Here is a 65,760-nt window from a genome sequence, read left to right as displayed (position 1 = left end):
GTGAGGTTATAGGAGGCAATGCTAGGAGAAAACAAAAAGCACTGAAGAAGAAGAAGAAGAAGAAGGAGAAGGAGAAGAAGAAGGAGAGCCTTCTTTGCGTTTCTGAATCTGATATACTTCAATGTGCATTGAGAATGCTTAGCAGAAGATGTTACACTTCTTTTGTAAATAATGGTTTGTCCAAATCCAAGAACAATAGAAATATTGACTTGACGGCGGCAATAGCCTTTGCATTAAACAATCATTACTATTAGGCGATTCCTTTCACCATTCATCAGGGCCAACCTTCATTTGTAATCATTTATAAGATATCATCCCATTAATTATGTCTTAAATTCCAACCTCCCAATCAAAATGATCCCATATCTAGCATTTGACTCCAGTTTTAAAGGTTGGCAATACTATCTACAGAGCATTTGAAATATTTCACCCTGATTACAAAAGCTATCTGGCTTTTGTCTAAATGACAGAATCTGCAAATATAATTAGCACAGGATGAAATACAGCAAGATAGCGGAAGGGCTGTCATCTCCTTCTGCTATTGTTTTCCAGTGCGCATCCTCCAACTGAACTTCACCGCTAACTCTTTAATTGGTTTCAGGAAATCGGTTGCGATGAAAAGTCATGACCTTGATCTTTCCTTCCGATATATTTTTGGGTTGTTGCCTGGTACATGCAAATAGGAGGTGGGTTGGGATGGAAAGTAAACAGACGCATATTGTTTCATTTTATTTTGTGTTTAGTGGCTGATTAGAAGCCTAATTAAATACAGTGTAAAAAAAAGAGTTCACAGGCACACAGAGGAGACTCTGACCCTGCAACTTCTAATAGACTCCAGAGATCCACTAAACAAAGAGATTATTAAATGCACCCCGGAAATAAAGAGCATGTACTCAGAGTCTTTAACAAACAACCCATCATTAGACCTTTGTTATTATCAGATCCTGTTCTTCATTTACTTTTCACCTAACAGCTGAACATTAATGGGGGTATAAAGGAAAAGGAAGCAGACCAAACATTAGCTCATTAGGTTGGTGATATACTGTATATCAACTTGGCACTGTTCCAGCTGATGGCAGGTTCAACACACACACAGTCAAATGTCATGCCTAGAACAGGAAGGTGAGTCAAATGTGCTTGTAATGTAAATTCATAAGAATTCATTAGATTTCTATTATGACCCAATGGTGATAACAAAAGAGATTTGAAAAATAGCCCACAGTTGGATTTGGTCAGCGCTGATGAGCACCTGAGTGGGGGGAGGGGGGGTTTGAGTTTAGGGCTATGCAGGACCCTAACCTGCAATATCGTTAAAAGTCTCAACCCAATAAACCGTCCTCAGAGTGTGATCCATATTGACAATTATAATACTGTATTGTTATATTGTTCCTTTAAACTCCCAACATTGTCTCTCCACCCCTCCCACTTTCCTTATGGTTCAGAACTTCAGTGTACCAGGGCATCTCCCAACCTCCCAATTCATCCATGGCGTAGACAGAATGGCATTCTTGTCTAGTCATTATATTTCTATGAGCCGGGACTACAGTAAACACCAGTCCTGGTGCATGAGAACTCTCTCACCTCTCAAGGTCTCAAGGATGCTCTTATACAGTAAAGCAGAGCAGTCTTGACGCAGGGCGTCGTCGACTCGTCGCTATGACAGCCTCAGACACAGAGGGCACACGTTACACCACAAACCTCACAGCAGGCGCTTAGCTACTCACAGTGAACTAACACACCACCCACTGCTGGAGGTTCTCTCATCCAAAAGGTTAACATGGCTGCGCAGAAGGGATTATTTTTGTCATCCTATCTGTCTCTTTGGACTCACTCTAGCTGGTAGTGGAGGGCAGTGGGCAGTGGAAGGGTATGGACAAATGGTCAGGGGTAGGGAATTAGTTTTTGTAAAGCCCAAAAATACATTGCTGCTATGTAACGGTACATTGGTGAAAGGATGGATAAACAGCCACAGAGGTTTAATACTGAAGATTCACAGCCATATCCAAATACGTTAGTGATTATCTTAGTCAGATAGCATGGTCGTCAAAACAGGCCATAATACAGCTATGGTGGCCAGTTCTGATTTAGTCCATATTCCTCCTCCTCCAGCTGAGTAAGGGCTATTTCACATGCCACCCCTCCTCTCCTCACCACCTCTCTCCACGCCACCGCTGACAACAATACACCCCTCTTCCCTCCTCCGCCCTCCTCCTCCCTTTCAACAGGCTTCTGCTGAATTTATTCAAATACTTTGACATTTCGCCTCCCCTCACTTCCCGAGCAGAAATGATTTGTGACAGACGGAGATGGGGCTCTGTCTGAAGAGCTTCCTCTAACACCCACCCAAGGGCTATTTTTCCCCCTCTTTTTCCCCAATTTTTTCCCTCTTTTACAAAGGCCAATTTTTCGCTCTGTCTTTCTCTCCTCCTTTCTTCTCCACTACTCCTCCTGTCAACTGTTGCAGCTGTTGAAAGCAAAGCTCTACTCCTGGTTTTCTCCATGTGCCGCTCCACTGCCATCGACAAACTGTGTGAAATTGCAAGAGCTGACATGTCGTTTTATGTGCTTTTAGCTCAGTGGCCACCTGCGATCCTGACACTATGTATGACAACAATGTAAGGGTGATAAACCTCCTACAGTAACCTGCCTCTTAGGTGGCAGGCCAAATACTTTAGCACACCCTCAAGGTGTCACGTCTTCACTACACAGCAAATTATCCAGTGTTAAATCTGTTTAACACTGAAAGTGTGGACCCGTGTAGGCAGTGGAAGAGTATTAAATTACCACACTGCTTAGTGTAAAGCCTTATTTGCATATTTCCCAGTGTTTTGCCTTTCGAGTGAATTGTAGAGTTACCACCCATGACTGTATTTGTTAGTGACAGAGACATGGTTGTTGTGTTCATAAATGTTCAGTCCTGTGGACTTCACCAAGTGAAATCCTTAGCGAATATGTTAACGTTCAAATTAAATGATTTAACGCAGTATGTCGTTCATAAGGTAAACTCATGGTTTACTGGCCACAGTAGGCCTGCAAGTCACATTATGCTGGCTTGCAAAGTGATGTATAATTCCTTTTTGAATCCGTCCAGAGTAGGGATATCCAGCCATTGGAATATTTTATCACTGCCAGGGTTGGGAAAACTATGATATGAGACTACCTAAATCACCTAAACTGGAACAAACATTTCAGTAACGGGTGCAATAAATCCAAGTAACATATTGGATTAGTTTAGAAAATGTACGTCATTTATATTTGAGTAGCATAAGATTAATTAATCAATCAATGTACAAGCAAAAACTTCGATATTGAAACAAACAATTCTAAAAACCAACCTGCAATAGAGCATGATGAGAAATATGATAATGAGGGGCGTGGCTTTGGTTCAACTCTGGTATTACAGTTTTTCTCAATTGCTAAAACACTAAACCCTATTGTCTGAACCAAATGCTCAGTTGCCTGAACCCACTGATTGAATCAATCACTCTTTTGGCAAAACCATAAGCACTTTTCACCTGTTTAGACATAACTTGCCAACACATTTTCATTGTGATGCACCCGTGCTGCATAATGGTGAGCACAGGTGACAAAAGTCAGACACAATTAGAGCACAGGTGTCACCACTTGAACACAACAACTCAAAATTGATCACACTTGTGGCTAATAATGTGAGGGAACATATACAGTAAGCCAGTTCAGAGAGCACTGGTTTGTGAGGCCCTACAATGGATAGAAATCTGAGAGGAAGAGTTCGTGTGAGAGGAGGTCGAGGTGGTCGAGGTGGTCAGCGAAGACAAAGAACAGTAATATCTGATGAAATCAGAGCTACTGTGATTGACCATGTTCTTGTCCATGGTATGAGCATGAGGGAGGCTGGACAAAGGGTACAACCAAACATCAGTAGATTCACTGTGTCCACCATAATCCGAAGATTTAGAGAAGAGAACAGGTAATTACCTTTTTTTGACATTATAGTACAGTATGTAAATGTTGACAGCAATTACTGTATGACATACTATATACTGTACCACAGTATACTGTAAGTAAATATATGTTTCAGTACATCACTGTACCAATGTACTGTAGTATTGTAATGGAGGGTTGGTCTAACTGTTTGTAGGCCTAGTATTCCATGTATATTTTTTGTAACTCCATGTTCTCTTTTTGTAGAATTGAAAGACTGCCACATGGGGGTGGGAGGACAGGTATGTTCTCCCCACACCAAGATACCCTAATTGTTGATATGGTCCGTGAGAACAATGCCATTAAACTGAGCGAAATTCAGCAGAAGATCATTGAGGACCATTTACATTTTGAGGGTATCAACAGTGTCAGCCTCTCTACTGTTGATCGTGTCCTCAAGCGCAACAGACTGCGCATGAAACAGCTATACAGAGTGCCCTTTGATCGCAACTCAGACAGAGTCAAAGAGCAAAGATTCCAGTATGTACAGGTTGGCATATATCCAGACACATTCAATGTTGATTACTCTAAGTAGTGATTTACTGTAGTGGCCTAAATCACTTTTTCCGTATCACTTACAAAACTATATCTATTTCTACAGAGGGTTTTTCAACTGGATGCAATGGAAAGACCCCATCAATACATCTACATGGATGAAGCTGGGTTTAATCTCACCAAAAGGAGAAGGAGAGGCCGTAATGTGATTGGCCATCGGGCCATTGTTGGTGTTCCTGGGCAGCGTGGTGGCAATGTCACATTATGTGCTGCCATCAGCAATCATGGGGTTGTCCACCATCATGCCAACCTGGGGCCCTACAACACTCACCAGCTCCTCATTTTCCTCAATCACATGCGAGATGCTTTGTTAGGGCAGCAGGATGAGCATCCCATCTATGTTGTTGTTTGGGACAATGTGAGTTTTCACAGAGCCCTCCAGGTTAGAGAGTGGTACAATATGAACCAAGGTTTTATCAATCTTTGCCTTCCACCGTACTCCCCTTTCCTAAACCCCATTGAGGAATTCTTCTCCTCATGGCGGTGGAAGGTATATGAACGCCAACCTTACACCAGGGTAAATCTCCTGCAAGCCATGGGACTTGCCTGTGGTGACATAGGTGTGGAGGCATGCCAAGCCTGGATACGGCATGCCAGGGGTTTTTTTCCCCCGTTGCCTGGTCAGACAAAATGTGGCCTGTGATGTGGATGAAGTCCTGTGGCCTGACCCAGTACGGAGACATGATGCTGTGGCTGAGTAATGCACTTATTTGTATATTTTTGTACTTTATTTATACATGGGCTTACTGTACACAAGTGGCAAACGCATAAGATTTCTGTTTGTTTTTACAAGTGCTACATGTAAATGCACAAGATTTCTGTTTTGTCTTTTTGTACAAGTGCTAAATGCACCGTTTTTTTTTTTTTTGCAACATGCATTTAGCCTACAGTGAACAATAAACATTCATTTCTCCAGCTTCATGTCCTGAGCATTGTGTTTTCTATTTTTCTACGTAGTGTTTAGTGACTGTTCAGTAGTGTTTTTAATTTTGATTGACTCGGGGCACGATTTGACAACATAGTTCAGTTTTGAGCACAGATTGAACTGTTTTGAGGTGAAAGTTTGGTTTTGCAAGAAGAGTCTGAGGTTTTGTGAATGTAGCTTGAAAATTGGGTTTTGTGTTCACAGTTAAGAGAAAAGGAGAGCAGCTTTCAAGAAATGTGTCTTAGCAATCGAGAAACTGTAACACCTTTCACTGGGGTTATTTTACCCCAATGAGTGTTCATTTAAGACTTACAGTGTTAATTGTTATGTTACACTGAAAACTCAACACTAGGTAAAACTGGCCAATTTGCTCTGTAGTTATCCATTATAATCCATTTCATTAAAAGCTGTTTATTCTACAAACGAAATCTAAATGTTGAACCAGTCAGTATACATTGGTATTGTACTTTTCTATGAGTAGTGGTAGATGGAGTACTTTTCTGCAAAATCAAAAGGAGGATGTTGTGTCCACTGAAGGAAGCAGCTCAGATAACAAGCGATGCAGAGTAGACTGCTGTAGACAGTTCTGCTCTGACAACACAGCCTCTATTTGAATAATGCTGCTTATTAGCTTGGGGAGAGGCTCCTGTCTGTCCCTGGTCACTTTGCACCGCCACAATAGACAAACAAGGCAACTGAGCACGAAGGTTGTCATACATCGAGAGAGAGAGAGAGAGAGAGAGAGAGAGAGTATGAAGCAGTGCAGACAATGCATTTCTGTCTTGTTATTTCCACACCAATAATCCGACTTCTCTACTTTTCACATTTGTTCTGCCCTATCTGAAACCCTTGTCTCCACACGGCTTGAAACATAAACTCCAGTACATTTTAAAGTATCACTTATTATCGCAATTTACGATAATAAATGCTTTGGTAAATGTAAACCAGACTTACTTCCAAAACTGAACAGCTAGAGAGTGAGTGTTGCTCAGTGTCACATATGGCAGCTCACACACACTCACAATCAACGTGGAAAACTTATTGGATTTGGAAAAAGTCAGCAACGTAAGGGAATTTCCTATTTTTCTCACCCAATCACCCGAATTTCCTATTTTTCTTGTACATAAATCCAATGACAGGGTGGAAGTTTTTGTTGATTTCACGTTGAATTTACGTTAGTTGACAACTCAATCAAATGTAAATCAAAACTAGACGTTGAACTGACATCTGTGCTCAGTGGACACACACACATACACACACACAGACACACACACACACATTACAGTTTTTTTATCGCTTTGGTGATATTTTCATAACTCTTAGTACAAAACTCCAAACTGTTAACTCTTTTAACTCAGAAAGTCTTATATTCAAAACCTTTTATTGTGCATTCATTTTGTTTGGATACATCTTTCACCACACAACCCTTGATCCAGTTTACTGTGAAATACCATGAGAACACTAATTTAATCACCCAAATACAACATAATGATATCTTCTCAACTGGTTGTCCTAACAACCAGTTAATCCAATAGCAAAAATGCAAGATACATGTTTCAAAATTTCCCTTTAAATTAATATGTACATTACACTGTTTTTACATTAGGCAATACACTTGCACTACCCATCAAACTGACCGATCAAAAATGTAAAATCAAATTTCCATCATTTACTGTATATCCCATGTGTGATCAAAGGTGTGATCATTGATGACATATTTCACAATCATTGATGCAAAAAATAAATGTATTTTTCAGATATTCACTACCAGTCAAAGGTTTGGACACACCTACTCATTCAAGGGTTATTCTTTATTTTTTACAATTTTTTACATTGTAGAATAATAGTGAAGACATCAAAACTATGAAATAACACATATGGAGTCATGCAGTAACCAAAACAGTGTTAAACAAATCAAAATATATTTTATATTTGAGATTCTTCAAATAGTCACCCTTTGCCTTGATGACAGCTTTGCACACTCTTGGCATTCTCTCAACCAGCTTCATGAGGTGCCATCTTAAAAGTTAATTTGTGGAATGTCTTTCCTTCTTAATGCGTTTGAGCCAATCAGTTGTGTTGTGACAAGGTAGGGGGGTATACAGAAGATAGCCCTATTTGGTAAAAGACCAGGTCCATATTATGGCAATAACAGCTCAAAATAGCAAACCGAAACGACAGTCCATCATTACTTTAAGATATGAAGGTCAGTCAATACGGAACATTTCAAGAACTTTGAACATTTCTTCAAGTGCAGTCACAAAAACCATCAAGTGCTATGATGAAACTGGCTCTCATGAGGACCACCACATGAATGGAAGACACAGAGTTACCTCTGCTGCAGAGGAGAAGTTCATTAGAGTTACCAGCCTCTGAAATTGCAGCCCAAATAAATGCTTCACAGAGTTCAAGTAACAGACACATGTCAACATCAACTGTTCAGAGGAGACTGTGTGAATCAGGCCTTCATGGTCAAATTGCTGCAAAGAAATCACTACTAAAGGACACCAATAAGAAGAAGAGACTTGCTTGGGCCAAGAAACACGAGCAATGGACATTAGACCGGTGGAAATGTGTCCTTTGGTCTGGAGTCCAAATTGGAGATTTTTGGTTTCAACCGCCGTGTCTTTGTGAGATGCGGTGTGGGTGAACGGATGATCTCCGCATGTGTATTTCCCACCGTAAAGCATGGAGGAGGAGGTGTTATGGTGTGGGGGTGCTTTACTGGTGACACTGTCTGTGATTTATTTAGAATTCAAGGCACACTTAACCAGCACGGCTAACACAGCATTCTGCAGTGATAAGCCATCCCATCTGGTTTGGGCTTAGTGGGACTAGCATTTGTTTTTAAACAGGACAATGACCCAACACACCTCCAGGCTGTGTAAGGGCTATTTTACCAAGAAGGAGAGTGATGGAGTGCTGCATCAGATGACTCCACAATCCCCCGACCTCAACCCAATTTAGATTATTTGGGATGAGTCGGACCGCAGAGTGAAGGAAAAGCAGCCAACAAGTGCCCAGACTATTTATTGGAAAAGCATTTCAGGTGAAGCTGGTTGACAGAATGCCAAGAGTGTGCAAAGCTGTCATCAAGGCAAAGGGTGGCTATTTGAAGAATCTCAAATATAAAATATATTTAGATTTGTTTAACACTTTTTTGTTTGCTACATGATTCCATATGTGTTATTTCATAGTTTTGATGTCTTCACTATTATTCTACAATGTAAAAAATAGTACAAATTAAGAAAAACCCTTGAATGAGTAGGTGTGTCCAAACTTTTGACTGGTAGTGTAGGTCTGGATTGAAGTCATTGCACACTTCATCTATGGCCTGGAGGAGGGTGGCATGCTCATGGGGATGGTGATCATACCTTCCACCTGTATTGTAATCATTTATTGTATTTTACCATCATTATATTTTACTTATGTATTGTAGTGGTCCTGTGTGGCTCAGTTAGTAAGAGCAGTAGCAAAACACCAGCGTGGTGGGCTAGATTCCCACTGGGGTCACATACAGAAATGTGTGGACTCACTGTTGTCACTTTGGATAAAAACGCCTGCTACGTAAATGGCATTTATTACGGTTTTACAGTACTGTATTAGCCAATGCAATTTTAGTAAAGCAGTGTGAAACACCCCCATAAAAAAGACCCCAGCAACTTTGGATACATGTTTACTGTCTAAGGGATGCATTAAATACAGTACATATTTGATCTTGTCAATATCAGATTTTTTCAAATTTACTGGGAAATAAAATCATAATAGTCATAATAGTACATTACAATATATAATACTTTATATGTTTATATGTATTACATACATTTTCATTATGTAGTTCTCAAAATCTATTGTTGTCACACCCTGATCTGTTTCACCTGTCTTTGTGATTGTCTCCACCCCCCTCCAGGTGTTGCCCATCTTCCCCATTATCCCCAGTGTATTTATACCTGTGTCCTCTGTTTGTCTGTTTCCAGTTTGTTTTGTTTCGTCAAGCCTACCAGCAGTTTCCCCCTTGCTCCTGGCTTTCTCAAGTTCCTGTTTTGACCATTCTTCCTGCCCTGACCATTCTTCCTGCCCTGACCCTGAGACTGCCTGCTGTTCTGTACCTTGTCACACCACCCTGGATTATTGACCTCTGCTTGCCCTGACCCTGGGACTGCCTGCCGTTCTGTACCTTTTGGACTCTGATCTGGATTACTGACCTCTGCCTGCCCTTGACCTGTCGTTTGCCTGCCCCCTGTTTTTGTAATAAACTTTTGTTACTTCGACACTGTCTGCATCTGGGTCTTCTCCTGAAACGTGATAGTTGTAGACAACCCAGTTTAAAATCTATAGGTTTACCAAATGGTTAAGTGATTATCAATTGAGAACAGTCGGATTAAGTAAAATTGTATTTTAACAAATGAGAAGACAATCATATCAAAAGTAATGTGAGCATTGATTTGTGAAAAGCAATTACTTTATATGAGCATGTATTGCAATGTGAAACATGTATTTCTAGATGAAACACTGATTAAAGTTGTTGAAAAAGTAAGTGTATAGTTTTGTATGTTTTACTTAGTCAATTGCAAATGTTCTTACAGTTTTGAAACAATTGCCTTTTTGATTATCTGTTTAGAGTTTTGAACTAAGCGTTGTGAAAATGTACCACATACTTGTGAAAATTGCACCAACGCGATTGGAAAAAACTAATCAACTTTCAAAACCGCACGTCCCAGAGAGGAACAGCCTGTTCTAATATGATAACAGGCTATTTCTAGTGAACCAGGGCCTGCTACTGGACACTTCATCATCACTCAATCTCAGTGATCTTCCTCTACCTCCTCCTCGTCCTTTGCTGCCTAGAATGAACTGTGGCAAGCAACCCCTCCACTCAATGTCAGGCAAATACATCTTGTAAAGCCTACAGAATTCACAGGGTCACAGTGCCTCACAGGTTTTTAGGTAAAATCAGATCAATTCCAACAATAGAGAGGTTTGAAAACAGGTGTAAGTCAGTTGTTGATGAGAATATATTTCAACCATGCCCAATTGAAGAGACTAAAACTAAGCAATAGGCCAATACCCCACTGTAGGTGATGTGCTATTTTGCTATTATGTCAGACCTGAAAACAGACTCCATTTTCATAACATAGAGAGAAACAGACAGCCCGTGCTAATAAGTGTGTAACATGATAGAAATCAAATTAGTGCAACTGCTTCCATCTCATTGATGAAGAGCCAATCAAAATCAATTCCATGCGGATTGTGTTTTGTAATATTCAAATAGGCAATGCTTCAAAATGACAAATGAGTGCATCAGAGTTGTGCATGTTGATTGATTCCATCCATGAAACCCCTAATAGATTTAGTCCTCTGTGAGTTTGGCACTCGTTAACCTCGCAGCATTTTCATATGAGAATGTATTGGAGCCAGTTTGTCCACCACGTGAAGGCAATTCACTGGGTGATAAATCCTTTGGCTTATCTGGATCCAGGTGACAGCACAGGGAAGTGAATAGGACACAAACACACACACTTGCGCACAAGTACTGTAAGTGTGCACATACACACACAAGCGCGCACGCACAGACGTGCCCACACACACACACACAGATGCACGCACACACACACAAACACACACACAAACATGCATGCATATACACACACATGGAGGTGTGCGCACACACACACATACACACACACTGGTTGCCTTCATCTGTAGGCTCCTATTGCATCTTCAGATAACTTTCTTCTGAATAGGTTGTCATGGTGACCCGTGCGTGAGTAGAGGATGTGGAGCAGGAAGAGTGTGATCCGACCGGAACCGAAGAGAGACTCTCCACAACTTGAGTGACTGAGCGCAACAGAAAACGCTTCCCATTTCCCTCCCCAAAAAATTGAGAAAAAAGCGGAATTCAATTACACAGCTGAAACCTCACTCCTACCCCTCGGGAGCGTTATCAGTGCCATTTAAAAGTCTGATTACTCACAAAACCAATAACATTTTGACTCCTTGGTAATGAACCAGTAGATTAGAAAATTTAGATTACATTTAACCGCCTGTAGATTCTCATTAAAACACCACAAACTAGTTAGAAACAATAGGTAATTAAGAGTTTAATGAAGCATGTTAGAGTTAGCGCTAGTCGGCTGTGTGCTTCTCTTGTGGGACCAAGCCTTACTTTGCACTTATCCTGCAGCAAAGTCAGTGCAGCGTCTCATTTGGGCAATACGACATATTTAATTAGATTAATTAATTTCTGTGCCTTCTCCCAGGGCTCGGCGAGCTCCTCGCGGTGACAGTGTAACAACAGATTATATATTAGGGGAGGCCCGCGACGCTCCAGGCAGACTGGTACGGGTCGGTCCCTCGCGACTGAACTGCGATATGTGACAGGTACGATGGCTGTGTAGCCTGTCTCCCGTTTTACCTCCTACGAAATTGCAGAATGCAAATCATTTTCCCCACAAATTTGTTTATGTGAATAAACAAAAACTTGATTGTTAAATAATTCAAGATTGAATTCTGAAGGTGGTGTTAATGATAAATAAAATGTTTTTTTGGGGGGGTGACAACAGAACGGTAAACTCAGTCCTACCAGTTCCTTTTTTCAGACAATTGTGTCGAACTGAACTGTACTCTCGCAGTACGGTTCAGGTCGATATGATAGTGTGAAAAGGGTACTGGTAGCCTCTTTTGCTCTGACCTGAACTAAAGCTCCATAGATAACTGCTGGAGTTGTAGTTACCACCCATTGGAAGCTAATAACATGTTTGATATAAAGGGTCTCTATGATCTGATAGGACAGATTGGATATCTTTTCTTGCCATTCTTTTTTATCACTCTATCCAGACAGATAAGATCAGAGATCAAGAAGGACAGGAGACAAGGAGAGAAACCTGAGTCGTATTCATTAGTGCACACTGTAGCAAAACGTAGAAAAACATTTGCAACGGAAAACGGAAACCAACGTTTCTTATTGGGCAAATCCAGGTCGTCCCTCCCTGTTTTTGTCTGTTTAGTGCCTAGTGAATGCAACCCAGGTGGGTGAGGCACGTAAGGGTAAATGCACTGTGCCTCACCCATAGACTGGAAATTCAAAAGTGTTGTGGTATTTACATGTGAGTGCAGTACAGTCCTCTATAGATGTCTTCTCTGACATTAGTGGGGTCAGCGGTTTTCTACTAATAGCGAACATGTCACTGTTCTGTAGTAAAACACTGCCCTCTATAGGTCTTCATACCAACCTGTACTGTATATTCATACATACACAGACACCATTACCCATCTGTGGAGTTTTAATACCATTTAAACTGTAGTGGGTCTGACTACTGTACCATCTTGACGATAGAAGCAAACTGTCATCCAGTCATCTGGGGCTACTATAATCCAAACACAACTGTGAAACATCTCTGTATAAACCATGGAGACTGAACTATACTATTGTGCATTTAAACCCTCAGACACCTCCTAAGTCTTTGCAAAACTGCACAGAGGACAAGAATGAAGGTGTTTTCTCTAGACCTGAGCTCTGAATGGCACAGACACAGTCCTGCACCACCAGGGGAATTCCGCAATATCAGCAGCACACACACACACACATACACTCACACTCACACATACACACACACACACACCTCCAGCCTGACTGTGTTTGTAAACAGCTGAATAATTGAGCCACATTCAACACATTCAAATCCACTGCCATTCCAGCCCGAGAAAAGAGGAGGAGAGGAGGAGGAGAGAAAGAGAGAGCGAGACAGATGGCCTAGCGTAGATAGTGCTAGAGACTGGGAACTGGGAGCGTACTCTGAAGGACGGGCCCCGGCATTGTTCTGGCCGTGAGGGCCACTCTGTCACGACACATACCATTGGTCCCCAAAGAGCCCAGGTCTTATGATGTCAGTGTCCCCATCCCCGATCCATTGTCATTCCCTCTTTTTTTAATTTCTAAAATGCAATCAAGTGTGACACAAACTGTTTACCTAGCGTGTCTGCCACCACAACCAGGAAGGAAAAAACACCCGCCAGGATCTCGGCACAAAAATAATCCCCCACAAAGCCAGAGAGTTTAAAGAGGCTTTGCCAATATCCCTCTACTCTTCAGAAGAAAGAAAAAACATGAGAAAAAAGCTGTTAAATTTGCCCCTCAGTCTCGTTTGGGATTGCTAATTATTGTTTTTAGAGCCCAACAATTGGGGTATTAGGGCATAAGCGGCTGAAGATAACATCCAGGGGAAGGGAAGGATGGATGGAGGAAAGAAGAGAAGGGGAGTGCAGCATGGGGAGAGAGATAATGGGCCAACAGAAGGGAAGCTATGATAGGGCCTGGTCCATAGTGGTGTCTCTGTCTGTGCTCTGCGCTGAGGAATAAAGGCCTGAACTCTTAGTCTCTCTCTCTCTTTCTTTCTCTCTCTCCTTTCCTCTTTCTCTCGCTCTCTCACTTTCTCTCTGCCCTCTTTTTCTTTCTCCCAGAGGAGAAGTCAACATTAGAGTCACTAACCTCAAAGTGTATTAGTGCTTGAAACATCCCCACAGACCAGGTGACATAGAAAAACAACTACTTCTGCTGATAGAGCCACGTATGAAAGGCTCATAGAGCGACAAAATGCTCTTAAGGTTGACTATGACAGTCTGTAAATCAAACCTAAGTGCTTACTCAAAACATTAGATAAAACTCTGTTGTATGAGGACCGTCTATGGTACTCCATATACCTCATACAATATGTACAAGCGCCACATTTAGTCATGAGGACAAATGGCAAAAACTAAACCAGACACTAAGTAATCTGAAACACAACCAAAACAAACAGCAAATGCATCCAACACATTTGTAGTCACAGGCTTGATGTAGTCATTGCGTGCTATGAATATGGGACCAAATACTAACTTTATACTACTTTAATACACATAAGGGAAGTTGTCCCAATACTTTTGGTCACCTAAAATTGGGGGACTATGTACAAAAAGTGCTGTCATTTCTAAACGGTTACCCTCAAATTAAAGCTGACAGTCTGCACTTTAGTTATTGTTTGATTTCAAATCCACATTTTTGGAGTATAGAGCCAAAATAAGAAAAAACGTGTCACTGTCCCAATAATTACGGAGGGCACTGTATATAAACACACACACACATACATGCACGCATACACGCACACGCACACGCACACGCACACACACACACACACACACACACACACACACACACACACACACACACACACACACACACACACACACACACACACACACAGAGAGAGACACTGGCACCTATCCCGTGAACGAGTGGTGTGGCCAAAGTCATCTGGAAGCCTCCACATGCCAATGAATAAATAAAGCTGTAATTAGTAAAGAAAACAGCGCCACCTGTTGGTTTCAAGTCCCCCTGAACCCAGGCATTGTGGGGAGCACCTGAGCCTGTGGGGGATGCGGCGGGCGGCTGGGTGTGGGGGTACTGTGCTGGTTGTGGAGGTAGTGTGGCATGTCCCGGGGTCCATCGGAGCCCACTGGGACCCACCTGGCAGAGAAGGGCTGATTCTGGGGGATGACCAGCTGGCCCGGGGGCCACAGTGGCCCCTGTCCCCCAGGGCCCCAGACAGACAGTGGGAGGCAGATGGACGGGTCACTGCCACTGCCAGAGGGCCAAGGGAAGGGCCAGCCAAAACCATCAAAACACACACATTCACACTCACAGAGGAACAGATCAATATGCTGGAATATGTTGATATACAGTGAATTTAGCCATGGTTAGTGAAATGTACAGACAGAACTTTAACTTCAAAATTATTTAAAAAACTCAGAACATATGTATCATGTATTAGGACTTGAATTCACGCACATTACGATTCAAGCACAAATTGAACAAGTCACTCCTACAAACACTTTTTGAAACATACACATTTTTACCCTGAAATACTAACATACCACTAACTTCTCATACCTCTTGTATGTCACGTGTATGGGCCTACTCTTAAATATACTGAGCTAACAATCTCGGATTCATTCTGTAGTCGTGAATGCACATTCATGGCATACCCAACTAGATTATTTTTTTTGTAAACATGATAGTTGGAGTTAATCTGTTAAAGTTTGTTAGTGTAACTCTATGAGTGTAGAGTGTGTGGGTTGGTTTGAGAGAGTGTACAATACTGTAATGGTGGTATCTGAGGTTGAGGATGCCACCAGCTCCACTCAGTCAGTCCAGAGCCACAGATGCTCCAGTATTTGTGTGTTGACTCTGTGTAATTTGTTTGCTCTAATTTGTTTTGGTGTGCCAGGGGAGTTCCCTTTTTAATTTTCCTCTCTGTGTTTATCCCTCTTTGTGGAGCGCTGATCTGTTAAGCGTGAGAGAGAGAGGGAGAGGGCTAAGGAGAGAGAGTGAGAAAAATAAAGAGAGGGGGCACAGAGAGAGGCAGTGAGAGAGGTGGGGTGTTTCAGAAAAGGAAAATTAAAAAAGGAGCTGTGCAGATTGTTTTAAGCTCTGTGTGCCCCTTCGGGCCCAAAGGCCTCGCTCGCAGCCTGCACCTGCTCCATCCCTAGGGATCCTGGTTCCTGATCCGTGGCCCTCTCTCCGCTCTCCCCATCCCCCAGCCCAGCACCACCACACAGCCCCCTCTCCCTGAGCCCTGAGCCCCAGCCTTCTCTCCTCCTCCTCTCCCCTCCACTCCCCCCTCCTTGCCTCCAGCGCCTGGCAGAGCCTTAATCAGCCCGCCTCTGCGCCTGGATGCCTGCCACTCGTTAGCCTGATTGAAAACACTGTGGCTCACATGTTAAACACACACAGACCCAAACACAAACACACACACACACACACAATACATGCAGAGTAATAATATAGGGTAGTAATATGTAGAATACTAATATATGCACACAAGAAAATAATGTTAGAGGTGAAAATAATTGTGAAATTAATCATTATAAATACGAAATGTGCAAATGTAGTATATTTACAGTAAATAATACCAACGTTCAGACACACAGTAACAAAACTCAGACACAGATCAGTTTTTAAATCGTCACAGCTATTGTTTAATGAAATCATTGAGAGTAATCATTGTCATACAGCCACCTCACCTTTGGGTTATCATAATTGGACATCCATAGGTAGTTTGTCAGTATGTTACAGTGGATTCATGAGTTTATCACACTTATGTACATTTCCCCGTAATGTAATATTTCCACTAACAGGACATACATTGTTCTAATTTAGCTTGATAAAACAGTCGCACTGATATAATGAGTTGTCCATATGTAGCATGGTAAAAACACATCCCATAATATACCGCAGGTTGACATATTTTGGGATGAATCATGTTCTGGAGGCTGCTCTGCCCCATGTGATAGCGCCTCCTCTGCTGCTCTCTCATTGCGGGTCTGGTCTGCCCATGCTTCTAAAATGTTTTAATTTCAACAGTATGGCAATGCAATTAAATCAAACTCCCTCAAAAATATTTTCTCAATTACAAACACAAATAGCCAAATTAAAAGACACTTAAAGGGACAGTTGAGAAAAGGTTTAGACAGATCCATGTCTTGGTCCACATTGTTTTGCAATTTTATGTTTCATCATTGGGAGGTAGGGTGTGTATAATCCTAGCAGATTGACAATTTACTGTTTTATTTGGACTTTTGTCTATGTGCCTTTGCAAACAACTGTTTACTTTGACATTGCAACTTTGTGAATAAATATGATATTCTCTCAGGGTCATCCTGATACACACACACACACCTATCAATATTTCAACTTAAAAGCCTAGCTACTACACAGACATCCAGTGGCCTGTGTCATTGATGTTCATGTCTCATTCCATTCATTTGGCCTTACCATTTTATCACAACAATCCCCAGCATCATAGGTGCGTTAGTTTGAGTTTGCCCATTTGAAACCATTATGTTGGTAATAAAGTGAAAACTCCACCCATCCAGGGTACTAGGTGAGTTAAAACACACCCATAGATATACACATCCCATTCTATTCATTTGGCATTAGCTACCATCTTATCATAACAATCCCATTCCATTAAAAAATAAATATTACAAAATGATTGCTCTCCTTGAGAGCAATAAAGATACAAATGATAAAACATTGCAAACTTAAGTTTAATATAAATACAAAGTGCTGGCACTGTTTTCAAATAAGAGTGAGTTACTGAGTAAAGAAAGCTAAATCAATCTGCATTCACGATTCACATTCAACCTCTTTTCATAATTTCTGTGCACTAAGGCTTATATCATACAGTGCATAGTAATGTAGTCATATTACAGCCCACTATCATCTTTCCAGTCTCTTTCTCTCAGACACACACACACGTAAAGGGATAACACTACTTCCTACAAATGGGCCTTTCCATTCTGTTTTCAGTAACTTTCTGTATTAGTTTGGTGTTAATACTGAAGTGATAAAGAATGCTTTGTATTATTGTTATTATTTCATTAGAGATCCAATGCAGCTGTTTTTATCTGAAATTCAAATAATTTCTGGGTAACATTTACATACCTTACTGTGATTGTTTTCAATTAAAATGGTCAAAAAGAAACAAAAACAGCTTCTTAGCAAAGAGCAAATTGTCAAGCTAAAATTTTGCTAGGACTGTCTGGGAGTGGTCTGGGTGGGGAGGGGAAAACTGAAAACGAGCTGTTATTGGCAGACAGGTTTGGAACTCTATTTCTTAATGGTCTATTCTTATTGGTCTGATGTCAACAGGCAGGCCAAAACTCCATCCCACCAAAACAGACTGTAATTTCAGGCAGTCTTTTCAAACAGCTCTTACACTAAAAGGGCACTATCATAATTTTCACAATATCATTCCAACCTCATAGTGTGGAAATATATATAAAACACAGGAAAATCACGTCTTTGACAGCACTGGGCCTTTAACATTCCAAGTGGCAGAAACTGACAGGACTCGAGACCATAGAGTTAAATAGACCGCAGGATGGATGTATAGATACAGCACCCTCTAGTGGTGAGATACAAGAGTCGGCTCTACAACCAGCCTGTCCTAGTAAGTGTACTCCGACAAGAGTGTTACATCTCCAGTTCCTTATGTGTATCTCCTTTACTAGAGTGAAGTTAGACACAGTTGATGGAAAGGCCAGTGATTATGGCTGATGCTCAGCAGCAAGCCACAAACAATAGGACTACCAGTAGAACAGCCCACCGTTAGTAAGACACAGACTAGAGCAGCCACCCAAGTCAAACATTCTTTATATATCACTCTTTACAATATGTGTCCAAGTTACAGCAAATGACTGTCCTCCGTTTCCTCTCAAATCCAGTGTTTTCATGTTTCTGCTACCATCATCATCGTCTCTCTTTCACTAGCTACATTTCTAAGAAACAACCATGTTGTCTGTAATTCCATGGACAGATGCACCACTAACTGGTTCCACCAACAATCTCTCTAATAATGTTTTACACGAGTCTGTACCCTGGGACAACTGACACAAATAAGGCAATGTCTGTGATAGTGCCATATTGGCAATGTTACAATCACTAGGGGTGAGGATATCATATTACTGTAACACATGTAACAGGGGGTTTGATTTATACACTCTGCATACAAACACCCAGTTTGTCTGGCCTCACTGATATTACATTGTTAGGATACAGTTTTCAGTCATCATGGGATATAACTGCGCCTCCATGTGTGAGCACAGATCTCTGGAAGAGAGGGAGGGGCAGCAGCAGAAGCGAGAACTGTGCCTCTGTGTTCCGCAGCTCTATGATGCCCATCCAGATAGCAGCGCCCTGATTAGTTCGAAGTTCCGGCCGTCTGACCACCTCAGCCAAACCCACCCCACCTCCCAGGATGAGGGTGGGTCAAAGGTTGGGAGGTTTGGGACTGGGTTTGGAAGGGGCAGGATTAGGAGGGTCAGGACTTGGAGGTTCACACTTGAGCTGCGGCTCGTTGTCTGAGCCCGTGCCCACGTCCGAGTCAAACAGCGAGTGGTCCGTATCGGGGGAGTGAGTGTGCGAGTGTGTGTGTTTGTCGGAGGCTTCACTCTCCTCCATGGTGTCTGTCCGGGAGAACAGGCCAAAGTCCATCAGGCCTGTAGGAGAGCCCTCGCTGCTGTCAGTGTCTGCTCCGTCATAGTACAGGTCTTCTATGTCCACAAACCACTCAGGCCAGAACTTTCTCCGGATGCGCTCACAGAACATGGCCAGGTTGATGAGCTCGCCTAAAACACAGGGGACAGGGGATACAGGAAGTACAGGTTCCAACATCAGTACTCAAGAAACATGTACATCAGTGTCAGAGCATCCTCTGATTTCATATTTAGACCTTGATTGTCAGATTCTGTACAGTTCAAAAATGAAAAGAGACTGGTCTTTCATCTCTGATTGTCTCTGTTCTCTAAAGACTGAAACCATGACTAGTAAATGTGCAACAACACTGCACATTACAGTCTTTCACTGTCATCTAGTGTAAGAAGTAGGCAAGTACACCTGTATAAAACAGGAGGACCTTATTGCATCCTATTCTCCACATGCCTTTAAATCTATAGAATAATACATTAGGTACAGAATGTTTTTGATACAATCTTGATAACAACATAATAACAATAACACAATCACAATGCACACTTTTAAAACCAATCAATTATGATGCTTTGGTATTGTGGGTATGAGTAAAACATTTCACAGAGAGGCTGAGAGATTGAACTGACCTTTGATGAGCTGTTCAGGTCGTGTGCCAGGTAGTGTCCACATGGCCTGGGCCAGGTGACCAAACACAGCAGTGTCTACTGTCGACATCTTATGCCCCATGAAGTACTTCTTATCTCCTGCAGGACAGATTAACAGCCGGGGTCAGTAACAGATGTCAACCAACCATCAGCAAACTATCAGCAAACTATCAGTCAAACTGTCAGTCAACCATCAGTCAACTATCAGTCAAATATCAGTCAACTATCAACCAAGCATCAACCAAGCATCAACCAAGCATCAACCATGCATCGACCATGCATCGACCATGCATCGACCATGCATCAACCAACCATCAACCAACCATCAACCAACCATCAACATACCCACAGGGAAACACCCAGCCAACCAGGAGAACAGTTTGACGTTATAGTAGTTATATTCAAAGCGTTATAAAGTAAATTCAGATTGCACATATTACACTATAGTTTACGAACTTGCAAAGATTACACTATAGTTTACGACCTTGCAAAGATTTTACGCTAAAATCAATAGACATTCTCTGCTCTTTTCCCTACTAAAAGACATTTGAAACACATATTGCAGTTGGAAGCACAGTGCATATACAGTATCTCACCACTAGAGAGTGGAAGAGAGTAAAAGGGAGCTGTTCATAAAGGACATACCCCACTACAAAGTCATTCTTACAGTGAACTTCAACTGACCCCATGTTATAAGTGATACCGGATGATTAGGTAGCCTTCCTTTCCCATTGTTCCTCATATCTCCATCATCAGTAGCCAATTTCTCAATACTGTGAGAGCGTTGAGAACTTGGCTACAACATCAGTTGTCCTTCAGTTGCCCCTAGTCTCTCCCTGAATCCCAAATCAACCCCTAGTCCCAACCACCTAGGCACTTCTGTAGATCTAAAAGGATTGGATCGCTGTAAGCAATATGGTTGTTGCTCCATTTTGCCCTCTGATAGGCCAGGTAGAATTGTCGCTATATTGCTTACACTAGTCCGATCCTCTCATATCTACACAAGTGCCTAGGCCTAAGGGTAGTGCCTAAGGGTTGATTTGGGATTCACCCTCTGTCTACCCCTACCCTCCCATCCCCCTGTACCTCTCCATACATACCCAGCAGTTCGGCCAGTGTGCGCATGTCCTTCTCCATCAGCTTGTAGACCTCCTCCTTGGAGAAGCGTCCGATGCCGTGGCCGTACATCTGCCTTTGCACCATGCTGCTGTTCAGGTGGCTGAGGATCCACTTTAGCATGTCACTGAGAGGTCCAGTGACTGACAGCATCTTCTGGGTCTCCTCCAGGTTGTCTACCCACTGGCAATAGGCTATTGTCCTGTATAGAAACACATATATACAGGTTATAGTACAGTCTTACATAGAAACACACAGATAGGTTGTCTACTGGCAGTAAGCTATCGTCTTGTATAGTTACACAAGCATAATACAGGTTATTAACCCAGCGGTAGTATAGTATAATCATATGGAAACACATACACTGTGTGTACAAAACATTAGAATCACCTGCTCTTTCCATGACATAGACTGACCAGGTGAATCCAGGCTGGCTGATATACACTGTGTTGTAGGCCTCTAGCAGCCCAGTAGGCAGTAAAACAGGGTGGCAGTGAGAAAACCCTCCATCGGTCTCAATAACTGTCACTGTCTGTCCCTGAGGAAGGACAATAGCACTGGGAGGGAGCTGCCCAGCCAGGCCTACTGTCCTCTTTCTCTCTCGCTCTCTCGACAAGAGACAAACACAGAGAGGTACATTACAGTACGTTAAATCAGAGTTTCTGAAACTGGGGGGGCCCAGGACCGAGTTTTGGAAACCCTGCGGTAAATGACAGCTCTCCTCTTAATACAGTATGTCTATCTGACTGTATGATCTGCTTTTAGCAGTAGTGTGAAGTACTTAAGAAAAAATACTTTAAAGTACTGCTTAAGGAGTTTTTGGGGGTATCTGTACTTTTTTTACTATTTATATTTTGACAACTTTCACTTTTACTCCAATATATTCCTAAAGACAATAATGTAATTTTTACTACATACATTATAAAAATAAAAAAAATCTTAGGGGGTAGATCAGCTTTAATATTGCAGATAGATTGTAGTTTCAATCAACGTAATTGTCTCCATCATTTCCAATCGTATATTTTTGTAAATATGTATATTTTTGTATATATATACAGTGGGGGAAAAAAGTATTTAGTCAGCCACCAATTGTGCAAGTTCTCCCACTTAAAAAGATGAGAGAGGCCTGTCATCATAGGTACACGTCAACTATGATAGACAAATTGAGAATTTTTTTCACCAGAAAATCACATTGTAGGATTTTAATGAATTTATTTGCAAATTATGGTGGAAAATAAGTATTTGGTCACCTACAAACAAGCAAGATTTCTGGCTCTCACAGACCTGTAACTTCTTCTTTAAGAGGCTCCTCTGTCCTCCACTCGTTACCTGTATTAATGGCACCTGTTTGAACTTGTTATCAGTATAAAAGACACCTGTCCACAACCTCAAACAGTCACACTCCAAACTCCACTATGGCCAAGACCAAAGAGCTGTCAAAGGACACCAGAAACAAAATTGTAGACCTGCACCAGGCTGGGAAGACTGAATCTGCAATAGGTAAGCAGCTTGGTTTGAAGAAATCAACTGTGGGAGCAATTATTAGGAAATGGAAGACATACAAGACCACTGATAATCTCCCTCGATCTGGGGCTCCACGCAAGATCTCACCCCGTGGGGTCAAAAGAACGGTGAGCAAAAATCCCAGAACCACACGGGGGGGCCTAGTGAATGACCTGCAGAGAGCTGGGACCAAAGTAACAAAGCCTATCATCAGTAACACACTACGCCGCCAGGGATCTCAAATCCTGCAGTGCAAGACGTGTCCCCCTGCTTAAGCCAGTACATGTCCAGGCCCGTCTGAAGTTTGCTAGAGTGCGTTTGGATGATCCAGAAGAGGATTGGGAGAATGTCATATGGTCAGATGAAACCAAAATAGAACTTTTTGGTAAAAACTCAACTCGTCGTGTTTGGAGGACAACGAATGCTGAGTTGCATCCAAAGAACACCATACCTACTGTGAAGCATGGGGGTGGAAATATCATGCTTTGGGGCTGTTTTTCTGCAAAGGGACCAGGACGACTGATCCATGTAAAGGAAAGAATGAATGGGGCCATGTATCGTGAGATTTTGAGTGAAAACCTCCTTCCATCAGCAAGGGCATTGAAGATGAAACGAGGCTGGGTCTTCCAGCATGACAATGATCCCAAACACACCGCCCGGGCAACGAAGGAGTGGCTTCGTAAGAAGCATTTCAAGGTCCTGGAGTGGCCTAGCCAGTCTCCAGATCTCAACCCCATAGAAAATCTTTGGAGGGAGTTGAAAGTCCGTGTTGCCCAGCGACAGCCCCAAAACATCACTGCTCTAGAGGAGATCTGCATGGAGGAATGGGCCAAAATACCAGCAACAGTGTGTGAAAACCTTGTGAAGACTTACAGAAAACGTTTGACCTGTGTCATTGCCAACAAAGGGTATATAACAAAGTATTGAGAAACTTTTGTTATTGACCAAATACTTATTTTCCACCATAATTTGCAAATAAATTCATTAAAAATCCTACAATGTGATTTTCTGGATTTTTTTTTCTCAATTTGTCTGTCATGGTTGACGTGTACCTATGATGAAAATTACAGGCCTCTCTCATCTTTTTACGTGGGAGAACTTGCACAATTGGTGGCTGACTAAATACTTTTTTCCCCCACTGTATTTTACATTAGTTATGTTGTTGTTATTAGTCCCACCCTTCAGCTCCACTCAACCCCTCCCATCTATCTCTTAACACCATCCATATTGGATTTCTATTTGCCATATATTTTCCAACTGTGCTGTGATGTTTCACAAAAGTTCTGAACCTTTCTATTCTCATAGTTTCTACAGATTGTAAATTTAAAATAAACATTTTTGCTAAAAGTATTATTATATTATTGATCGAATGACTATGACTTTTCAAATCACCCAGTAGCACTATCTGCAGAGTTAGCTCCAGGTAAATGTTGCAATTCTTCAGCCATTCCTGGACCTGCGACCAAAAACAAGCTACATATGGACAGTACCAAAACAAATGATCTAATGATTCTGTCTCTTCGCAGCAAAATCTGCAGAGCTGGGATGGTTGTATCCCCCATATACAGCTGTGGAAAAAATTAAGAGACCACTGCAAATTTTTCTTAAACAGCATCTCTACATGTATGACAGCCATTCCATTCCAGTGTCTGTTGAATTCCAACACAGGCACACCTCATTCTACTGAATTAGGTACTGATTAGGTGATCACCTGAACCAAATCTTATTTAATGAAGAAAAGTATAAAAACCACTGCTGTGGTCATCACTTTCCTCTTGCAATTGGACCGGCTGGATGGCAAAAACAGTGCTAATAGTACCTCAAAAGTAATATTAACCAAAAAATAACTATTGACCATGCCAAAAGAGTTGAAAAGGAAAGTTTTGAGTGAAGAAAAGAAGGGTTCAATTCTGGCTTTACTGGCAGAGGGATACAGTGAGGATTGGACCGTAGAGGACTGGAGTAAGGTCATCTTCTCTGATGAGTCCAATTTTCAGCTTTGCCCAACACCTGGTCATCTAATGGTTAGACGGAGACCTGGAGAGGCCTACAAGCCACAGTGTCTCGCACCCACTGTGAAATTTGGTGGAGGATCGGTGATGATCTGGGGGTGCTTCAGCAAGGCTGGAATCGGGCAGATTTGTCTTTGTGAAGGACGCATTAATCAAGCCACGTACTTAAAAAAAAAAAATATTTCACCTTTATTTAACCAGGTAAGCCAGTTGAGAACAAGTTCTCATTTACAACTGCGAACTGGCCAAGATAAAGCATAGTAGTGCGATAAAAACAACAACACAGAGTTACATATGGGGTAAAAAAACATAAAGTCAAAAAATACAACAGAAAATATATATACAGTGTGTGCAAATGTAGCAAGTTATGGAGGTAAGGCAATAAATAGGCTATAGTGCAAAATAATTACAATTAGTATTAACACTGGAATGCTAGATGTGCAAGAGATTATGTGCAAATAGAGATACTGGGGTGCAAAAGAGCAAAATAAATAACAATATAGGGATGAGGTAGTTGGGTGGGCTAATTTCAGATGGGCTGTGTACAGGTGCAGTGATCGGTAAGGTGCTCTGACAACTGATGCTTAAAGTTAGTGAGGGGGATAAGAGTCTCCAGCTTCAGAGATTTTTGCAATTCATTCCAGTCATTGGCAGCAGAGAACTGGAAGGAATGGCGGCCAAAGGAGGTGTTGGCTTTGGGAATGACCAATGAGATATACCTGCTGGAGCGCAGACTACGGGTGGGTGCTGCTATGGTGACCAATGAGCTAAGATAAGGCGGGGATTTGCCTAGCAGTGATTTATAGATGGCCTGGAGCCAGTGGGTTTGACGACGAACATGTAGTGAGGACCAGCCAACAAGAGCGTACAGGTCACAGTGGTGGGTAGTGTATGGGGCTTTGGAGACAAAACGGATGGCACTGTGATAGACTACATCCAATTTGCTGAGTAGAGTGTTGGAGGCTATTTTGTAAATGACATCGCCGAAGTCAAGGATCGGTAGGATAGTCAGTTTTACGAGGGCATGTTTGGCAGCATGAGTGAAGGAGGCTTTGTTGCGAAATAGGAAGCCAATTCTAGATTTAACTTTGGATTGGAGATTCTTAATGTGAGTCTGGAAGGAGAGTTTACAGTCTAACCAGACACCTAGGTATTTGTAGTTGTCCACATACTCTAGGTCAGACCCGTCGAGAGTGGTGATTCTAGTCGTGTGGGCGGGTGCCAGCAGCGTTCGATTGAAGAGCATGCATTTAGTTTTACTAGTGTTTAAGAGCAGTTGGAGGCTACTGAAGGAGTGTTGTATGGCATTGAAGCTCGTTTGGAGGTTTGTTAACACCGTGTCCAATGAAGGGCCAGATGTATACAAAATGGTGTCGTCTGCGTAGAGGTGGATCTGAGAGTCACCAGCAGCAAGAGCGACATCATTGATATACACGGAGAAAAGAGTCGGCCCAAGAATTGAACCCTGTGGCACCCCCATAGAGACTGCCATAGGTCCAGACAACAGGCCCTCCGATTTGACACACTGAACTCTATCTGAGAAGTAGTTGGTGAACCAGGCGAGGCAGTCATTTGAGAAACCAAGGCTATTTAGTCTGCCAATAAGAATGCGGTGGTTGACAGAGTCGAAAGCCTTGGCCAGGTCGATGAAGACGGCTGCACAGTACTGTCTATTATCGATCGCGGTTATAATATCGTTTAGGACCTTGAGCGTGGCTGAAGTGCACCCACGACCAGCTCGGAAACCGGATTGCATAGCGGAGAAGGTACGGTGGGATTCGAAATGGTCGGTGATCTGTTTGTTAACTTGGCTTTCAAATACTTTCGAAAGGCAGGGCAGGATGGACATAGGTCTGTAACAGTTTGGATCTAGTGTCACCCCCTTTGAAGAGGGGGATGACCGCGGCAGCTTTCCAATCTCTGGGGATCTCAGACGTTACGAAAGAGAGGTTGACCAGACTAGTAATAGGGGTTGCGACAATTTCGGCGGCTAGTTTTAGAAAGAAAGGGTCCAGATTGTCTAGCCCAGCTGATTTGTAGGGGTCCAGATTTTGCAGCTCTTTCAGAACATCAGCTGTCTGAATTTGTGTGAAGGAGAAGCGGGGGGGGGGGGGGGCATGGGCAAGTTGCAGCGGAAGGTGCAGAGTTGGTGGCCGGGGTAGTGGTAGCCAGGTGGAAAGCATGGCCAGCCGTAGCAAAATGCTTGTTGAAATTCTCGATTATTGTAGATTTATCGGTGGTGATAGTGTTTCCTAGCCTCAGTGCAGTGGGCAGCTGGGAGGAAGTGCTCTTATTCTCCATGGACTTTACAGTGTCCCAAAACTTTTTGGAGTTAGTGCTACAGGATGCAAATTTCTGTTTGAAAAAGTTAGCCTTTGCTTTCCTGACTGCTTGTGTATATTGGTTCCTAACTTCCCTGAAAAGTTGCATATCACGGGGGCTATTTGATGCTAATGCAGTACGCCACAGGATGTTTTTGTGCTGGTCAAGGGCAGTCAAGTCTGAGGAGAACCAGGGGCTATATCTGTTCTTAGTTCTGTATTTTTTGAATGGGGCATGTTTATTTAAGATTGAGAGGAAATTACTTTTAAAGAACAACCAGGCATCCTCTACTGACGGAATGAGATCTATATCCATCCAGGATACCTGGGCCAGGTCAATTAGGAAGGCCTGCTCGCTAAAGTGTTTTAGGGAGCGTTTGACAGTGATGAGGGGTGGTCGTTTGACCGCGGACCCGTTACGGACGCAGGCAATAAGGCAGTGATCGCTGAGATCCTGGTTGAAGACAGCGGAGGTGTATTTAGAGGGTAAGTTAGTCAGGATAATATCTATGAGGGTACCCATGGTTACGGATTTAGGGTTGTACCTGGTAGGTTCGTTGATAATTTGCGTGAGATTGAGGGCATCTAGTTTGGATTGTAGGATGGCCGGGGTATTAAGCATATCCCAATTTAGGTCACCAAGCAGTACGAACTCTGAGGATAAATGGGGGGAAATCAATTCACATATGGTGTCCAGGGCACAGCTGGGGGCTGAGGGGGGTCTGTAGCAAGCAGCAACAGTGAGAGACTTATTTCTGGAAAGGTGGATTTTTAGAAGTAGAAGCTCAAACTGTTTGGGCACAGACCTGGATAGTATGATAGAGCTCTGCAGTCTATCTCTACAGTAGATTGCAACTCCACCCCCTTTGGCAGTTCTATCTAGACGGAAGATGTTATAGTTGGGGATGGAAATTTCAGAATTTTTGGTGGCCTTCCTAAGCCAGGATTCAGACACTGCTAGAACATCAGGGTTGGCGGAGTGTGCTAACGCAGTGAATAACTCAAACTTAGGAAGTAGACTTCTGATATTTACATGCAGGAAACCAAGGCTTATGCTATTACAGAAGTCAGCAAATGATAGCGCCTGGGGAGTAGGAGTGATACTGAGGGCTGCAGGGCCTGGGTTAGCCTCTACATCACCGGAGGAACAGAGGAGGACTAGAATAAGGATACGGCTAAAGGCTTTAAGAACTGGTCTTCTAGTGCGTTGGGTACATAGAATAAAGGGGGCAGATTTCCGGGCGTTGTAGAAAAGATTCAGGGCATTATGTACAGACAACGATATGGAAGGATATGAGTAAAGTGGAGGTAAACCTAAGCGTTGGGTAACAATGAAAGAGATAGCATCACTGGAGGCACCAATTGAGTCGGTCTCCGCGTGTATGGGGGGTGGGACAAAGGAGCTATCTAAGGCAGGTTTAGCTGGGCTGGGGGATCTACAGTGAAATAGTACAATTAGAAATAACCGAAACAACAATAAGCTAACCATATTGAGATGGGAGAGAGGCATAAAGCAATCACGGTGTAATTTGAGAGAGCTAAGACAACAGCTGGTAATGATGACACAGTTTGGGCTGAGGCTAAACATAAACAGGATGCAGTACCGTAAAAAGGAACAGTCCAGCAGGCATCAGCTGTATAGCTGAGTTATCATAAGGTCCGGTGAACAGCAATAGGATAGTTCGGGGGCTGCTAAAGCACTAGCGGGCAAGAGGCCACGGCTAGCGTGTGCTAGCGGGCCGGGGCTAGCAGATGGAATCTTCGTGGTCGACGTGGTAACGGGAAGCCTGTTGTAATCACATCAGACGATTTCGTCGGCAGACCAGTCGTGTAGGATCGGCGGGGCTCCGTGTCAACACTAGGTGGTCCCGTCCGGTTGACGTAGAGGTAGATAGCTGGGAGATGGGCCTAGCTCAGGATGATTAGCCAGACCACAAGGTTGTCCTGGAAGAAAACTTGCTTCCTTTTGCTCTGACGTAGTTCCCCAACTCTGAGGATTGTTTTTTCCAGCAGGACAACACATGCCACACAGCCAGGTCAATCAAGGTGTGGATGGAGGACCACCAGATCAAGACCCTGTCATGGCCAGCCCAATCTCCAGACCTGAACCCCATTGAAAACTTCTGAAATGTGATCAAGAGGAAGATGGATGGTCACAAGCCATCAAACAAAGCCAAGCTGCTTGAATTTTTGCGCCAGGAGTGGCATAAAGTCACCCAACATCAATGTGAAAGACTGGTGGAGAGCATGCCGAGGAAAATCAGGGTTATTCCACCAAATATTGATTTCTGAACTCTTCCTAAGTTAAAACATTAGTATTTTGTTGTTTAAAAATGAACATTAACATATTTTCTTTGCATTATTCGAGGTCTGACAACACTGCATCTTTTTTGTTATTTTGACCAGTTGTCATTTTCTGCAAATAAATGCTCTAAATGACAATATTTTTATTTGGAATTTGGGAGAAATGTTGTCAGTAGTTTATAGAATAAAAAACAAATGTAATTTTTACCCAAACACATACCTATAAATAGTAAAACCAGAGAAACTGATCATTTTGCAGTGGTCTCTTACTTTTTTTCCAGAGCTGTATATAACATTCTATTGGTTGCAAGGATTTTGTATAATAATTTAAAATTGAAAAATTATACGTTTTGAATCCGGCGTCGTTTTGCGTATCAGTTCATAAACAATATGCCATGGAATCGGTACATCGAAAATCTCTTCCCAACTATTTTGCGATCTACAGTATATGGCACAGCTGTCCATTTTTTGGTCCTTAAATGAAACAGGTATACTTTTTTATCTATCACAATTTTCTTTAAACAATTTTGGTCTTTAATGCAGGGCCGACAGACAGGTTCCTTACTTTTTCCCCCTTCCACTTGACTCTTCAATTCTTTCGGTAATGCTGCAATTAGTTGGTTGTAATTTTGGGTAGAGCAGACATTTCCATATATTTTTGTTAGCTGCATGTGTGACATAACTCCACCAGTCCTATTTGTCATATCATTTACAGTGGGGAAAAAAAGTATTTAGTCAGCCACCAATTGTGCAAGTTCTCCCACTTAAAAAGATGAGAGAGGCCTGTAATTTTCATCATAGGTACACGTCAACTATGACAGACAAATTTAGGAAAAAAAATCCAGAAAATCACATTGTAGGATTTTTAATGAATTTATTTGCAAATTATGGTGGAAAATAAGTATTTGGTCACCTACAAACAAGCAAGATTTCTGGCTCTCACAGACCTGTAACTTCTTCTTTAAGAGGCTCCTCTGTCCTCCACTCGTTACCTGTATTAATGGCACCTGTTTGAACTTGTTATCAGTATAAAAGACACCTGTCCACAACCTCAAACAGTCACACTCCAAACTCCACTATGGCCAAGATCAAAGAGCTGTCAAAGGACACCAGAAACAAAATTGTAGACCTGCACCAGGCTGGGAAGACTGAATCTGCAATAGGTATGCAGCTTGGTTTGTAGAAATCAACTGTGGGAGCAATTATTAGGAAATGGAAGACATACAAGACCACTGATAATCTCCCTCGATCTGGGGCTCCACGCAAGATCTCACCCCATGGGGTCAAAATGATCACAAGAACGGTGAGCAAAAATCCCAGAACCACACGGGGGGACCTAGTGAATGACCTGCAGAGAGCTGGGACCAAAGTAACAAAGCCTACCATCAGTAACACACTACGCCGCCAGGGAGAGAGGCCTGTAATTTTCATCATAGGTACACGTCAACTATGACAGACAAAATGAGGAAAAAAAATCCAGAAAATCACATTGTAGGATTTTTAATGAATTTATTTCCAAATTATGGTGGAAAATAAGTATTTGGTCAATAACAAAAGTTTCTCAATACTTTGTTTTATACCCTTTGTTGGCAATGACACAGGTCAAACGTTTTCTGTAAGTCTTCACAAGGTTTTCACACACTGTTGCTGGTATTTTGGCCCATTCCTCCATGCAGATCTCCTCTAGAGCAGTGATGTTTTGGGGCTGTCGCTGGGCAACACGGACTTTCAACTCCCTCCAAAGATTTTCTATGGGGTTGAGATCTGGAGACTGGCTAGGCCACTCCAGGACCTTGAAATGCTTCTTACGAAGCCACTCCTTCGTTGCCCGGGCGGTGTGTTTGGGATCATTGTCATGCTGAAAGAGCCAGCCACGTTTCATCTTCAATGCCCTTGCTGATGGAAGGAGGTTTTCACTCAAAATCTCACAATACATGGCCCCATTCATTCTTTCCTTTACACGGATCAGTCGTCCTGGTCCCTTTGCAGAAAAACAGCCCCAAAGCATGATGTTTCCACCCCCATGCTTCACAGTAGGTATGGTGTTCTTTGGATGCAACTCAGCATTATTTGTCCTCCAAACACGACGAGTTGAGTTTTTACCAAAAAGTTCTATTTTGGTTTCATCTGACCATATGACATTCTCCCAATCCTCTTCTGGATCATCCAAATGCACTCTAGCAAACTTCAGACGGGCCTGGACATGTACTGGCTTAAGCAGGGGGACACGTCTGGCACTGCAGGACTTGAGTCCCTGGCGGCGTAGTGTGTTACTGATGGTAGGCTTTGTTACTTTGGTCCCAGCTCTCTGCAGGTCATTCACTAGGTCCCCCCGTGTGGTTCTGGGATTTTTGCTCACCGTTCTTGTGATCATTTTGACCCCACGGGGTGAGATCTTGCGTGGAGCCCCAGATCGAGGGAGATTATCAGTGGTCTTGTATGTCTTCCATTTCCTAATAATTGCTCCCACAGTTGATTTCTACAAACCAAGCTGCATACCTATTGCAGATTCAGTCTTCCCAGCCTGGTGCAGGTCTACAATTTTGTTTCTGGTGTCCTTTGACAGCTCTTTGATCTTGGCCATAGTGGAGTTTGGAGTGTGACTGTTTGAGGTTGTGGACAGGTGTCTTTTATACTGATAACAAGTTCAAACAGGTGCCATTAATACAGGTAACGAGTGGAGGACAGAGGAGCCTCTTAAAGAAGAAGTTACAGGTCTGTGAGAGCCAGGAATCTTGCTTGTTTGTAGGTGACCAAATACTTATTTTCCACCATAATTTGCAAATAAATTCATTAAAAATCCTACAATGTGATTTTCTGGATTTTTTTTCCTAAATTTGTCTGTCATAGTTGACGTGTACCTATGATGAAAATTACAGGCCTCTCTCATCTTTTTAAGTGGGAGAACTTGCACAATTGGTGGCTGACTAAATACTTTTTTCCCCCACTGTACAAAGATTATACAATTTTTTTTATAAACGAAAAATTATGTTTTTCTATCAATTAGTATATTTGAGTTTAACCACAATATTTGTTGTATTATTTGTTCTGTCTTTTCTGGTGGATTAAATTGAAATTGCAACCAACTTTCTATGGCTTGTATAAAAAAAAAGCCATATTTTGGAGATGATTTCATTTTCAAATAACCGAAAGTGAGAGGTTGTAATCTGAATAAAAAGGGAAAAAAGGCCATTCTTGAACATGGGGTGAGACATTCTTACTAATCTGCTAGAGAACCAGTTCGGATTTAAGTATAACTTGTGTATGACTGAGTCCTTTAGTGAGAGGTCTTATGCTTTATTATTAAATCATTTCTGCCCTCATATTCATTATATAAATAGGCCCGTTTGATTTTGTCTGGCTTGCCGTTCCAAATAAAAAGTAATATTTTTTGCTCATTTTTTGCTCATATATTTAAAAAAAATAACAGGTCACTAGGTGTAGGCAAGACTAAAAGCAATTAGGTAAACTGCAGTATGACTGAAGAGTTAATCAGGGTGATTTTTTTTTTGATCTTCCTTTCCATGGTAGCAATATCTTATCTATTTTTGCTAACTTTCTATAAAAATGTATTGTAGTGAGATAATTTCTTTATTTCGGGGATATGTATTCCGAGTACATCCACATCACTGTCAGACCATTTTATTGGTAAACTACACTGTAATGTAAAAGTTGTATGTTTTAGTGATCCAATACGTAATATCATAATTTGGTTGTAATCCAGAGAGCTTAGAAAAAGTATCTAGAACCTCTATGAGGCTGTGGAGGGATGCAAATTGTGGATTTAAAAGAAAACATGAATCATCAGCTTACAATGACACCATTGTTTTTAAGCCCTGGATTTCTAACCCCTTGATATTATTGTTGGATCTGATTTTAATAGCTAACATTTCGATGGCCATAATAAATAGATATGCCCATACTGGACAACCTTGTTTTACTCCTCTTGACAGTTTAATAATTTCTGAGAAGTAGCCATTATTTACTATTTTACACCTAGGGTTACTATACATAACTTTAACCCATTTTACAAGAGATTCTCCAAAATTGAAATATTCCAGGCATTTATATATAAATTCTAGTTCTACTTAATCAAAAGCCTTTTCAAAGTCAGCTATGAATACCAGGCTTGGTTTCCCAGAGTTCTATTATTTCCAGTACTTGTCTTATATTATCTCCAATGTATCGTCCATGTAAAAAAAAAAAAATTCTGATTAGGATTAATAATATTAGATAATACCTTTTTTATTCTATCTGCTATGCATTTTGCTAGAATTTTTGCATCACAACACTGAAGTGTAAGGGGCCTACCATTTTGTTAATGGACTGGATCTTTATATTTACCACTTGGATCCTGTTTCAGTAATAATGAAATCCGACCTTCTTGTTGAGTATCTGATATTCTACCATTTTTATAGGAGGGGTTAAAACATGCTAATAACGGTCCTCTGAGTATATCAAAAAAGGTTTGGTATACCTCCACTGGTATGCCATCCAGCCCTGGAGTTTTCCCGGACGTAAAGGCTTTAATTGCATCAAGAAGTTCCTCCTCTGTAACTTGGCCTTCACATGAGTCTTTCTGTACAGCTGTTAATTTTACATTATTAATAGAAAAAAAATCCATACAATTAGCTTTGGTTAGTGGAGATGGAGGAGACTGAAACAAAAACATATGCTTAAAGTACTTTGCTTCCTCTTTCAAATAATGGGTTATAAATTATTCTGTCCTAGTTAAAAACAAGTTATCATCCAATAGGCTTTGATTACATTTCCAAAATCCTCGCCCACATGGAAATTCTGTAAGAGTAATGTACCATTCAAAAGTTTGGGGTCACTTAATCTTTTATTTTTACTGGCCAGTCTGAGATATGGCTTTTTCTTTGCAACTCTGCCTAGAAGGTCAGCATCCCGGAGTCGCCTCTTCACTGTTGACGTTGAGACTGGTGTTTTGCGGGTACTATTTAATGAAGCTGCCAATTGAGGACCTGTGAGGCGCCAGTTTCTCAAACTAGACACTCTAATGTTTTTAGTTTTTTCCCTATTCTGGTTAGAGACAGTTTGCGCTGTACTGTGAAGGGAGTAGTACACAGCGTTGTACGAGATCTTCAGTTTCTTGGCAATTTCTCGCATGGAATAGCCTTCATTTCTCAAAACAAGAATAGACTGACGAGTTTCAGAAGAAAGTTATTTGTTTCTGGCCATTTTGAGCCTGTAATCGAACTCACAATTGCTGATGCTCCAGATACTCAACTAGTCTCAAGAAGGCCAGTTTTATTGCTTCTTTAATCAGCACAACAGTTTCCAGCTGTGCTAACATAATTGCAAAAGGGTTTTCTAATGATCAATTAGCCTTTTAAAATGATAAACTTGGATTAGCAAACACAACGTGCCATTGGAACACAGGACTGATGGTTGCTGATAATGGGCCTCTGTACGCCTATGTAGACATTCCATTACAAATCAGCTGTTTCCAGCTACAATAGCCATTTACAACATTAACAATGTCTACACTGTATTTCTGATCAATTTTATGTTATTTTAATGGACAAAAAAATTGATTTTCTTTTGAAAACAAGGACATTTCTAAGTGACCCCAAACTTTTGAACGGTAGTGTATATGCCAATTATTTGATGGTCCGACCGCATTCTGTCCCATATCAACTCTTTTTAAACTTTGGTGCCAGCGAGAATTACATAAGAAAGTAGTCAAGATGACTAGCTTGATTGAGCCTCTGCCATGTATATCTCACTAGGTCAGGATATTAAAGCCTCCATATATCTACTAGTTCCAATATATATCCATGACATTCATGATTTCCTTAAGTGCATGAGGGTGATAGTTTGTATTGTGCTTTCCTTTACGGTCCATTGAGGTATTTAAAACCGTATTATAATCTTCCACCATAATAATAGAGTCTTGTAGGTTTGATAATTGATTATATATATTTTCAAAGAAGTGTGGATCATCATTATTTGGACAGTATAGATTAATGAGCCATATCTGTATATGGTCCAATAACATATTTAAAATCATCCATATACCTTGCGGATCTGTTTGGACAATTTGCACATTCGGATCAAAATTATTGTTCATTAATATCATCACCCCTTTTGAGTTTCTTTGCCCATCAGCCACAAGAGCATTTGTGAGGTCGGGCACTGATTTTGGGCGATTAGGCCTGGCTCGCAGTCAGCGTTCCAATTCATCCCAAAGGTGTTCGATGGGGTTGTGCAGGCCAGTCAAGTTCTTCCACACCGATCTCGACAAACCATTTCTGTATGGACCTCGCTTTGTGCACGGGGGCATTGTCATGCTGAAATAGAAAAGGTCCTTCCCCAAACTGTTGCCACAAAATTGGAAGCACAGAATCGTCTAGACATTATATGCTGTAACGTTCAGATTTCCTTTCACTGGAAGGGGCCTAGCCCGAACCATGAAAAACAGCCCCAGACCATTATTCCTCCTCAAACTTTACAGTTAGCGCTATGCATTTGGGCAGGTAGCGGTCTCCTGGCATCAGCCAAAGCCAGATTTGTCTGTCGGGCTGCCAGGTGGTGAAGCGTGATTCATCACTCCAGAGAATGCGTTTCCACTGCTCCAGAGTCCAATGGCGGCGAGCTTTACACCACTCCAGCTGAAGCTTGGCATTACGCATGGTGATCTTAGGCTTCCCGCTTCGCAGCTGAGCCGTTGTTGCTCCTAGAAGTTTCCACTTCACAATAACAGCACTTACAGTTGACCAGGGAAGCTCTAGCAGGGCAGAAATTTGACAAACTGACTTGTTGGAAAGGTGTCTTATGACCAGTGGCGGCTCCTGAAAAAATTCTCAGGGGGGGCAATTTTTCTGATGATTTAGGTGACCTACACACATTTTAAAAAAGATATGTCCAGCAACAACATGAAGACAGGGGCAGCATATAAGTCAATACCAGAAGCATTTATTGACTGATCTCAAAAGTGTTGGCTTACCAGGGTTGGTGGAGCCCTCAGTTTCATCTTTGCCTCGCAAAGCTAACTCAAACACTCCGCAAAACTTCACACACTGGATTAGCCGGCTGAGGATGTGGCGGTTCTTGCTAATGTCGTAGTAAATATATTTGTTATAGTGAATATGGAATATGATATGTTGAGTAAAATGTTGTGCTAAGATCTATTTAGGTCAGGAGCTGGTTATAAGTTCTGTTCCTATCCAATAACAATGGACAAAAGGGTCCTATCTTGTCAGCCTTGTCAGTTTCAGTTCTCCAGTAAACTTGTGATTATCAACACTAACCTCATCGTTGTGGCGGCGGACAGCTAGCCTGTATCCCTCATCCAGTTGAGTGGGAATGTTCACTCTCCCCAAAGTAGACAATCTCAAACAGCTATCCATGTGGGTCTTTGACAGCTCATGTTTCTTAATCTTTCCTGAAAGATGGTGCATGTCCGTTACACACCAGTCGCTGTCCAAGCGGTGCTGTCTGCCGTGCCGCCTTCAGGGTGAAAGAGTAAGCAGGGGGTAGCAGAAGACTGCATTAGCTACATCGCAGCCTGCTAGCCAGGTTTTTCGTTCGTACCAATTTTTGGAAAATCCTCGGGTGTAGGACTTCCCCCCTTTAGTAGAAACCTGTTGAATTATTAAATTTGGTCTGGGAGGTCCTAATTGTTTCGTTGCCAATTTATCTTCATTTGTTCGCCGACAAAAAGGAACTTCTTTCAAAGACACAATCGAGTTGCACTGAAGCCTAGCCATTTTGATAGTAGTAGTGAATTGATTGACGAGGCTACCCGCTCTTTTCTTAGTTACGTTCATGGTTATGTTACGTATGACGAAAGCGCGTAAGTGCAAGCCCTCAGAAACCCATAGAGATTGTATTGAAAGCTCTGATATTTGAAAAAAATAGATTTTACATGGGAGTCTATGACAGACTTCTGGGCGATTTTCAACCTGACTGAAATCGCCCCAAAAGGGGGGGGGGGCCATTTGAAGCACGACTTTAGCCTGATTGGACATTTAGTGGCACTGTGGCAGATCAGACGTCTAGATTACAACACTGATAACTACTGTTGCCGTGATATAATTGATTAGAAAAAAAATCCCTTCCTTTTCCCGTTTGGCAGTGCGTCGCCCATATCGCCCTATTGAACACACCGCCCCTGCTTATGACTGTGCCATGTTGAAAGTCACTCAGCTCTTCAGTAAGGCTGTTCTACTGCCAATGTTTGTCTATGGAGATTGCATGGCGGTGTGCTCGATTTTATACACCTGTCAGCAACGGGTGTGGCTGAAATAGCCAAATCCACTAATTTCAAGGGGTGTCCACATACTTTTGTATATGTTCCACACAATAACACCAATCATCAAAATGTATCACCCCCACCTTATTTTACAACAGGCTACGTTACAGCTTTGTGTTTAATCGTTGATATATTACTGAACTCATAGTATTGGCTTAATTGAGCTTTTATACACTATTATAATAATTTGGGACTGGAGTAGATTGTGCCCGGAACCAGTAGCTAGTAGGAACTGTCTGTGCTCAGCAGTGTTTCCACTCGAACAGTAGATAATGAGTACACCACGGTCACATTGACCTGTCGATACAGAACATAAATATACATGTAAAAAATTGACAGTTTATCCAATAACATACATTCAAAGATGTTTGGACGGCTCATCTTAGGGTTTTGTACCCGCTGTTCAACAAGTGGGGTGAATGGCACTTCTACTTCGACTTCAGCTAGGACTGCAGTCAGCTGGACTTCAGTATGTAAACATGGCACGCATTTTCTGGAGCGTCGCTCTCAAATAGTCTAATTGCTGCAAAGAAACCACTACTAAAGGACACCAATAAGAAGAAGAGACTTGCTTGGGCCAAGAAACACGAGCAATGGACATTAGGCCGGTGGAAATCTGTCCTTTGATCTGATGAGTCCAAATTGGAGATTTTTGGTTCCAACCGCTGTGTCTTTGTGAGACGCAGAGTAGGTGAACGGATGATCTCCACATGTGTGGTTCCCACCGTGAAGCATGGAGGAGGAGCTGTGATGGTGTGGGGGTGCTTTGCTGGTGACACTGTCTGTGATTTATTTAGAATTCAAGGCACACTTAACCAACATGGCTACCACAGCATGGCTGCAGCGATATGCCATGCCATCATTTAATAGTTTTGACGTCTTCACTATTATTCTACAATGTAAAAAATTGTAAAAAAAATTAAGAAAAACCATTGAATGAGTAGGTGTGTCCAAACTTTTGACTGGTAGTGTCTATAAAAAAAATATAGTGTATGTTAATTTCCACAACTAACGAGTAATATGCGTAATAATGTAGCCAGTTAATGCTAAGGATTGTTACCTATAACCAGGATTGCCATTACAAAAAGTACATTTTTGGCAAGCAATTAATATTTTAGCAAACAAATATTGTGATTCATCCTATATTGTTCCTAATATCATTACCCCATAGCAACAGATGTGGGATACATACACACATACTCATACACACTCAACCCTTTCCCCCACAAAAAACCACAAGCTCAGATGTTCAGCAGTTGTTCCATCCCCAAGCCCAATTTAAGAAAGGACTTGATGTGCGAATGTATATACGGTTGCAGCTGTTTGAGAAGGCATGCAAAATTTAGCAAAAAATTGCAAAAATTGGGAGATACACCCCCTTCCCCTGAAACATACACACGCTGGTCCCCTGTTGTGAACATTTTCCCAAGCATCTCTGTGCAGTCAGACCTTTTATTATTTTGTGCTACCAGGGCCACAATAATTTGCCCCATCTCTGATTGTCCGAGTGTGACCCCCTCCCCATGGGTTACTGCAGCTAGTGTTGCCAGCACTGCCACTACCTGGGTGGGGGCACCTGTTAAGATAATTTATTAACTAACTATTTTAGTGTCTCTGTGCGTCTCTCAAAAGGTTGTAAGGCTTTTGGATCAAGAAATGGACAGAGTCCCGGTCTGCATAGTCAGGCCTTTATTCATTGAGAATTCTGTTATCACAATTTCAGAGTCCATCTTTTATACTCACACGACATACAAAAATCCCACCCCTTTTAGGCGGGCTGTTTTCCTCTGCTCTCCTAACCATCAGGTCACACACACATGTTCTTATCATAGGCTGCATTCCTTAGTTATCGCCGTCCTCACTATATCCTGAAACCTTTTCATACTCTCCTTTCAAGCCTAACAGTTTCTCTCCTCCCTAAATTGGGAGGCCTCTTTATCTTGGTTTCTCAGTTGTCTGTAGACAGTTCTCCTTGTCCTTTGTTGTCTGGTCTAACTCTTACTCACATTGCTAAATAGTAGCTCAATGTCATAGTCTTTACTGGTCCTACACTCACACATTCTAACACATTTCACACAGTTTCAGGGTGTAATAATTAGTCATTAATAATTATTCTATCAACACCCCACCGGAATCCCCACCGGCTAGGTACAAGGTCGTCAAGGTTCTCATTAGCAGCTTTGAGAAATACCTTGTATCTTATGCTCACCCATCAGGGGGCTTTGGCTTTGTAGGACCAACCCTGCCAGGCATACAGCGGTGCTGCTTTAGTGGGTCTCTGACCGCATTTATCTTTCTGTTTTGGCTGCGTATAGGCTACTTGCAGTAGGCCTATAAAACAGATAAGGACTTCTCCTTAGTGTATGGGTCGCTCAGGTGGGTGTCTAGGGTATAGGGTTGGGGACAGTTCCATCATGAGAGGACAATAAATAAACTATATTTATCATTTAAACATGTATATCCCATATCATAAAGTGTGAAAGCTCTCGCTCACAACCCCTGCTCGCAGACACACATGGGCTCTGGGATTTACAATCATTTTCCTTTGTCACTCACTTAACTCCACACTTTTCCAAACACAAAAACACACACCCCACCTTCCATCACAATACACCTGCACATACCCACATAATGTGCCTACTATGTCCTCTGTTTGCTGTTTTTATCCCTACCATGTTGATTCCTACCTAAATTCGGGCTTTTGAGTACTTTTGTGTTCCAGTTCCTTGTATTTTAAGATGTATTATTTAGCTAATTATCCTTTCTTCTAATGCTGTCTTATCTATTTATAAAATACTATAAATAGAAAGTAAAATACTAATTATTTTACAACATTCCCTATCTTGAATGGTACTCCATACATTTACCCTGACACCTAAAAGTACTCGTTATATTTTGAATGCTTAGCAGGACAGGAAAATGGTCCAATTCACGCACTTATCAAGAGAACATCCCTGGTCATCCCAACTGCCTCTGATCTCGTGGACTCACTAAACACAAATGCTTGATTTGTAAATTATGTCTAAGGTGTGCCCCTGGCTATCCGTAAATTTAAAAAACAAGAAAATCGTGCCATCTGGTTTGCTTAATATAAGGAATTTGAAATGATTTATACTTTAACATTTACTTTTGATATTGAAGTATATTTAAAACCCAATACTTTTAGACTTTTCCTCAAGTAGTATTTTACTGGGTGACTTTCACTTTTACTTGAGTCATTTTCTATTAAGCTATCTTTAATTTTACTCAAGTATATTAATTTGGTTCTTTTTCCACCACTGGCTTTTAGGGCTCCTTTGTCCCTACTGGTTCACCTATGCATTGCTTGATGCAATCTACATTATATGTAATATCTGATCAAGTGGAAATGTGATGTACAACATAGTGAAATGAAGAAGAAGGTTACAAGACCTTATATAAGTCTTTGCATAGAGTTTGCCATCTGGTGCACACTAAGTAGGGTGTGCATGTGTGTACTATATGTACATCTGTAATTGGGATAACAGGAGGGACTGATACCAGAGCCATGTTCCTTCCCCTCCCTGTCACAAGGTGGAGCTATAACTTATGTCTATTCGATACTTAGCCTGCCACCACAGATCGAACAATGAGCCAGATAATTCACTAGAAGTGTGAAGCATCCCGTTGGCGTTTCCACTTACTACCAAATATGGTGACGAGAGTAAGCCCAGTAGCCAGCAGTGGGAGAAGATTGAGCGAGATGGATTTTGGCTGACATTATGTTCATTTTCTCATCGATGAAACATTTGATCTCAATAGAGTTTTCTGTTCCCAAAACTAGAATCTATTACAAACAGAGTGGACTGTAAAATGCAAAAAAATGGCATTGTTTAGAAGGAGTTCAAGGGCAAATTAAGTTATTGCACACGCACACTTCACAGAGTAGGAGTTCCCTAACGGAAATATGCAAATACATGCTAGAACACGCCAACAGGATCTTGCTATCTCGTGCTTGGCTCTGCCCCCTACTTGCTTGTTCTGCCCACTATTACTAATTTGTTCCCATTGGAAACGACAGGCTGTGGTCTATCTTGGGTTCGTTATAAAAAATCGTGGCATGAGATCACAGAGACATTTTGAATTAATCTTTCACCTTCAGTTAACAGGACAAGAGTAATGAATGTATTGTGATGATTAACAGTCAGCTCTCTAGATAAAAAAAGATTGAGCTGTCTAGAAAAGGATCTGAGGGAAAATTTGCTTCAGGGGCTAAACCAGACAAACCTGAGATCAACCTGAGATAAACCTGAGATCAAATCATAACTATTTAAAGGATTTCAATACCATTAAACAATTCCCTTAGTTATAACAACTCAAGCTCTACACAACAAGGATGGAAGACAAATGCCAATCTTCACTAAACCAGACATTGAACCTAATATACAGTACATGCACTTTATGATAAACAGCACACTCTCACAGACCAGAGGCATATCTCTGTCACAGAGCAGCCTTCAGCTCCATGTTGTCATAGCAACATCAATCACGCTGTAACCCATGCTGCTATCCCCAGCTGGCCAAACAGAGCAACAAGCAGCCCCATAGTCCTGCACAGCCATAAATCATGTAATCAACAGTCTAAACATAGCCTGCGAGAGGGAGGGGGAAAGAGGAGAGAGAGTAGAGGAGGTGGTGATGGGGGAAAAAGAAGACAGGAGAAAAACAGAGAGAAAAGAGAGAGAGCGAGAGAAAGGGAGTGGAAATGAGAGTTATATGAATTACCCTTACTCTACAGCTGCAGACCAATATTATGGAACCCCCCCCCCCCCCCCCCCCCTCCAATTCATGGCTCTGGTTCTGAATGAGATTCACAAGATCTGATGCACAGAAACGTGATGCTGACTGATTTCTCACCTTGTAAATATTGCAGAAAAGAGCTTGATGAGCAAGTATGCACTCCCTCCTCTTTTCTTTGACATTCATGCTCAGAAACAAATGCTTTTAGATGTGTCATTCATCAGACTACCTCTCCCTGGGGCCCAACCAGGAAAGGCTCAGCCTGTGTCCAAAATGGCACCCTATTCCTTACATAGTGCAATACTTTGTCCAGAGCCCTATGGGCCCTGGTCCAAAGTAGAGCACTATATCAGGAATGGGGTGCCATTTGGAATGCAGCATCAGTGACTTCCCAGCAGAAGCCTCACCAGAACAGATGCCCAGCAGTAACTCACCAATAATGTAACGTCACATGAGGTGGATATACTGTAAGTTAATCAGTAATGTAACTGTGGATGACCACTTGGGAATAGTGAGTGACCTTAGCCGGTTAAAATTAATTCCCTACCCCTCCCCTTGGCCCTAACCCTTCAATCTTTGCAGATATGTAAGGTGGAAGCAATATGGTGGAAACTTTACCACTACACTGCTTATACACTACATGACCAAAGGTATGTGGACACCTGCTCGTCGAACATCTCATTCCAAGATAATGGCCATTAAATGTGGAGTTGGTCCCCCCTTTGCTGCTATAACAGCCTCCACTCTTCTGGGAAGGCTTTCCACTAGATGTTGGAACATTGCTGCGGGGACTTGCTTCCATTCAGCCACAAGAGCATTAGTGAGGTTAGGCACTGATGTTGGGCGATTAGGCCTGGCTCGCAGTTGGCGTTCCAATTCATCCCAAAGGTGTTTGATGGGGTTGAGGTCAGGGCTCTGTGCAGGCCAGTCAAGTTCTTCCACACTAATCTCGGCAAACCATTTCTGTATGGTCCTCGCTTTGTGCACGGGGCATTGTCATGCTGAAAGTTGGAAGCACAGAATCGTCTAGAATGTCATTGTATGCTGTATAGCATTAATATTTATCTTCACTGGAAATAAGGGGCCTAGCCCGAACTATGAAAAACAGCCCCAGACCATTATTCCTCCTCCACCATACTTTACAGTTGGCACTATGCATTGGGGCAGGTAGCGTTCTCCTGGCATGCGCCAAACCCAGATTTGTCAGTCGGACTGCCAAATGGTGAAGTGTGATTCATCTCTCCAGAGAACGGATTTCCACTGCTCCAGAGTCCAATGGCGGCGAGCTTTACACCACTCCAGCCGACGCTTTGCATTGCGCATGGTGATCCATGTAAACCCTTTTTATGAAGCTTCTGACGAACAGTTCATGTGCTGACGGTGTTTTCAGAGGCAGTTTGGAACTCGGTAGTGAGTGTTACAACCGAGGACAGACGATTCAGCTCTCGGCGATCCCGTTCTGTGAGCTTGTGTGGCCTAACGCTTCGCGGCTGAGCCATTGTTGCTCCTAGACGTTTCCACTACACAATAACAGCACTTACAGTTGACCGGGGAAGCTCTAGCCAGGCAGAAATTTGACGAACTGACTTGTTGGAAAGGTGGCATCCTATGACGGTGCCACGTTGAAATTCACTGAGCTCTTCAGTAAGGCCATTCTACTGACAATGTTTGTCTGTGGAGATTGCATGGTTGTGTGCTCGATTTTATACACCTGTCAGCAACGGGGGTGGCTGAAATAGCTGAATTCACTAATTTGAATATATAGTGTACCTATTTAGACTCTTCAGACATGCTAACATCAAGGGTTAAGGACCAAGGGGGAGGGTAGGGTGCAATTTGGGACCGGCTGTGACATATACGGAGTCACCAATGTAGCTGTGGGTATATTAATTGACTGAGTCACCAGTAGAGGTGCTCCTCCACCATCTTGGTGACAGCCCGGGACACGGCTCTCTCCTGGGGACTGAGGTTCTTGTTGAGGTTGACGCCCAGCTTCTCTTCCAGGAAGTCAATGATGAACTCTGACCCCGACACCTGCTGCCGGTTATACTCAATCCATGGCATCTTGCCCTGCGGAGAGAGCTTCCCATCAAAGTAGTTCTGCAAGAGGGAGAACAGAATGGGATTCAGCACTGGGAGATTGACACACTGTTATGATGTCATTTCACAGTGTCATAGGAACAAGGTAGATTTAGTAGATAAGTGACTTGGCGCCGCACAGTCTGAATAACAAGGATTCCATTATGTCAAGGGAGCTTACTGGTGGTTTATCTTAGAATGATTGATAGATAGTAATATACTGACTTGGGTACAGGGTAATACCATCAAAGAAGGGAGTGCCAAATGATGGTTAACAGATGTTGTTCAAGAAACGTGTCACATGAGGTATATAAACTGAGAGGTTTTCTTTGTTCAGTTAGTTCGAATGGCAAGAGGCGAAGCACATGTCTTTTTGTTCTGCAAACCACGGTACCTATTACATATTTGAATGAACTCTCCATCTAAGTGTTAAATATCTTCTTGCATCATGAATTACTTGATACCCGAGGAAATCATCATAAAACGCACTCTAGTTGTATCTGAATATGTAGGACTGGTTTCCCAGACTCAGATTAATCCCTGGACATAAAAAACATGCAGGAGAATTTCCATTTAAAGTGCTTTTTAGTCCAGGAATGTAGGCTTAATCTGTGTACAGGAAACCAGTTCTACTTTTTAAAAGTTATACTTTATCTTACACAGACTATTGTACCTGGTAGGGCAGGTCCACCATGCGTAGGTAGGTCTCCATCTTGAGGCAGAATGGTGAGAGGCTGGGGACCCCAGTGTTTGGCCTGGAGAACTGGTGGAGGATGATGGCATCTTTAGAGTCCAATTCCTGCTCCTTCCTGGAAAACACCCGGGGAGAAAAAAGGCCATCTGAAAAGGTATGCTATACTGAGGCAACTTCAAAATACACAGGTGGGAGCCCCATGAGATATAACACTTGAAAACAATTGTTTTATCTCTATGTGACAGCCACTTTAAAAGTCATCAACGTTTCTGTGACAACAGTACAGCAATTTCCAGGTCAGTTTGTGTTGTGAGAACAATATCATAACTCGCCCTGATTGGAGGAGATCAGATAGGAGAGAGTAGGATTAGTTGCAGCTCTGTTTCAGGCTCTTAGTAATCTCACTGGGAGGGGAGGGTCTCACCTGGTGCCTATTATAGCATGGTGTCACAGCAGCGAGAGGAACTATTCTTCCCTTTGCTCTGTGTTACAGAGGGCATTTCCATTTAAAAGGACTGATGAGCACCAACATGTGGAGTTCATAGAAGCATGTCAAATTGTGTCAAATGAAAGCAAAGAGTCTATATTTTTGAGAAATTAAGGCATATATACATTCTGTTATCAAAAACCCACATTTCTTTAAGATGTTTCCTAATTTCTCTCCATCATGAGGGAGGATAATGACATTTCACAGATGTAACAAGTAAAGGTAGTTATAGTGTTTTTACTGATATCAAGTTTGTTTATTAATTATTAAGTAATTAAAACTCGTAATTCTGTTACCAAATCGGTAACGGAATTACTGCAAAATCAGTAATGGAATTACTGCAATTGAATTGGCTACAATGGGAAATCATACTAGTCACAAACCACACTTGGGTCACCTGCTACTGTCCTCCCTTCCACTGGCATACTGTTATGTTCAGCTCATAACTGTGTTTTTTCCCTTTCTGTCATCTGGTGGTCAAATCAGAGAGGAAGAGGCAAAGCGAGAGGGTTTACTCAATCAAAATCTGTCCACGATAAGCAGACCGATAAGCAGAACGATAAGCAGAGTGCCTGCCTTCCCGCCTTTGGGACAACGACTCCCACTGTTAGGGCGGAGACAAGACCATCTTGTCATTATATACAGTCTCTCTATTTCTTCTCTCGCCAGTTAATGTTACGTCTCCCGGCTCTTAATGACACCTACCACCTACCACCTCTTTCCATTTACTGTAACAAGCATCCTCACCCACTGAGCACCGACTGACACCGGACGTCCACGGACGTTGAAAAGTAGTTGGCCCTGACCGGACCAAATCTGAACCAATCAAAGATGTCTATGTTTCACAAGTTTGGACAGCACAGTACAGTACAGTAGAGAACGGTAGAGTACAGAATAGTACAGAATAGTGGAGTACAGTACAGTAGAGAACGGTAGAGAACGGTAGAGTACAGAATAGTACAGAATAGTGGAGTACAGTACAGTAGAGAACAGTAGAGTACAGAATAGTACAGAATAGAGGAGTACAGTACAGTAGAGAACGGTAGAGTACAGAATAGTACAGAATAGTGGAGTACAGTACAGTAGAGAACGGTAGAGTACAGAATAGTACAGAATAGTGGAGTACAGTACAGTAGAGAACAGTAGAGTACAGAATAGTACAGAATAGAGGAGTACAGTACAGTAGAGAACGGTAGAGTACAGAATAGTACAGAATAGTGGAGTACACTACAGTAGAGAACGGTAGAGTACAGAATAGTACAGAATAGTGGAGTACAGTACAGTAGAGAAAAGTAGAGTACAGAATAGTACAGAATAGTGGAGTACAGTACAGTAGAGAACGGTAGAGCACAGAATAGTACAGAATAGTGGAGTACAGTACAGTAGAGAACAGTAGAGTACAGAATAGTACAGAATAGTGGAGTACAGTACAGTAGAGAACGGTAGAGTACAGAATAGTACAGAATAGTGGAGTACAGTACAGTAGAGAACGGTAGAGTACAGAATAGTACAGAATAGTGGAGTACAGTACAGTAGAGAACGGTAGAGTACAGAATAGTACAGAATAGTGGAGTACAGTACAGTAGAGCACACTAGAGTACTGTGCTGAACTCTGCTGTGCTGTGCTCCACTGTGATGTCCAAACTTGTGAAACATAGACGTCTATGATTGTTTCAGATTTGGTCTGGTCTGGACCAACCAAATGTGGTCTTGTTTGAGGACGGAGCTCATTACAATAATAACCAGTGTGTAGAATAATACCCAAATATGTAAAAAGATATTGCATATTTCTACATTCGTTTGCCTATTCAGGATACATCACCATGAAGATAATGATATTCATATCCATAATTATCGATTTTTGTATGGTACAGATCATGGACCCATGATGTAATTCCGTTACCGTTATTCTATTACCAGATGTAAATCCACTTCACCTACTGTAGTTCAATAACAAACAAAACAATTCTAACTCAAGGTGTCATGTCATAGCTGACACCCCATTCTTTCTGCAGACATTTTTTTTATCTTAATTCTGAGCAGATATTTAACAGTTTTTGGAAAACGTGGTCGCATAAAAAACTGAGGGAGATTTTTCTGTTACCAAACTTTGCATCTGCACAGTTCTTCCAGTAAATGTGTTTTTTTTTGTGTGAAATTTTCTGTGTAAATTGTTCAAAGTAGTCCTTGTGCATAGAGTTGTATGGTTTGTTAAACTTTGAAATCAATGTTTTTTTTTATCTGAGTCAAAGCGTATTTCTGTTATTGTTGAATTGCCCTAGAACAACCTGTTCCCTCACTATATTTAAGTCACCAGTCTCAACACTCTTGCACACAAGTATACACAGATGCAACACACACATTTAAGATAATGGGATAGATATTGAGAGGGTAAAATCATCATCATATTACTGACTCCATGGTATTCAATGGGCCTACAGCAGAAGAAACTCTAGGATTTGTCTGAACTTCCATTTCAAACCTCTACTACCCTTGAAATCAAGGCCTATGAGGCTAATCACGCTTGTGAAAAGCTGATAGAGTCCTCACATTTCCACCCCACAGTTTTTAAATGGTGGGTGTGGGTGACTGACACTGACATATCTTTTGGCTTTAATAATTAAACATAGCCTACAGTACAGGGGCCTTGCAATTACTCTAGTTCTTACCGAAGTTAATTTGATGAATTATAGCCTACATATCATGTCCATAGAGCAGGAATGGAATCCATCCAAAGTCAGTTACATCAGGCATTTTGTAACACCTTGAAATTCTCCTTAAATGTATGGAAATAAATATGGCATGTATATAAATGATAGCCTACTTTGGCTAATAAAATGTATAGGCTAGGTTTTCGGTACAATGGTCTTGCGCAGGACAGTCCACGATAATAAACAACTCACATCCCCACAAAATGTCGCTGTCCATAGAACCGTGGTGCTGAAACCGTCGAAACAACGTAGGCTACGTCGAAGTCCATTTTTCAATGGTGCTGAAATTCTGGACCATGTAATAGAAACACTATTGTATTTAGGCCTAGATACAGGGAGTTCCTTTGAGAATAAGCACTCAAAGGGGTGGCATAGAACAACACACTGCAGATTTACTGTCAAAATGTAGTTTTCTATGGTAGAAGCATGACGATGGTAAGCGTATGCAACGTGATACAGCAATGTTTCCAAATTGGGAAATGCAAAGCCAGTCCTCTCAGAGTGTGTGACAGATTATATGGAGCCACTGTTACAGAATGTACCATAGGCCTAAATCCTTGATTGACGATTGTGTGGGGACAGGAGCGCCATTCATTACATTAACAATAGGCCTGGATTAATCTTCCCTCTCAAAGATTAAACCAGACGCATTTCATTCAACAGTAGGCTACAAACGTCCGCTTTCACTAAACATAAATCTTAAAATAGCTCACGTAAGAGGTTAGTAAAGGTAATTCTGACACAACTGCTGCAGCGCTAGAGAAATGCATATTTACTCTCAAGTGGCTTGTGGCTGGCACGAGACATTGCACAAGACCTGACGCGTGATTTTCCACATTCCAATATTTTTCCATCTTCTGTCCTTGCCTCCTTGCGGGGAACTGTATCATAAAACAGCTGCACAGTCTAGTCTACAGTGCAGGAAGAGATGATTCCGCGAATATGTGAAGAAATGTAAACAAACGATAGCAATATTCTGTTTTTCAAAGATCTGTCAAGAGCAGCTGTTCAGAGGTGACAGTAAGTGCGCACCACCAGCCACACACCCCCAGCACATCCCCCAATCATTATTGTGAATATTGTAGATTAGGCCTACGCAAACACAGCCTAAACATCACACAGATACACACATTTCATAATGTGAAGCAATACCCTTGCAGATTGTGTCATCTTTTTGCCATTGTAGCCTACCTGATGGCGAGCAGCTCGTGTAATAGGTAGGCAGCAGCGGCGAGGAGGGCACCACCGGTGATATAGAGGGTCTTCTTCCACCAGGAATCCGACCCCAATCCCGACATGATCCCACCGTAATCCTGTAAAGGGATTGCGACGATATAGCCATAAAGAGAGTGAGGCTCGTCCGAGCCACATAGCCCCAAGGGCAGGCTGTGATTCCGCCCGAGTTCAACCACACACGGTCGGGACGAGGCGAAACCAGCACCCCACATGCTCTCTCAATCACCGCGTGGCGCCTGCGTCCCGCAAACCACTCTCGGCTTCATCAATATGTCACAACAGTCCTATGCGGCATAGCGATATGCTATTTCATCTGCCAAACAGGAGAAATAGACATTTTCCGGCCTGATGGTGCCCCCACCCCAGCTCGGCATCCTCCGCCAGCCCTCGGAGCCTTTGTCTGTTCCAATGGAAACGAGTGATGTCACCGCGGCAAAACTGGTGGCAGACGATGAGCACGCCCCTAGCATCTGAGCCTCAGTGACAACAAAACCACCACACAAGTTGATTGGGGTAGTTTGGGTTTATGATTTGAAATAGTTTATTTTAATTAAAACAGCAAAGGCTTTAATATAGGGCAATAGGCCAGGCCTTATTTAATGATTATATTGATTTCTAAATGCCAATTAAATGGATTAAGCAACTATGTTGTTTTCTTGGAGCAATGTTATATGGGCAATTTCACTATTATCTCTTTTACAAAGTCCTGCAATATCTCCATAGCAACATTTACTTGTCCAACTGTATTTGCATGGACCAAGCTATATACAGTAGGCTTAGTATTTAGCCATTATTGAATGCAGAACATACTCTTCGATTTGTATAACGACTGGTGCATGTTCAACAACAATTTGCTTGCATAGCAGGTGCATGCTTTCGGCTCCTTTACCTATAGCCGGTTATACTCACTCTGCAGTAACTTCGGAAGTGTAAAAAGGCATTCATCTTCCAGAATACATCCGATCAATGCGCTTTCCGTTGTGATTGTTTGCGAAACAACTTTGCTTGAAAAACGGAAACGGATCGCGCTTTCGTAAGAATTCTATAATGTAAGGTCAGTTACATCACTGGTACCCCTCAGAGTCTGAGCTAGTGCCAACCAATGATGTATATAAACCCTGGATTGCTGATGATATGTATTGGCCATTGATAGGCTTTGAAGCCACCGGTCGGCCATATTGGCACTCCCCAGTAGGAGCAGTCCTCCATATGAATGAATGGAATTCTACAGTCTTTCAATTGAATGTTAAGAACACAATTCAATGTATTTAAGTATTTTTGTTGTTGTAGTGGGGACAGTAACATTAGTAATCTCTAAAAATTATACTTGAAAGAAAATATTTTTATATTTGTTTTATTTTTATGTTTAGCTCACATAATATAATTGAAAAGTATGCATTAAGGTGTCTGTAATATAATAACCGTGGCAAACACTAATATAGACATTAATAAATACATTTCTATAGCTTCCAAAATATTTGTGGCTAGATGGAGGCATGGTGGCTTCAACACAGCGCCCCCTATCAGTAATCTAGTGTATATATAAATCATTGGTGCCAACCCAGTGCCGCCTGCATCCGTGCGCTGTGCTTTTCCCAAACCGGTTCTGTTTGAAATCAGCATCGCACCTCATAATAAATGCTTTTCAAACCGATTCATAGTCGTTGTGAAATCGTATTCAATAATCCGTTTATTATAGCTTTGTGCAGATTCATTTTTTCTTTAAAATATTGAAATAGATATATTCCATAAGAAGGCCTATACATCCAAAATCCTTACTGCGCAACCATACTGCAAGAAGCGTGCGCACTCCATCGGCTTCGTGGGCGAGCGCTCATATCACTGGAGGTAGACTACACTGTATTGGACCAGTTGTACATGTTCATCCTGTTGAAACCTGGTCTGCTAAATTTATTGCAGAGCAATCTTATTCTGCTTAGGTATGAGACGGAAAACCATCCCTGGACTGTTCTATAGCCTACATCGACCCATAATAGTTTGGACATACAATGAACAGCTTTTAAATGCAACTTGTTAGAATCCAGTGGGGCATGTGACTTGAATAACATTTGTGTCATGAGGAAAAAAAACATGTACCTCTTTTGCATTCCAGCACATTGTCCTGGGTGTTGTCTACATATAAGCAAAAAATATATAACAGAAACACTAAGTCCATCTGTGGAGGATCAAATACACTACTGTGACTGTACTTCTTGAAACATCCAGCCAATGATTGTGTCTGTTTTGAAGAATAACTTGCAAGCATGATTTAGTTTAGTTGGAGGCTTGTTTGGGTCTTATGTAATAGTTCAGCAAGAAGCCAATTATTATCTAAAAGTCACCATGGTTACAGAGAGCAAACAAGAGAGAGAAGGCTGAAGGAGCCTGATCTCCCCCTCCCATATTTCATGGATTAGCAGGAAATATGTGGACAGAAAATCTAAAGAATGTTTTAATATAAAAAGCCCTCTACTCAGAACCTGAATTTCAACACAGGACTTATTCACAACTGAAACATCACATCACTGATTTGGACTATATCTTCACTCTGTTGAAATGACACTAGAGAGCAATAATCATCAGATCGGAGAACCGTAAAGAAAACAATTTCATTTCCTAATGGAGGATATGATAAGATAAACAATATCCACACGATGGATTTTGATGAACAGACAGATTATGACTGTATTTGAAGAAAACATCTTGCTCAATAGTAAATCAGAGACCTGACATGTCAATCACAGTGATGAACACTTCTACCACAACAGATGACATTGTAATGACAAGCCTCGAAAGGTTAAACAGTTCACGCAATTCAGGGGGACTCATTATGCTGTGAACTCACAGAATAATCATGGCCTGGCTGAAAGAAAACGCCATCATGTACTTGTATCAAGCTCTGAACTATGTAACTTTCTCATAGACTTTGTGTTTTTCAGGTCCATTGCCTTTCCCTTCAGTCCCTTTAGAGATCCAGAGCCTCTGTGCTGCAGCTGACCACTTACGACCACTCTCTCTCCATCTCCCATGGTCAAGTCAGTTGTACCAGCGTCTGGCCTTAGCTTGGGCCACTATCACGGTGGGGTCTTCGGGGTCGTCCTCGTCGGGGTTCGGTTCCTCCTCGAGTTTGACCGCGTGCAAGGCGTAGTTGATGCTGGTGCTCTCTATCCAGCTCCAGGCCCCTGACAGAGGGTTATACAGCATCCCTCGGATAGACCCCACATGGAAACCATCTGGGATGGAGTAGAGACAGAGAGGAATGGGTCAGAGAGAAAGAGAGAGAGAATGGGTGAGAAAGAGAGGATGAGAAATAAGAGAATGGGACAATTGAAAAGACAGAGAGCGCTAGAGACAGACGGTCACACACAACCTCCTATTGGAAAGTGATAACGAAAGAATGAGACTGAGCCAAACAAAGACACCAGTGTGCCTTCAAAAAGAGGCACCAGCACAATAGTAAGAGACCAAAGGGACAGTAGAAAGAGCTAGGAGGAGAGTGAGGAAGAGGAGCAGCAGCATTTGGATGAAGAGCAGGCAGACTCACTGGACTCTAGCAGGCACTCCAGCTCCACGGGGCTGACAAACTTGTCCCAGTCATGGGTCCCGCTGGGCACGATGCGCAGCACCTCCTCTGCTGCCACGATGGCCAGGGCGTACGACAGCTGGGTCTTGTTGATGGTGGTGATGAAGAGAGATCCTCCTGGCTGCACATAGGAGGGAGACCGTTACAACCCAGGGTTGTGTTCATTAAGCACCAAACAGAAGAAAACAAACCAGGAGAGACTACCTGGACTGGTACCTGGTCCAATAAGAAATGCTCATTTTCTGTTGCAAAACGTTTTAAAATGTTTTTCGTTGTGTACCGTAATGAATGGCACTATTGTTGTCAATTGAGAGGCAGCGACACAACTCTGATAGATAAGACTTCAATAGAACAAAAACAACTGAAAGATCAGGTAAAGGAGACAGGCTTTGAATGCTTCATCTAACACATCAGAGACTGTACACACAACTGTAACAAGGAGAGATGAGAGCTGGTTTACTTCTCAACCAATAAAGCTATTTTAAACATGACATTGTACAGAACAAATTATATATTTCTGATGGTCAGTGTTAAAAGAGCGGGTGAGAGATTTGGGCCAGAGAGAGTGAGAATCTGGATGCAATAGTATTAGAGGAGATTAGGAAGATTTGGGCTCTCTCTCAACTCATTTGTCCTCCGACACACTGATCCATTACACACACACACGCACGTTCATACACACGGTCACACACTTATGTGCTGACACACACCACCTGGTACATGGTTAACTCAATGAAGTGACTGATCCACTCAACAAATCAGAGAGAACAGTCACATGACCACATCACACGCGAGTGTGTGGAATGTGAGACGAGTCACATGACCCACCTTGAGCACCTGGTTGCAGCAGAGCGTGAAGGTTTCCAGGTCGGCCAGATGTTCCACCACCTCCGAGGCCACCACGGCATCAAACTGCCCCGCTCCCTGCCCCCCCTTTTCAGAGAGCTCCTCCAGGGTGATAGCACGGTAGCGCACGTTGCCACGCAGGTCTGGATCATGCCACGCATGTACCTCCGCTGTCCCAATACTGTCTGCCACCGGGTCAATACCCAGCACATCTGCCCCCAGTCTACCCAAGGGCTGGGAGGTTGGGAGAGAGGGCGGGATGGAGGGTAGAGGAAGAAGGAGGGAGGGTTAAGGAAGAGGGAGGGAGGAGGAAGTGAGTTTATACATACAGTGCCTTCAGAAAGTATTCACACCCCTTGACTTTTTACACATTTTATGTTATGTTACAAAGTGGGATTAAAATGGATTTAATGGGCACATTTTGTCAATGATCCCTACACACAATACTCTGTAATGTCAAAGTGGAAGAAGAATTCTACAATATATATATATTTTTTTTAATTAAAAGTAAAACACTAATATATCTTGATTAGATCAATTAGAATCACATTTGGCAGAGATTACAGCTGTGAGTGTTTTTGGGTAAGTCTTTAGGAGATTTTCATACCTGGATTGTACAATATTTGCCCATTCTTTTAAAAATGATTCAAGCTCTGTCAAGTTGGTTGTTGATCATTGCTAGACAGCGATGTTCATGTCTTGCAATAGATTTTCAAGCCGATTTAAGTCAAAACTGTAACTAGGCCACACAGGAAAATTCAATGTTGTCTTGGTAAGCAACTCCAGTGAATATATTGCCTTGTGTTTTAGGTTATGGTCCTGCTGAAAGGTACATTTGTCTCCCAGTGTCTGGTGTAAAGCAGACTGAACCAGGATTTACCTCTAGGATTTTGCCTGTGCTTAGCTCTATTCCATGTATTATTATCCTAAATAACTCCCTAGTCCTTGCCGATGACAAGCATACCCATAACATGATGCAGCGACTACCATGCTTGAAAATATGAAGAGTGGTACACTCCGTGATGTGTTTGCCCCAAACATAACACCTTGTATTCAGGACAAAAAGTTAATTTCTTTGCCACATTTTTTACAGTATTTTTAGCAGTACTTATTGCCTTATTTCAAACAGGATGCATGTTTTGGAATATTTTAATTCTGTACAGGCTTCCATTTTTTCACTCTGTCATTGAGGTTAGTATTGTGGAGTAACTACAATGTTGTTGATCCATCCTCAGTTTTCACCTATCACAGCCATTAAACTCTGTAACTGTTTTAAAATCCCCATTGGCCTCATGGTGAAATCCCTGAGCGGTTTCCTTCCTCTCAGGCAACTGAGTTAGAAAGGACACCTGTATCTTTGTAGTGACTGGGTGTATTGATACACCATCCAAAATGTAATTAATAACATCACCATGCTCAAAGGGATATTCAGTGTCTGCTTTTTTTTTTTATTACACCCATCTACCAATAGGTGCCCTTCTTTGCGAGGTATTGGAAATTCCTCCCTGGTCTTTGTGGTTGAATCTGTGCTTGAAATTCACTTCTCGACTGAGGGACCTTACAGATAATTGTATGTGTGGGGGTACAGAGATGAGGTAGTCATTCAAAAATCATGTTAACCACTATTATTGCACACAGAGTGAGTCCATGCAACTTATTATGTGACTTGTTATGCACATTTTTACTCCTGTACTTATTTAGATTTGCCATAACAAAGGGGTTGAATACTTATTGACTCAAGATGTTTCAACTTTAAATTTTTTATACATTTGTTTAAAAAAAATGCACAAAAAAAAAATCATTAATGGGTATTGTGTAGATCAGTGACACACAATCTCAATTTAATCCATTTTAAATTCATGCTGTACCCAACAAAATGTTGAAAAACTCAAGGGGTGTGAATACTTTCTGAAGGCACTGTAATTGGATTATCATGGATTCCAGAATAAAATGATGAATACTTGGCCCTTGAAAGAACACTGTCAGTCTATAGACTGACGTGATGGAAGCCACAACTGAGAGAGCGAAAGTGAGAGAGTTTATACATATGGATTCTAGAATAGAATGACGAATACCTGACCCTTGAAAGAACACTAACAGTCTATTTGGTGAGTGAAGTGCTGGAAGGAAGGTAGAGAGGGAGAGAGAGGCAGTGCCCCCTTCTGGCTAAATGTGTGTACGGCGTGGCACGTGTGTTTACAGCGTAATGCTGCCTGCTCGCCCGCAGCCAATCTCCATCCTTCCACAGCTGATCTCTTCTGAAGGGAACTTCCCTAACGACGCGATTCTCTGAGACGGACTCATACATTCCAAAGTCTAACATAGACTGTGTGTGTGTCTGTTTCTCTCTCTGTCTGTGTGTGTGTGTGTGTGTGTGTGTAATAGCTTGTGTGTTAGTGTGTGATAGAGAGCTATATCAGACCTGAAGTTGTCTCCTCAAATAAAACAGAACTGCTGGTATGTGTTCACTTCAAATAAGAGCAAGGAAACAAATGCAATCGTTTGCAGATGTGAAGTTATCAAAAACTAACAAACACATAAACAACAAACTGTCCTTTCCACCAAACCCTGACCAGTCAAACTGAGAAAGAATATGAATGTAGTTGACATTTAAACATGTTATTAGCAACTGGTAGAGCAAGTAGAGCAAGGAAAAGGCTTGCATCACAAGCAGAATTGTACTGTACGGGCTACATTCAAAGTGAAGCTCAATCTGATTTGATAGCTTGCAATTCAAACAATTGGAATTTCCAATCAGGCGTATAGGGATAAGAGTCTGTTGTCCACAGCAGCATCAGACTGCATATCTATCTCATTTATACACACACACAAAAAAAAGACAGACACACATTTTACCTCAGTGAGCAGCCCCCCTCCACAGCCTACGTCCAGTATTCTGAGCCCTGCCAGGGGTTTCCCCGGCTGCCGCCCGCCACGTGCATTCAACAGATTATCCCTGAAAGAGGTCAGAGGTCACGCTGTGAACACACACTATCCCACTCCCAAAATACAGGTGTGCCAAGCTTGTAGCGTCCTACCAAAGAAGACACAAGGCTGTAATCGCTGCCAAAGGTGCTTCACGAAAGTACTGAGTAAAGGGTCTGAATACTTACACTACCGTTCAAATGTTTGAGGTCACTTAGAAATGTCCTTGTTTTCGAAAGAAAAGCCATTTTCTTGTCCATTAAAATAACATCAAATTGATCAGAAATACAGTGTAGACATTGTTAATGTTGTAAATGGCTATTGTAGCTGGAAACGGCTGATTTTTAATGGAATGTCTACATTGGCGTACAGAGGCCCATTATCAGCAACCATCAGTCCTGTGTTCCAATGGCACGTTGTGTTTGCTAATCCAAGTTTATCATTTTAAAAGGCTAATTGATCATTAGAAAACCCTTTTGCAATTATGTCAGCACAGCTGAAAACTGTTGTGCTGATTAAAGAAGCAATAAAACTGGCCTTCTTGAGACTAGTTGAGTATCTGGAGCATCAGCAATTGTGGGTTTGATTACAGGCTCAAAATGGCCAGAAACAAATAACTTTCTTCTGAAACTCGCCAGTCTATTCTTGTTCTGAGAAAATGAAGGCTATTCCATGCGAGAAATTGCCAAGAAACTGAAGATCTCGTACAACACTGTGTACTACTCCCTTCACAGAACAGCGTAAACGGGCTCTAACCAGAATAGAAAGAGGAGTGGGAGGCCCCGGTGCACAACTGAGCAAGAGGACAAATACATTAGTGTCTAGTTTGAGAAACCAGTCTCAACGTCAACAGTGAAGAGGCGACTCCGGGATGCTGACCTTCTAGGCTGAGTTGCAAAGAAAAATACATATCTCAGATTGCCCATCTTAATCTTTTATTTTTATTGGCCAGTCTGAGATATGGCTTTTTCTTCTCCCTCTTCACTGTTGACGTTGAGACTGGTGTTTTGCGAGTACTATTTAATGAAGCTGCAAGTTGAGGACCTGTGAGGCGCCTGTTTCTCAAACTAGACACTAATGTATTTGTCCTCTTGCTCAGTTGTGCACCGGGGCCGGTGCCTCCCACTCTTCTTTCTATTCTGGTTAGAGCCAGTTTGCGCTGTTCTGTGAAGGGAGTAGTACACAGCGTTATACGAGATCTTCAGTTTAAAATGATAAACTTGGATTAGCAAACACAACGTGCCATTGGAACACAGGACTGATGGTTGCTGATAAATGTAGATATTCCATTAAAAATCAGCAGTTTCCAGCTACAATAGCCATTTACAACATTAACAATGTTTACATTGTATTTCTGATCAATTTGATGTTATTTTAATGGACAATGGACTTTCGAAAACAAGGACATTTCTAAGTGACCCCAAATTTTTGAACGGTAGTGTATGTAAATGTGATATTTCCATTGTTTATTTTTAATAAATTTGCAAAACTTTTGCTTTGTCATTATGGAGTATTGTGTGTAGATTGGTGAGGGAAAAAACAATTTAATCCATTTTAGAATAAGGCTGTAACGTAACAAAATGTGGAAAAATTCAAGGGGTCTGAATACTTTCCGAATGCACTGTACATACAGTGCCTTCAGAAAGTATTCATACCCCTTGACTTTTTTCCACATTCTGTTGTGTTACAGACTGAATTCAAAATGGATTATGTTAAAAAGAAAGCTCACCCATCTACACACAATACCCCATTTTAAAAATATCCAATTGACATAAGTTTTCATGCCACTAAGTCAATACTTTGTAGAAGCACCTTTGGCAGCGATTACAGCTTTGAGTGGTCATGGGTATGTCTATCAGCTTTGCACATCTTGATTTTTTCTCTCCCATTCGAGCACTCGAACAGCCAAAAAATGTAAATTGCCTATCCCTAGTCTGTTTGTGTGTGTGGTCTCCATGTTTCCCCACACCTCCTACTGTCAGAATCTCAATCGCCTTGGCTACACAGTCACCGCTCTCTAATCATCCCCTAGCTAAATTACATTTCCCTCTCTTGACCCCCATCTCCGGCCCATTCCCTCTGGCTGCTGTCCCCCCAGGCAAGATGTATATGGAGCGGGCGAGGAGTCATGTGTCCCCCCCTCATTACTGCCCTGCCACTGGATCTCCCACAGCCTTGGCACAGAGAGCGGGAGAGAAAGCCTGAGAGGGCTGCAGGGAGAGAGCTTTAGCCTGGACGCCCTTCAGCAACTCTAAACACTACTCAATGCTAACACTACCCATCCAGCCCATCTCCACACACAACTCTAATGCTTTTGATGAGGGACCATGTAGACTACCGCTGCGCTTCCTTCTGGTTTCTGCTCGCAAACTACGCTAGCATAAGTAAATAAACATAACATTCCTAAAAAAAACTGAGGATTCTGATGCTAAACCAACCAAATCAGTGCTGTTGTCCCCTCGTTTAAACATAACCTGAGGGCAGAGACACATCAGTGTTGAGTAAGACATCCCTCAGTCACACTGTCACCACTAAGACTCATCACCGCCAGTTCACAGACAGGAAGGAAAGGGATTTGCTACTGTAGGCTGGATGAATGGGAACGCACTGATTAGGCGTGGAGAATATTGCATATCTTATCAATCGAAATACCCTCAGACATATAGCTTGCATAGCTTTGATGTGGAGGAATCAACTCTTTCCATATCATCTGCCCTTGTATCAACCCTATCCATATACAAGCCCCCGAACCTCTATTTTTGACCTCACACCTACTTCAGGCATTTCTCACTTCTGAACTTTTTGTCTCAATGTAACATGGATCAACTGGGGTCTGTCACTAACTTGTACTGCCTGGCTCTGACATCATTTTAGCTCACATAACGAATGTCATCAGTGAAAGAGAGGTGCTCCTCTAACAGGCAGGGGAGGGGCCGTACTGTGAGCGAGTGATACTGGGAGCAGTGAGGGAGAGACTAGAGACTGCAACCAACCAAGCCGACTCGCGCTATAGTAGACTAATAGCTGCCATAGCTATGATTAAGTAGTACCTGTTTTAACTGCATCAAACCGGGATAAGCTAGTTAAGCTAGCTAACGTTAGCTAGCTAGGCTAATTGTGGCTACAGTGCATGCGCTTTCTCATCCTACAGTTACAAATAACAACAATTGCATTCAAAATATTAAGTTACACCCTACCGGTTGGCTCTTGGTCATTGTAGCCTATCCTTCTCCTTGAACTTTTAATTCCGTCATTTTAATTCCATCTTCCATTGATTAACTTAGATATCTCCTAGCTTTTGCCACACACGGAGCGAGGCTCTATGACTGTAACCTTTTGCCGCTTTGATGATTTATGATTGGCCAACAAGCTACACGCTCCACTCTCGTGAAAAGCAAGAGCAGCTGCATAATTTAACAAATTGCTCTCCCTCTCTCTACTCTCAATCAGAAAGAGTTATGGCTCCCAGGTGTCTTTTATACAGGTAACGAGCTGAGATTAGGAGCACCCTCTTAAAGGGAGTGCTCCTAATCTCAGCTTGTTACCTGTGTAAAAGACACCTGTCCACAGATGCAATCAATCAGATTCCAAACTCTCCACCATGGCCAAGACCAAAGAGCTCTCCAAGGATGTCAGGGACAAGATTGTAGACCTACACAAGGCTGGAATGGGCTACAAGACCATCGCCAAGCAGCTTGGTGAGAAGGTGACAACAGTTGTGGCGATTATTCGCAAATGGAAGAAACACAAAATAACTGTCAATCTCCCTCGGCCTGGGGCTCCATGCAAGATCTCACCTCGTGGAGTTGCAATGATCATGAGAACGGTGAGGAATCAGCCCAGAACTACACGGGAGGATCTTGTCAATGATCTCAAGGCAGCTGGGACCATAGTCACCAAGAAAACAATTGGTAACACTACGCCGTGAAGGACTGAAATCCTGCAGCGCCCGCAAGGTCCCCCTGCTCAAGAAAGCACATATACAGGCCCGTCTGAAGTTTGCCAATGAACATCTGAATGATTCAGAGGAGAACTGGGTGAAAGTGTTGTAGTCAGAACTCTTTGGCATCAACTCAACTCGCTGTGTTTGGAGGAGGAGGAATGCTGCCTATGACCCCAAGAACACCATCCCCACCGTCAAACATGGAGGTGGAAACATTATGCTTTGGGGGTGTTTTTCTGCTAAGGGGACAAGACAACTTCACCACATCAAAGGGACAATGGACAGGGCCATGTACCGTCAAATCTTGGGTGAGAACCTCCTTCCCTCAGCCAGGGCATTGAAAATGGGTCGTGGATGGGTATTCCAGCATGGCAATGACCCAAAACACACAGCCAAGGCAACAAAGGAGTGGCTCAAGAAGAAGCACATTAAGGTCCTGGAGTGGCTTAGCCAGTCTCCAGACCTTAATCCCATAGAAAATCTGTGGAGGGAGCTGATGGTTCGAGTTGCCAAACGTCAGCCTCGAAACCTTAATGACTTGGAGAAGATCTGCAAAGAGGAGTGGAACAAAATCCCTCCTGAGATGTGTGCAAACCTGGTGGCCAACTACAATTAACGTCTGACCTCTGTTTGCCAACAAGGGTTTTGCCACCAAGTACTAAGTCATGTTTTGCAGAGGGGTCAAAAATGTATTTCCCTCATTAAAATGCAAATCAATTTATAACATTTTTGACATGCGTTTTTCTTGATTTTTTTGTTGTTATTCTGTCTCTCACTGTTCAAATAAACCTACCATTAAAATTATAGACTGATCATTTCTTTGTCAGTGGGCAAACGTACAAAATCAGCAGGGGATCAAATACTTTGTTCCCTCACTGTAACTGGCTCTGACATAGATTCTAGGTCTAAAGTAGCCCTAATCAGTGGATGATTGTGGCATCTAATATGCAATGGGGTGAATAAACTATAGGCATACACCCACACACACCCACACACCGTATGAAAGGCACCCTGAGGTCGTTCATTGAGTGGAGGGCTGCGAAGTCTCCCTGCTCGTTCCACCACTTGTTGGCGAAAAGCTGGAACCTCTTCACCTCATTTGGGTCCACAGTGGTCTTGGAGGCAGAGCGAGTCCTACAGATGCAAAACAGTTGTCATTAGGCACTCAAATACTGACATGTATCAGACATTGGGGACGTCCCAGGTCGTCTCTATTGCAGTCACACAGCGTAGATCTCACAACGCCTGGGTCGTATTCATTAGAGCACGCACCAGACCAAACGCCAGGATAAAGTGACTAAGGGGGCAGTTGAAATCAGTGAGGGCGCACAATTTTTGGGGGGGGTTCATACATTGGAATTATATAGAATTCTGCTTATATAACACTATACTACATTAAACATAAAGTTAAAATGCTGAGACTCCGAGACCATTGATTGATTGCTTTTGAAGTGACAGGTTGGTGCGAAATCTGTAGCCTATCTCCGCTGCACTGTATCAGCTCAATGGACAGCGCCCTACACACTTAAACAAGGCCATTTTGGTCATGCATATAGGCTACAAGACAGATAGGGTAATTTACCCATTACAAACAGCCCATGTGAATGGCTTACCAAAATAATGCTAACTAAATGCTGAAGGTAGTAGCCTAGTTATTCATGCATGCAAGCAGAAATACTGAATAGCAGTTTGGGTTTGAATACTGACAACTGCAAATGCGAACGGAACAAAACAGCGGTACCAAGTAGGCCTAGTAAACAAAATATCAGATCGATAAAGGCATGACAAAAGCTATATTTAGGCTCGTTACATTAATAGTAAACAAACAGAGTAAACAAAAGGCAAATGGAGAACCAAATAACCACAACAGGCTACTATAGCAGTCTTGCCAAACAAATGGAAAACCATGCCGCTCATGAGTACAGCAATACGTTGTGATATGGCACAATACACTTCTGTGGATCAAATTCGAACCACAAAATCAATTAAGTAATGCCTACCATAAACACGTTTTCAATACGTAGGCCTACAGTTCCATTCACAATCACGAAAACCTATAGGCTATCAAGAAAACCATAATAGAATGTATCTATTTCTATGATGAACATTAACGATATGTACAGTACCAGTCAAAAGTTTGGACACACCTACTCATTCCAGGGTTAATAGTGAAGACATCAAAAAGATGAAATGACACATATGGAATCATGTAGTAACCAAAAAATAGTTAAACAAATCAAAATATATTTTATATTTGAGAATCTTCAAAGTAGTCAACCTTTGCCATGATGACAGCTTTGCACACTCTTGGCATTCTCTCAACCAGCTTCATGAGGTAGTCACCTGGAATAAATTTCAATTAACAGGTGTGCCTTGTTAAAAGTTAATTTGTGGTATTTCTTTCCTTCTTAATGTGTTTGAGCCAATCAGTTGTGTTGTGACAGGGTATGGGGTGGTATACAGAAGATAGCTCTATTTGGTAAAAGACCAAGTCCATATTATGGCAAGAACCGTTCAAATAAGCAAAGAGAAACGCCAGTCCATCATTACTTTAAGACATGAAGGTCAGTCAATCCGGAAAATTTCAAGAACTTTGGTTTGAGCATAGTGGGACTATCATTTGTTTTTCAACAGGACAATGACCCAACACACCTCCAGGCTGTGTAAGGGCTATTTGACCAAGGAGAGTGATGGAGTGCTGCATCAGATGACCTGGCCTCCACAATCACCTGACCTCAACCCAATTGAGATGGTTTGAAGGAAAAGCAGCCAACAAGTGCTCAGCATGTGGGAACTCCTTCAAGACTGTTGGAAAAGCATTCCTCATGAAGCTGGTTGAGAGAATGCCAAGAGCTTGCAAAGCTGTCATCAAGGCAAAGGGTGGCTACTTTGAATAATCTATAAAAATGAATAAAGAGAGTCACACGCCATGTATAAACTCTCAGTAATTTATTGGGTAAAAAACCACCAACATTTCGGCATCACTGTGTCCTCTTCAGGGTGAAGATACAGATTTTGCGCCAACTTGTCACTCAATCATTTGAACTTTTTTGCTATTTTTATATAGGGACATGAAACTAAAACTGAGGGGGCACAAGTTTCAACTGAGGCCCCTTTTGCCCCCTTGTGGAGTAGGGATGGCACACACAGAAGCAAAACTAAACCGTCTACATAACACTAGAGAGCATTTGGAGTAAACAGTTTTGCTAAGGCGTGCACTTATGAATACAACCCTGGGGTGTAATAATTAATGCACACGGTATCATAATGAGGTCTCCCGAGTGGCGCAGTGGTCTAAGGCACTGCATCGCAGTACTAGGTGTGCCACTAGAGATCCTGGTTCGTAGGCTCTGTCATAGCAGGCCGCGACCGGGAGACCCATGGGGCGGCGCACAATTGGTCCAGGGTAGGGTAGGGTAGGGTAGGGTAGGGTAGGGAATGGCCGGCAGGGATGTAACTCAGTTGGTAGAGCATGGCATTTGCAACGCCAGGGTTGTGGGTTCGATTCCCACGGGGGGGCAGTATAAAAAAAGAATGTATGCATTCACTAACTGTAAGTCGCTCTGGATAAGAGCGTCTGCTAAATGACTAAAATGTAAATGTATCAAACAGTAGAAAAACGTTTCGCAGTGGAAAACGAGTTTATATTGGACACACGTAGGCCCCTCCCCGTTTGCTTTCTAGTCTAGTGATGAATACCCATACAGCGCCCTTCTGAGATTCGCAGCATGGCTGCAAAAAGACGACATGGATCGAAACCATTTTCCAAGAGCATTGAGTTAGTTAGGCAACTGAGTCCATGTGCAATCGCCAAGACACTTAGACCACATCTGCAAACTAAAACGGAATAGTACCATACCTCACATGCTCGAAACCCATTTGAGAGCGACGCTCCAGAAACTGCGTGCCATGTTTACATCCTGAAGTCCAGCTGACTGCAGTCCTAGCTGAAGTAGAAGTGCCATTCACCACATTTGTTGAACAGCGGGTACAAAACCCTAAGATGAGCCGTCCAAACTTCTTTGAATACATGTTATTGGATAAACTGTCTGTTTTTTACATTTATATTTCTGTTCTGTATCAACAGGTCAATGTGACCGTGGTGTACTCATTATCTTACTGTTCGAGTGGAAACACTGCTGAGCACAGACAGTTCCTACTAGCTACTGGTTCCGGGCACAATCTACTCCAGTCCCAAATTATTATAATAGTGTATAAAAGCTCAATTAAGCCAATACTATGTGTTCAGTAATATATCAACGATTAAACACAAAGCTGTAACGTAGCCTGTTGTAAAATAAGGTGGGGGGTGATACATTATGATGATTGATGTTATTGTGTGGAACATATACAAAGGTATGTGGACACCCCTTGAAATTAGTGAATTCAGCTGTTTCAGCCACACCCGTTGCTGACAGGTGTATACAATCGAGCACACCGCCATGCAATCTCCATAGACAAACATTGGCAGTAGAACGGCCTTACTGAAGAGCTCAGTGACTTTCAAGGTGGCACAGTCATAAGATGCCACCTTTCCAACAAGTCAGTAAGTCAAATTTCTGCCCTGCTAGAGCTTCCCCGGTCAACAGTAAGTGCTGTTATTGTGAAGTGGAAACTTCTAGGAGCAACAACCGCTCAGCGAGACCGCTGAGTGCTGAAGCCTAAGATCACCATGCACAATGCCAAGCTTCAGCTGGAGTGGTGTAAAGCTCGCCGCCATTGGATTCTGGAGCTGTGGAAATGCATTCTCTGGAGTGATGAATCACGCTTCATCATCTGGCAGTCTGACAGACAAATCTGGCTTTGGCTGATGCCAGGAGACCACTACCTGCCCAAATGCATAGTGCT

General features: G+C 42.2%; 2 protein-coding genes across 2 annotated transcripts; both read right to left on the bottom strand.

The window, feature by feature from the left end:
- Positions 1 to 19,250: 19,250 nt before the first annotated feature.
- LOC311108609 (failed axon connections homolog) lies at positions 19,251 to 49,827 on the bottom strand (the record flags this gene model as incomplete). Its single annotated transcript, XM_084151273.1, has 6 exons — positions 19,251 to 19,609; positions 20,099 to 20,215; positions 21,217 to 21,434; positions 44,312 to 44,508; positions 45,161 to 45,296; positions 49,571 to 49,827. 6 exons carry the CDS (start codon positions 49,825 to 49,827, stop codon positions 19,251 to 19,253), a joined length of 1,284 nt encoding a protein of 427 aa, XP_084007399.1.
- Positions 49,828 to 51,292: 1,465 nt separating this feature from the next.
- Positions 51,293 to 65,041, bottom strand: LOC311117900 (ubiquinone biosynthesis O-methyltransferase, mitochondrial-like). The gene is made up of 6 exons (XM_084157577.1): positions 64,772 to 65,041; positions 61,909 to 62,046; positions 56,901 to 57,000; positions 54,027 to 54,278; positions 53,160 to 53,319; positions 51,293 to 52,848 (listed from the first exon to the last, which is right to left on the bottom strand). Exons 1-6 carry the CDS (start codon positions 64,942 to 64,944, stop codon positions 52,652 to 52,654), a joined length of 1,020 nt encoding a protein of 339 aa, XP_084013703.1. The 5' UTR covers positions 64,945 to 65,041; the 3' UTR covers positions 51,293 to 52,651.
- Positions 65,042 to 65,760: the final 719 nt, after the last annotated feature.

This window comes from Coregonus lavaretus (assembly GCF_964263955.1).
Source record: "Coregonus lavaretus genome assembly, chromosome: 3".
Lineage (NCBI taxonomy): Eukaryota > Metazoa > Chordata > Actinopteri > Salmoniformes > Salmonidae > Coregonus > Coregonus lavaretus.
Note: the sequence above shows the minus strand (reverse complement) of the source record. Positions and strands in the feature narration are given on the sequence as shown.

What these genes read in the sequence shown, in the direction of transcription:
- LOC311117900 (XM_084157577.1), bottom strand. Translation starts at nt 64,944, where the DNA reads ATGTATTCAAAGAAGTTTGGACGGCTCATCTTAGGGTTTTGTACCCGC. An exon ending in ATGGGTTTCGAGCATGTGAG is followed by an intron (nt 62,047 to 64,771) that starts GTATGGTACTAT and finishes TTGCATCTGTAG; the next exon opens with GACTCGCTCTGCCTCCAAGA. An exon ending in GGAGTGCCTGCTAGAGTCCA is followed by an intron (nt 52,849 to 53,159) that starts GTGAGTCTGCCT and finishes ACTCCATCCCAG; the next exon opens with ATGGTTTCCATGTGGGGTCT.